Consider the following 60,948-nt stretch of genomic DNA (forward strand, 5'->3'; position numbering starts at 1 on the left):
TTTAAGGAAAAAAGATAAAATAAAATGGTAAAATAACACTTGAATTTTAACACCATTTGTGAAAGAGGGGATGAGTGTAATTGTCAAAATTTTAGTGGGTAAACATAACATTATGCCAAATCATTGGGATCAAATTGTTATTTACCCTAGAAGAAAATGTGGAGTTGGACAAAAGTTTATGCTGATCTGCAATAAACATAGTGCAACTGCAACGTAACCTGGACCAAAAATTGCAGTTATTTTGATAAGGTGACCAAGCACTCAAGCACCAGGTTCCCCAATTTGTTGTTTATAAGTTTGTGTATTACTTTTGGAGACATAAAATATCTGGCCTATGTTGCTAACATGGGAGGGAATTTTCCAGAATTCCACATACCTCCAGATTCGAGCTTGACTATCTCAAATCTTTTCTTCTTCTTTTCTTTCTTTTTTTTTTTTTTTCTGTTTTCTAAAAATGGCACTTAGTGGTACATCTAGGCTCTCCACCATAATTTTCGAAAGATTCATAATATATTTTCAACTAGAATCAAATAAATAAATAAAGAATTTTGTTAACATGCTATAAAACATATGTTAAAGTGTAATAAATACACCTTAAAATTTAGATTTTGCACCAAAAACATTTTTTTTAATTTTTTTTTTTATCAAAATACCCCCAAATTCCAATTTCCAAAATGTATATATTGCACTTTAACATGTTCCCTAAGAACACGCGTTAACAAGAACCATAATAAAGAGTCTTGACAATCTAACTATCCCACATGGCATACTGAATTAACTCTCACCTAACCATCCAAATAAAAGATCTGCAAGGGAAATCCTTAAACTCTATGATACTTAAGATTCTTTATCATTAAACATGTTTTAATGTAGTCAATAATTCAATGTTGATGAGATTTGAACCTAGGTCTCTGGTATCATCACTAAATTTTTTTTTATCAACTAAGTTAATTGGCACTAGCTTAAAATCACATCTTAGGTGACGAGCGAGTTAACTTGTCCATCACCTTGGTGTCGACATTCTAACATCCAAGATTCTTTTTTGATAACTCCTTTAATGAAATCTTGATATAGCACGAATATGATAGAGATAAAGATGATTTTTCTCTATTAACCTATAGTTATGTTGTTTAAATGTCCACTATAAGGACATTGCATCGTAACCGGATTTGGAAATGGGTCTTTATAAGTGATATGGTGGATTATATAAATCATATGGAATTGATGATCATATAAATTCCATTTTAAAATTTTAATCAATCATTATTTTAATTTTTAATTTTTTTTTCCCAATATGTTTGAATACCTCCAACTTGAATACCCTAAGCAAAATTAGTAGGTTACAGGTCTTGCCTATTTTAACCAAACCAAATCTCGCCTAGTAACATTCGGATTCTCAACTTTGGGAGCCATAACGGCAAAGACAGTCGCCACGTGACACGACAATCGTTTGTTTGTTTGTTTGGTTTTTTCTTTTTCACCCTTTAGTCTCTTCACTGTTCCACGGTGATGTGTTCAACCACGTGCCTTCTTACCGTATGGTTACGACTTAGGACCACCACTTACTTTTCGACACGTGTTCATTTGTCTAAATAACTTTACGCTGTAGTGATGCTGTGAGCAGACGCACTAAAAAAAAAAGTTCTACGTGAGAAGTGATCTCAAGTTGCGAGCACCATGAAGCTTGTTCATGCTGATCCTTTCGTAGTAAGCCACCTGGTTTACGTAGATTAAAGGAGCACTAAATGTTAGATTAGGCGTACTTAATGTCAAATGAACAACGACAGGTGGAAGCAGCACTGAAAATACATCGGCCCCATATCATAACAACATTACTTGTTTTGATACTTTTGCAAGTCAAGCGTTACGTTGCAACATTTACTTAGGAAATGACACTTGGCCACTTATATGCGTCACCACTAATCAACATTGGTCGTTGGGATGTTTCGTGCCGTATTAGATCGATAAAATTGGGGCAATACGACTTTTGAGAATGGGCTGGGCTTTTCCTGGTCCGACATGGACAGGGTATGGAGAGGTAACCAGACACGTTTAGGTATTGGGCAAAACCATATTCATGTTTAGGTTTCGACACGTGTTAACCCGTTAGCAAGCCCAAATATGTGGAGGCTAGGCTGGTTTGTGATTGTCTAAAATCTACATTTTTATTTTCGCATTCCTTCTCTTCTGTCTATTTCTTCCGTATTCTCAGAGGCAACAAGTATTCCACATTAATTAGAGTGATTGCGCAAGTCAGTGTGTATGATACTGAGTTGACGTGAAACTCTGAAAGAACCATGGATGCTTTTCACTCATACCTCGAGGAAGAGTATCTATGGTTCTGAGCACAACTTTGTGTTAGATCAATGGACGAAATGATTATAACTTCTAAAATCATTTTCTACCAAACATCGAACCAAATCTAAAATCTTCAACATGTTAATTTTTTTTTTTCTTACTACACATAGCACAACACACATATTATTTATGACACGTTAACTTTAACAGATTTTACGATGGGTGGGCTTATTTGCACACATCAAAATGGCAGAATGTACTATTTTGCTTATGATACCCACTTTAATTTTAAAATAACTATCTACATATCTAATAAATGTATTTTAACCTAAATTGCTTATTTCACCCATTTAAATATATTAAATCATTCTGCTTCTCTTCTTCTTCTTTTGTCTCTCTTTCTCATTTGTTCTTCTTCTTTTTCTTTGTATCTTGAAAGATTTTAACGAGGATTTTAATATTTCAATGAGAATTTTTCTTGCAATCAAGTCAAAGTCATTCACATGAGAATGTTTTGTTTAGTAGATACCTATTAAATCGATTTTTTAATGTTTGGTATAAAGTTTTATTCGATAGATACTTACCAAATTTGTTTGATAATATTTGGTTGGTATATATTGAATTTTATAAAAACAAATTCGATTTGAATCTACCAAAAAAAAATTGTCAAAGTTTTTTTTTGAGTTCTTCTATTTAAAATCTCATTTTTAAGATTTTAATAAATAAATAACTAACAAAAATAAAATAATTTGAAAAAAAAAATCTAAAATCTAATCTCCATTGATTCAACATTTTACAAAATTTGAAATAAGAAGAATAAAATAAAATTTTAAATTTTTTGTTTGGTAGGTGATGATAAATTATCTTTTTTGCTTTTAACAAAAGTCATTTGTGACTTTAGTGGGTACAATTTGCCATTGACCGGCTGACTCTTTTACAAATTATCATCTTCTATTTGATTCATTTGCTTTATTTTGTATCATACATTCAACAAAACATGAACCTCGTAATATATGATCAATCCAAAAGACTAAAATACCCCTGAATAAATTATAAAACTTTTAACAATGTCAACAAAACAAGACACCGTGCACTACAAGATAGTAGCTACTGCCACCAACGGAACAACTATTTAAACATTGCTTTGTTTGACACCATTGCGTTCTAACAAAACAGCTTGTCCTTGCATGAGACTTTATTATCTAAGATCTTAGTTAATATTATTATTACTTTTTCTTCATATTACACTCTTAGGTTGATTTTAAAAAAAAAAAAAAACCCTTATATTATTTCTCCCTTTTTAACCAAATATAGGGATTTTTTCCTATTTTTAATTGTTTTTCCTCTTTTTTTTTTTAGATATTAGGAATTGAATTGTTATATTAGTTATTAATTTAATAATCATGGGAAAATTAAATAAATTATATAAGGGTTAGAGCCGTTGACTCATGAAAAAACATATGATCTCCATTGTGCAAACACAAATCCCTCAAACCCACATTCCAGCGATATTTGTCTTGAGGGTAAGTCTTGGATTTTGTTTTTAAATAATTGATATAATGTTTTTTTTTGGGAAAATTATGAAAATAAACCCAAAAAAAATTTATTTCGTAAAAAAAATCAAAATTATTGATAATTATAACGAGCATACTAATTCGGCCATTAAATGGCCGGTCAAATTCTCTCTCTTTCCTTCCATTTAAGAAAAAAACGAAAATATTATATTCGGCCATTAAATAGCTGGTCAAATTCTCTCTCCTCATTCTTTTTCTCTTTCCATTTTTTTTAAGAAAACAAAAAATATATTCGGCCATTACATGGCCGGTCAAATTGTATAAACATTCACCACTTCTTTTCATAATATATTCGACCATTTTTTTTTAAATTCCCCCTATTTTATAAACATCAAGATTTTAAGATGATCTAAGATCTTGATATTAAGATCTTGATCTTGTGATCTTGATGTTGATCATGATCATGATCATGATCAAGATCAAGACCGTGATCAAGATCAATTTTTTTTTAATTGATTTTTCTTCATATTTGAATCTACTTAATGTGATATTTGGTTTAATAAGATTTGTCTAAATATTATTTCAATGATAGATTTAGTGGTTGTATGCGATTTGTTTAATGGCCGAATTAGTATCCTCATTATAATTATCAATCAATTTAATTTTTTTTAAGAAATATGTATATATATTTTTTTTTCCCATAATTTCCCCTATATTCAACCATTAAATGGCTAGTCAAATTAGTAAATAAAATCGCATAAAACCACTAAATCTATCATTGAAATAATATTTAGACAAATCTTACTAAACCAAATATCACATTAAATAGATTCAAATATGAAGAAAAATTAATTAAGATCATCATGATCACGATTTGATCTTGATCACGATCATGATCAACATCAATATCTTAGGATTTAGATTATAAGATCAAGATCTTAGATCATCTTAAAATCTTGATGTTTATGAAATAGGGGAAATTATGAAAAAAAATGGTCGAATATATTATGAAAAGAAGTGGTAGATGTTTATAGAATTTGACCTTCGTTATTTTTTTTTTTTAAATGGAAAGAGGGAGAAAAAGGAGGCGTGAGAATTTTAAAGAGGAGTGAGAATTTGACCGGCCATTTAATGGCCGAATATAATATTTTCGTTTTTTTTTTTTAAATGGAAGGAGAGACAATTTGACCGAGTCAAATTTTTATTTTTTATAAAAAAATTGAGAGGAGAGGGAAAAAAAAGAGAGAATTTGACCGGCCGGTTAATGGCCGAATTAGTATCCTCATTATAATTATCAACAAATTTGATTTTTTTTAAGAAATAATTTTTTTTTTTGGTTTTATTTCATAATTTTTCCTTTTTTTTTTTCCTTAATCATTATTGAATCCTGATCCAATAAATAAATAGTATATTAATGAAAAATATAGGGGTAGGTTGTAACTGTAAACAAACGGGATCATGTTGAAAATAAAAATGTACACCGTTGAGTCTAGAGTGGAAGTGTGACGTGGCCACTATTATTGTCTGAGTTAGATTTCGCTAAATCGTCTTGGACACAGCCTTAGTTGATAATTATGATGACTTCGAGTCTGACTTTGAAGCGGGCAAATAGCATCAAATTTTGAAGGAACCCTTCTCGTTTCAAAATACAAGTTTTTTTTCATTTATTTCACACCCTTACATTTCTGGTAAATTTTGAAACACATCCTTCAAAATGCCACATGTAATCCAATGAAGCAGGTTCCTTCTAAATTTTGAAGGGGGCAGCTGGCTTCAAAGTTTTCTTTGATGACTTCAGCAATATTTTGAAAATCTCAATTAAGTTATTTATATTTTTATTAAATAATTATTTATTAATAATATATATATATATATATATATGGTCGGGTTCAAGAACCAATAAAATAGCCAAAGTGTTTTGTCTTATGCAGCCTAATTTCAGAATACGTTGATTTTTTGTGAGGATGATCTCTATGGTGAGGAGATCATACTTACAAAAAAATTAACCAATTTTGAAACTTTTAACCCTAATTTACAAGTTGAAGAATTATGAATTGTCAATTTTTAACGATAATTTGTAAAACACTTTTGATGGGACTAGAAATTCGTAATGAGTTGGTTTTTTGTGAGGATGATCTTCCAACCATTGAGATCATCCTCACAAAAAATCAGTCCATCATGAATATTTTACCTATAAAGGACAAAATTTTGGCTCCATTTGAGATGTGATGAAATACTAAGTTTTAAAACCATGTTGACCATTAACATTATTCTTGATAATATTCATCTAATTAGATATTCAAAATTACCATGAATCTATGGAACTTCAGTAGCCGTAATCTCTAGTTGAGGTGAGACCAACCAAGATCTAATAAAAAAACTAATTTTTATATAATTTTTTTCCCCTCAAACCTAATCTAATACAAACCATGAATTGTAGAGGGTTGAGGAGTCATTTGGACCAATATGATAGTTCATCTGGCCCAAATGAGGATCTCATTCTAGGTTCTAGATGGTCCTTTAGTCCATGCAACCTATATCTATATAATAAAGAGAGCTACTATTGTCACACTAATTTTTAATAATGCCACACCAATTCCTATATAAATCATCAAACTGGTGTGGCAATAGAAGCTCTTATAATAAAACAAAATTGTATGACCTACATTGCTACAATTTTGTTGAAGACAAACCTTCCATCAACTACAGTGTTTTGTGAGGGGGGGGGGGGGGGGGGGGGGGATTTTTCATCAAGTTACAATTACATGGGATCCACTTCATAACATTTACTCTTCATATCCTCTAACTTTAATTAAAATATTTCATCTTGTACTCTTTTAATCTATTTTATTGTTTTTTCATCTTATACACCCTTAATTTAAAAAACATTTAATAATACATTTTCAACTTAATTTTTTCGCTTTTACCCTCCTGATCCCCAAAGAGGATGTCTATGGCAAGTGCGAACTCTAGTATATATTATAAACACAACTGTCTCACTTTGCTACAGTTTTGTTGTGGATAAACGTTGTCTCTAAGTATAGTAAAGAAGATTATACACTACTCAATTTATCTGTTCACCCTTTTAATTTTATTGTATTTCTTCTCATCCCCTTTTAATAATACCTTCCAATTTTATTATTTTTCTCTTTTACCCCTTATCCTACGATACTGACAAATTCTAGTATATATTAGGGGTGTCAATGGGTATCCATTTAATCGAAATCGAAATCAAAAATCCCGATTTCGATTTCTTTTTTATTAGAATAGATTAGAATTGAGTCTAAAATGGAACTGAATAGATAAGAACTATAACCACTAGGTTCTATCCAATGGGTACGCAAAATCAATTTATTTTTTCATTTTTTTCCATGCTATAGATGGTTTAAGGTATTTTTATTTCAAAATAAGTGTATGTTATATGAAATTCTTCAATTTTTCATATAAATTATTGATTGAAACTAAAAATGAGTTACTCTTCTAAAAATTTATTACTTTAAACTAAGATAAAAATTTTATTTTTGAAAAAATCATTAATTTGTGTCATTAGTATATCTAGTTATAACTAAGTTAATAATTTTGTTGATAAAATATTGATAATTTTATTTATAACTAAGTTTATAATGATTTGAAATACTTTTTTTTCTCATTCAATTCTTGAAAATCGGAATCGATGGGTACTCGTGATTTTTGGTGATTCTGATTTCATTTATTTTAAAATCAGAACTGACTCATTTGACACTCGTAGTGTATATATATTTGCATGATGATTTAATATACACGTGAATCCATCACGGAAGGACCACATAGAAAAGTCATACAATTAGGTTACTAGTCATTTTCAAACCTTCTCATGTATTTATTCGTTTTTAATAGAAAATTGAATATAATAAATAAGATAAATAAATGGTTCAAATTATCTTCATTCATTCATGTCAAAATCCACATAATTCAGCGCTGGCAGAGTCTTTAGTGACTACAATTAGGTGAATGCCGGGCCTAGTCAAGAATCCATTTGTTAAGTTAATCCGAAAAATAATTAGATTATGTGATTCTATGTTCTTTGATTGTGCTTATAAAGTCAAAGGAGACCAGAAAGATACGGACATTTTCAGAAGACAAGCATCCCAAGTCGTAGAGATTTGCTGTTAACAAACGGGGGAGTTATAGACTTCTTGTTTTGTCTTATCGTCTACAAATAACGCATATTAAGGGATTCTCTCTTGAATATAAAGAATCCTCTATTTTATAATTATAATAATATATAATTAGAGAAGGATAAATATTCTTGACGAAAATTTATATTAATTTTTTTAAATTATAAAAATATTATTGGAATACAGTAAACCACACACATGTTAGATTATCCATATGAAATTTCTTAAAATTCTCTAATATTATTTATGTGAAACAATTTTAATCTGCATAATTAATAATTTTTGTCACATGTGCAATGACACACATGCCTCCAGTTAGAATAATTAGAGCTTTAAACATATAGTTTAAGTGGTTAGATGTAAACCGATTGTTATTAGGCTTGCCCTGGAGACTTGGACAAAGAAAAATTAATTTGACAATCTGTTTTCTTTAAAGTTTTGACCCTGAAAGAGGTCCTCGCGGTATTGTAGGAATTCCTCGAAGATCAGTACTTTTGTTTTTTGAGTGAGATTTTGGAGACCTTCGTTTTGGAGATCTTAATGAATCCCACATTCTCATTGGCCCATGTCTATTGAAGCAAATATCAACTTTTAGTATTTTTGTAAATTCGATTGGCTTTCAATACATGTGGATACCGATGAGAATATGGGGTCTCCAATAATGAACTTGAATTGTTTTCAAAGCATTTTGCTTGTTATATTATTTCGGATATTCTTGTTTTTATTATTTAGAAAAGAATAATCACATATATATGTAGTAAGCATGTTCTAAAGCTTTTGTACTTGAGTTTGGGATTCGCCACCATTCAAAAAGTTTAAGATGTGAATGGACACCATAAAAAAAGTTTTGAAAAATAATTTTTCAAGGAGTTAGTGACTCAAAATTGATTGCAACCAAGAGATTTAAGTAAGGAGGTTTGGTTGCAAGATAAGAAAGGTGCTAGATAGCTCATCTTACCCACCAAGTTAGTGATTACCATGATATTGGCCAAAAGTGAAAACAAATATTGTTTTTAAAGATTTTAGAGTTAAAATGTAAAAGATACATGTATGTATGAATGCATGAGGTGAATTTGTGTGCATATGTCATAGAATGTGCACATTAATGGGACTGTTTATTTTTTATTTTTTGAGTTATGAGTGCTACTTTATAAGAATAGTCATCTTTTGATTGTTTGCATTTTTTAAATAAAAGTATGTATTCAAAGTGAGCTTATTATTTGTTGGTAAAATTCTAAAAATACTTCTATTGATTTGGAAAGGTATGTTTGGGACCTTTACCTTGCATGATGCATGAATAGATGTATACAAGGGTGTATGTATGCAAAGGTTCTCTAAGGAACTAATTATGAATTTAGAGGGGGGTGAACCTCTCATGGAGGGATTACTCTCTACCACCCTTATCGTTTTACATGCTTATACTACACGTTTGCAATGTCTATAAGCTTAAAGTAAAGAAATAAAAACATTAGAAAACAATCTAGATGTTCCCCTAAAGAACTTATTATAGACTTAAAAGAAGAGGTTACCTCACATAGAGGTATTACTCTCTATCACCTTTTCCATTAGAAATAAATTTTCCAACTTGTTATGGATTACAATACTTGCTTGAAAATGAAATAAATTTGATGTAATAAAGATTTAAAGATATTAGAAAGCAATTAAATGTCCACTAAGAAATTTATTGTGGACTTAAAAGGGAGAGATTATCTCACATGAAGGGATTACTCTCTACCACCTTTTTCAATGGGGTAAAAAAAGAGTTACACTATATGCTTAAAAATGAAATAAAACTTTGAAAAGTACAAAGGTTAGAATGAAGAGAGGTAGAAGTAGGATTGGAAGTATACAAATAACAAAAATTAAAAATTAAATCATCTTCCTACTTTGATTTTGTTCATTTTTTTTGTTCTTCTTCTTATTCTAAGCTTTCAAGGTGTTTGAGAAAGTAATTGGAATAAGTTTTGGGGCTTTAGAAGGTTGTACGAAAAGAATTGGACATAATTTTGAGAAGGTAGACTTGTTCTCCCATTTTCTTTAGAGACGACATCTATTTATATGCCTTTAGAAGATCTTTGGGAATATAAAAATCCAAGCTCCACAAGTTTAACTTAATTGTAATAAAATCTTACTAAATGACATTGTTTACCCAATCAATGAGTCCTTAATAGTTTTTTGCATATCTTTTAATCCTGCCAAGCACGATAATCAAATAATAGAAATGCCAAAACTTTTAAGGTTCTTAAGAATTCTTTTGGAAGGATAAGGGTTTTCATACCTTTTGAAAATGGTCAAATTTCAATGAAAACAAGAACAATTGCATGTAACTTATCTAAGAGTAGAGGTTTTGTAGTCAAATGCCTTGAATAGAATCCCAATAAATTTGAGGGTAGAAAAATAATTGCTTTTAGGTTATACTGAGTTTTCTTTGATGGGCAAATGGTTTAATCTTTTGAACTTTTTAAATTTACAAAGAATTATTAATGATTGACCTTGAATTAAGCATAAGAGAGTGGCCTTAATGATCAATTACCTTAGGTTGAATCTTTACAAATTAAAAATAGGAAGGAAATAAGCATTTGGGAGGACCATGCCTCAAAACTAGAGGATTTGCATATTTACACAAAAATCAAATGTGGAAGATTAATGCATGCTTAATGCAATGGGTAGAGATGGAAAAGGTATTGCACTATCTTGAAAAATGAGAGATTATGAGGGGTTTAAAGGTAAAATCGTCCTTGAGCAAATTTAAAGCACTTATTCCAACCAAAAATGCCTAAATGACAAGACCTTATCTGAGACAAAGGCCAGTTCAAAATCATTAAGAACATTAGGTTTGGGTGAAAATTGCCTAGACCTCGGGAGACCCGTGACCTATATAAAAAATAGCTTGGTCGTGGATAAACCACGACCTAGCTTAAAGTTGAATATTTTTTGAAAAAGAGTCTTGAGGAGTTGGATCCCTTAAGGTGGGTCCCACTTGATCAAATTAAAGATTTTTTAATTGGGTCTCTATCTCTTGGATTTCGAGCTTGATCTGGCCAAATTGGGGTGTCTATAAAAATTATATATGTTAAATCCAACTTAATTTAACAAAGATTGCAAAAATCCGTAAGAAAAGTAATTTGCTCACAGACTTTTTCCTCACATATCACATGGGATTTGGGTTTGACGAATCACATGTGCCCGTCTATATTGAGGGCCCACGCAATTTTCAAAATTACCCTCATTTGGTATTTTTTTGGAATCCATAGCCTACTTAAAACATGAAAACTGTATATGATTCATCTATCTATCACTAAAGGCAGGTTTCATTACCAAAGACATCCATAGCTGTTAGTTTTGGATATTTGGAGATAAATATTTCTCATTCTTGTTGTTCCTCTCATGGCAAAACTATGATGGCAAGTGGTAAAATAATCATATTCCATAGAAATCTCTTCTTTGGGAAGAGGATGTACACACAATCCTCTATATATGTCAAGGGTGAATTTTTCTTAAAATGTTACACAATCGTCATCCTTTTATTGGTCGACTATCTCTTCATCATGTCTTTCACCCTTGAGAATATTTCAACAAATCCCATGAGGGTTGGGCTGCCATGGAAATAATGCTCCTTGAGTTGGGGAAGAAAATCAATAATAAAACTCATTTTTGTATCTTAACCTTAAAAAAAAGAATAATGATTTTTTAATGCCTCTATCATATAATTGTAGATGATTTGTCTTATTTATTATATATCGCAAGGCAAATGATCCATGATTAGGTGATTAGGGCGTATGTCGGATTATCACGTCTCTAAATTCTATCTATATAAAAAATACAAGAGGGGGAGCATGGCTGATTTCATGGTATCCGTACCATCCAATAAAAGGGCATATTTGTAATTCTGTAAGTACAATTTAAAATTCTTATTCTTGTATATATTCATTTATTTTAAGTTGAGGAAAGACAAAAGTTTCACTAAATTTCATGTTTTCCAGTACTTGTTTATTTCGATTGAAACTTTAAATTAGAGAAAGAAGAAGAACGTTCGGGTTTCAATATCTCTTTCTCAATTGAAGTTGCAGAGACAGAGAGGCATCAGAATCATTGAAGAGGTTTGAATCAGAGGTAAGACTAGTAGAATTAAAAAGTTGGAGAAACAAATTAAAATTTTCTTCTTTTATTAATGTTAAGGGAACTCTATTCTATGCGCAATTATTGAGAAACATAGGGTCAGCTCAACGTCAACCCCAAAATACATCATCGTCATCTTCAAGCAACTGATTACGGAAGAAATTCAAAACAGAGGAATTCGATTCAAAATTCATCCATCTCATCTTCTGTAAAAAAAAAGTTAAATCAAATCTTTCATCCTTTTTTAGACCGATTTACACAGAATTCGACTTTTCAATCCAATTTTCTCACTCAGACCAATATGATTCAAAAAAATCTCGAAGGATCCGTTCTTTACCTCTTGATCTTCATCTCCCTATTAATCACCGTTCAATCATCTACACACTGCAGCCAATCCTGCATCGGTTCTACACCGAATCACGTCCCTTATCCATTCGGTTTCACCGAAGGCTGCCAAATCCGGCTAAACTGCACCAACAACACCATCTCAATCGGCGAATTTCAAGTCCAGAACATCACATCAGACAGTATCTTTGTCAGTATTCCAGCAAATTGTAGCCGTCCGATCCAAAAATTGGTTCCTCTCTTCAATCCGAACTACGCTTTAATGATTCAAAACGGATTACTGTTAAAGAATTGCGAAAAACCTCTTAACGGATGTGAGATACCTCAAGCTATGATGCAGACACAATTCCAGTTTAAAGAGTGCGGTGTTCCGTACTGTTTCTTAGATGTGTTGGCAGAAAGAAAAGAGTTCATGAGTTTTGATAGCGTGCTTGGCAGCAATTGTACGCTGTTGTACTCTGCGATTGCTACAGCGAATCGAAGTTCTTTGGTTTCGTTGGAATTTCAGAGAGTTCAGTTGGGATGGTGGTTAGAAGGGAATTGCAGTTGTTCTGAGAATGCGACTTGTAGGAAAGTCAAGTCTCCGATCAACGCCCGGTTAGGATTCCGGTGCCAATGTATTGACGGTTACGAAGGAGATGGGTATCTCCACGGTCAGGGTTGCCAACGGAAAGGTGAGAGACCGATTACTCAATTTTTTATTTTATTTTAAGGGTGATATGGTTTGACATAATTCTGGGTTGAGCCCCCCCCCCTAATGTTTTGACAATGGCAATTACATCCCCTTTAATTATCTAACGAACTCAATTTCCCCTTCTGTCTACTTGCCTTCAATCAAATAATTAAAAAAAAAAAAAATTTTATGACTATTTTATCATTTTTAAAATATCCTTTATCTTTTATAGGCAAAAATATCCTTATAAATAAAAAAAATGAGTTCATGCAAGAGTAGTTAGGTAAGGGAATTTTTATCTTTTAGGAAAATATCTGTTTTAAATAAAGGGTGTTGTTAAGTGTAATAAATACATTTGAAAATTTAGAATTTGTACCGAAGATGCCCTTGACTTATTTATTTATTTATTTATCAAAATACCTCCATATTCCAATTTCCCAAATGTATTTACAACTATTTAAATCCTTAAATAAAAAAAAAAAGAGATTCAATTTCCACTCTAGCTTTTGCTAATACCATCTTAATTCATATGTAAATCACCAAAAAATTAGAACACATTTTAGAGTGGTGTTCGCAAAAGTTGGTGTGGCAATAGAAGCTTTTATTTAAAAAAAAAAAAAAAAGGATTTAAGAGAATTAAAAAAAAAAAAAAAAATGATATAAGAAGGTAAAATAATAAAATAAGATATGAGAATTAACACCATATGTGATTGGGGAGGTAAGTGCAATTATTAAAATGCTAAAGGTCAACATAGAATTATGACAAATCATAGAGAGTCATAATGCAATTTAACTTTATTTTAATTTATTAATTGAGGATCGTTATTGTGGAACATTGACCAACTCGATCCTTCATCAGAAAATGCTCTCGTTCGATGCTAGTGTTCAGGGATATAATAATCATTTCAATGACTTTTTTAAAATTTGTAAATGAACCCTTCATGAATTGACAATATTACCCTCCATAGGATACATTCTAATGCGTCTTGTAGGGCGGCGGGGGCATATTCACATTTAGTTAAGGGTAATAATAGTAATTTCATAGATAAACCCCTCTGAAATGACCATAATACGTTCTTTCTTTCTTTCTTTTACCTTTTTTTAATTTGCATATTTTAACTTTTTTTTTTTTTAGCTTTTGATTACGACGTGGTCTTCTTCCACGTCAGTACTGTTTTTAGTGGCCTCAATGGACCATTCTGGTCAAAAGCTCAAATTGACCAGCAACTTAGAGATTGGCTTTTCAGTGTTTAGCCCTCCTCATACTCCTAACCGAATATTTGATCCTTTTTTCTTGAAAATAAACGTTTTACTACCTCACATATGGACAATACATTAAATATCCTTTAAAATCGTTTTTTTTATCTTCAGAGTTGTTAGTTCTTACCATCTCTCCTAAATTTGTCAACTTTTTCAGCAATATTCTTTCACATTAGAAACCAATTTGTAAACTGATGTGATGTGACGTGCTAAACCATATACGACACAACCATAAATCTTTTCTCATGTGTATCCGGAAGAAAAAGATCTATAATTCTACCCACTTGTCACGTCAATCGCGCGTACATTTTAAAACTTCAATTTTTCAAGAGTCATGATAAAATGACGTGCTAATTTGTATGTAAATGACGTGGCAAGCGCACATAACCATAGACCTTTTTCTTTGAGATACATAAGAAAAAAAATCAACGATTCTATGCACTTGCCATGTCAATCACATACATTTTAATGTGTCATTTTATCGTTTCAAGTTTCATTTCGTGCCAAATTTAATTGTCTGATTATCCTTACTTAGTAAGATTTTAATTCTTACTATGGGACGTTGACCTCCATTTAATATTACTATTATTTTCTTAGATCGAGCTTTTCCATGAAATCTAGAGGGTTATGATGCTAGATCACCAATGTGATAATCCATTTGAGCAAATCGATCTTTAGTAAGACTTAAAATCTTAGCAAGTTAGTTATTGTAGTGATCCCCCTACCATTGATATAGTCTCAAACTTAAATTGAAAGAGAGGTCACCTCTTAGACTATCAAGCGGCTCTACCATTCTTATGTTTTGCTTTCCATAGTTAATTTTTGTTTCTTAGCAGTATGGAAACTGTTGTTGTAGTATGAACCTATCTTTTACATTTTGTTTTCTATCTGAATCGTACTTGATTTAAGACCTTCTGAAGATTTTTCTTTGCTTCATAAAGTTGTTTTTGGGACTCCCAACAACATAAACAACAATATTCCTCACGATTGTAAAGTGTTGCTTATAGGATACTTATCAAAGACTTTGTTTCTTAGGGCTCGAACAATTGAGAATGGTAGGGTAGGTAAAAAGTTAAAAGAAAGACTAATGATAAACTGACTCGAAAATTTTCACTCGGTCTGTACTTGATCGACGTGGAAAATGCATAGAACCATAGAACTTTTCCTTGTGTATCCCGAGGAAAAAGATTTATGGTTTTGTGCACTTGACACGTTGACCGAGTACAAATCTAGTGAAAAAATTTTAGTCAGAAGATCGTGACTTTAAAAGTAAATTTCATGATAACGTTTTGTTGGCGGTAGTTATCATTTTCTTTCCATGTAAGGAAAAGAAATAGGGATAAAACCCTTCATTTCAATAGGTAGGACCCAAAATGCTCATGTATGATTTCAAGAGAAGGGAAAAAGTCTGGCCCACTGACACCCTATGTGGGATGGACCCGTAATGTATTTGGTGATCAAATCAGCTTGACCAAATGATCCAAATCATGGAATTACATTGATACCAATGAGATAATGAATATATAGAAAGAGAATAGTACTACTTAAGGGAGTTGGTTTTCCTTTTTCAACAACTAAAGGAATTTTAAAAAAGAGTAACTGATACCTTTGGATACTTAAATAGTTTGTTATTAATTATGGATTTTCTAGATATATCCAATAATCAATCTAATCCAATACTAATCACTTTATCTTACAATTTTACCAGCTTCTTCCAATTGCAATCTTTCAAAATTCATGTCCGGCCAATGTGGAGGAACAACGAGAATTGGTGTGCTAATTGGAGGTAATTGTTCCTTCTTGAATGAAAATCTACATTTACATTTCTTCCAATTTTCAAGAACTAGAGTTCCCTTTGTCTAACTGTTACGTGAATGTAAATTGGCTTGTAATCAATAAATTCTTAGGGTGGGTTTGGGCATTGGCACACAATCAGGTTCTGGATTCCTTCAAAAGTGAGAAGCCCAAGCTACCCGAATTCACTTTTTTTGGCTTTTGAGTTCAACAGAATTCAGACAAGGAAAAAAAAAATTGAAAAACATATAAACAAAAATTTCCTCATTGGATTTAAAATCACTTCCTATCATTTGAAAAAAACCGACGTCGAATCACAATTATTATAAAAGACATCAAAAGAAAAGTGATTCCATAGAAACATTTCAGTTAAAAACAGAGATTCCTAAAATGAGTCCCTGGATATGTTAGTTTGAACTATTTTGTTGCAACATAAGAGTGTTCCTGTTATTTCAAAATTTGAGTTTCTAAATATGAAAATCTCTTTCTATCAGGCACTATTGCTGGAGCTTCTTTAGCAACAGGTCTAGCTTTTCTCTTCTACTCAGTGAGACGACGGTCCAATTTATTGAAAGCCCAAAAGAGAACCAAACGACTTCTATCGGAAGCTACAGGTGATTGCACTGTCCCATTTTATACCTACAAAGAAATTGAGAGAGGCACTTATAACTTCTCCGAGAAACATAGGCTTGGAACCGGAGCCTACGGGACAGTTTACGCAGGAAAGCTCCACAACGACGAATGGGTTGCCATAAAAAAGATCAGATATCAAGACAGAGATGGTATTGAGCAAATCATGAATGAGATAAAGCTCCTTTCATCTGTGAGCCACCCGAATCTAGTCCGACTCTTAGGCTTCTGTATAGAGAGGGGTGAACAGATCCTTGTATACGAATTCATGCCCAATGGTACATTATCTCAGCATTTACAGAGGAACGAGGCACGGGCCTCCCTTGGACAATTCGTCTAAACATTGTTTCCGAAACTGCTCAAGCCATCGCTCATCTCCACTCTGCAATGTACCCACCGATATACCATAGAGACATAAAGTCTAGTAACATACTCTTAGATCATAACTTCAATTCAAAAGTCGCGGATTTTGGTCTTTCCAGACTTGGTATGACCGAGTCATCACATATATCAACAGCCCCTCAAGGGACTCCGGGATATCTTGATCCTCAATACCATCAAAACTTCCATCTTTCTGATAAGAGTGATGTTTATAGCTTTGGGGTGGTTCTCATTGAGATCATAACTGCATTGAAAGTGGTCGACTTCTCTCGACCCCAAAACCATGTGAATTTGGCTTCACTTGCGGTGGACAAGATAGGGAAAGGGTGTGTAGATGAGATAATAGATCCATTCCTTGAAGCACATAGGAATGCATGGACACTTTCTTCAGTGCATATGGTAGCTGAGCTTGCATTTAGATGCCTTGCCTTTCATAAGGACATGAGGCCTTCTATGATGGAAGCTGCAGCTGAATTAGAGCAAATCAAGCTAAGTGGATGGGCCCCTTTGGAGGATAACAACTGCATAGCATCATCGGTAGAGTCTTGTGGCTCATCGCCATCTAATGGTAAGAAAGCAGGGTTGGACAGTAAGAGATTAATCATTTCGCAAAAGGAAGATCATGTAATTTCTACAGATGTGATGGATTGTTCACCTGTTTCTGTACAGAACCCATGGTTCAGTGATGAACAAAGTTCACCTTCGACAAATAGCTTGTTGAATAATGTAATTCCTTGAGAGAGACAAAAAAAAAAAAAAAGGCCAGGTTATTAGGTGGGTGGCTTCGTTGATTTTGTGAATACAAGTAAGGGTATTTTCTGTTTTTTGTTCTCTTTATCTTACTCACATTGGTCACAAATCTGTGATGAGTATGTTCTTTTGTAGTCTAGCTAGAAAGTATGATCTTTATTTTTATAGGTTGCTGAATTATATGAGGATGTAAAGCATCTGGTGAGCCAACATTACACGCATGAAACATATATATATATATATATATATGAAAAAAGAAACTGTTGAAACGTATGTCTATAACCGTGTACATGTAATACACTTGTGCGCTTGTGGTTCTTTGGTCGATTGATTTTGTGAATTATGTAAACTTTCCAATTGCACTTTAAGTGAAAATTTACTTAAATATGACAACAACAACAAAGCCTTTTGTTACTGAGAGTGAGTTTATATCACCTTCACATTAATTCGTTGTATCAAACCCATCAATAAAACTGTTTTTCCGGACTCCAAATGCATGATCATGACTAAAAGTTTGAATTGCAGAAGCAATAATGATTCTGAAATTATTATTATTTTTTGAAACTAGAATTGATTTCAAGATGAGGTTGTTGTTAAGAAAACAAATGCAATCAAACCAAGAAAACGAATCAAGATATAATCACAACACAACATACAATCATACAAAGATTTTACGTGATTCTCTCAAGATTGAGACACATTCATAGATAAGACCAATTCCACTATGTATAGAAAAGTCGTAGTTACAGATTACAACGTTTCACCAAAACGGAAAATATAAATATTCCACGAAACTTACTAAGGATTTTACCTAATATTAGTAAAATTACAAAAATACCCTTGGGAAAAAAATTCGGAGTCTTCACTGCCCACCTTATTGGGGGGGGACAAACCCCCTAGCGAGCTTAACCGGCGTGAAGACATGGTTCAATTTACCGTACCTCCTTGTTGACCAGTATTATCAGGCTCGACAACAGTTGTGCCAAATAACATCATGGAACTCGGTGCCTCAATTTTAACCAAACATTTATTTTCAGTCCTTTACATGACAGTATTTGTTCATAGTCGTACCAGGCTTGGTCAAATGAAGCATTAATGAAGCCTATTTTTGTAGACTGAGAAAAATAATTTGAAGTGAAATGAAGTTCATCCTTTAATTAGTGATTCAAATCCAAATCAATAAAAAAGAATTTCAATTTCAACAAAGACATAACCAATCATTTATACATTTCTTCAAACAACAACACACACCTTTTTCGGCATGTAGTCCTAGTTTTGTTGTTGATTGATAAAAGGAATATGAAGTTAAATGAAGTTCATCCTTTAATTAGTTATTCAAGACCAAATCAACAAAAAAAGATTCCAATTTCAACTTCAAACAACACGTTCTTTTCCGCTCGTAGTCCTACTTCTCCATTTGATTGAGAAAAGGAATTTGAAGTGAAATGAAGTTCATCATTGAATTAGTGATTCAAGTTCAAATCAATGAAAAAGATTCCAATTTCAACAAAGACAACCAATCATTTATTTATACATTTCTTCAAACAACACGAATACAAGAAATCAGAGACACAAATTGAACCTTAGATCTAAACAAACTGAAGTTAGAAATTCAGAAAAAGAAAAAAAAAACAATAACCACAACAAATAATCTTTAAAACAGCAGTTAATGATAAAATTGTCACTAAAAACAGCAAATCATATTTGGACTCGTAATCAAGCTGTTCACGGAGCCCAATGTATTTATTACCTAATCAAATTGTGCCACGCAGACACTTAACCTATTTCTAAAAAAGGTTTTCGTCAGGGAGACGCGACTTGATATAAAAGGCTTACGTACCAACACTAATCTCTATTCCAAAAATCCTTTTGGAGTGTGAGAACTTATTAGTGACGTTTTTTTCTTATAATTTTTTCCTCTTGTGAGTTAAACGACTTGTTCAAATCAAAGATAAACACAATCGAACCCAAAGTCAGGTTTGGGGTACGTAGGCTGAGTCCAAATTAAGCTAAACATCACCCTAAGTTAGGAGTGTCAATGGATAGTCAAAAATTCAAATTCGAAAAATTAAATATTATCCAAAAATTTCAGAAATAAAATTCAGATAGTTTTATATATTCAAATACTTATTGGACACGGATTTAGATATTTACATTTCGAATCCGATAATCTCTGATTTGAAATAATATATAATATATATTATTTTATTTTTTTATTTTTTTATATAAATAATATAATATATATTATTTTATTTTATTTTTTTATTATATAAATTGTATAATATATAATATAAAAATTTTAATAATGAAAAATCAGTTGGATAAGGAAAAAGTATGTTTTTTTATATATACAAATTATTCGAATTTTAATCAGATTTGAATTCGGATAGAGTTTTAGAATATCTGTTGGATTCGGATATTGTTGTTTTTGAATCGATAAGCATCCGTTGACAGTCCTACCCTAAGCCCAAGGCCAAGTCCAAGTCCAACTCGGATTTAACCGTCGTAATAGACTGAACCCATGAGAGATTTGAACTACATTGGACCAAAAATGAGCTCCATCTCTTGCTTATAATGGCCGCCGATGCTCATTACACATTAATAAAGAAATGATCACAAACAACATCTATGAGATCAGACTGTGTTCTGCTTTACTCCGAGTTACATGGAATCCAATCCCAATTTATTGTCATTAAATAAGAAATAAATATTATTCCATGTCAAATTAGCTGGTTAAATGGATAGATCAATAAACATTAATTAATATATTCTTTTATTTAATGGTGCCCATGTTGCCCATGTGATTCGACGCCAATTATTTTATTACATTCTCTTTAATTATATCTTAAATCATATGGTAAGTGGACCCAATCACCCTCATGGGACCTATTTTTATCAAATTATTGCAAGTTGACGTTCAAATGGTCCACCGCCCACCTGACACTGTATTATATACAATTCAAATGGCTTGTTTCTATAGGTTTACGTTTACCGAACTAACATCTCATCTATATATAAATACATGAAAAAAATTCTAAGTGTCCAATGAAGGGCTGAGATGGAAAGAGAATCCCTAGAAACCTGTATTTCCAAGAAATCTATTCACATCTCAGTCGTTCATTTGACAATAGAGAAGTCAAATTTATTTAACAAAGTCGAAGGTCAGTAATATTATATAACACGATAACAAACTACATTTCGTCTAATAGAAAATTAGAGATTGACCAGAAGGAGAGTATTTATGGAAGACACGATAAGTTTCCTCCAGAAGAAATTTAAAATGTTTATTTATGTATTAAAAATATAGGAAAACAGATTATTAAACTAAAATATATATTTAGTATATTAATACCACATTAATATACTATCAGCCATCCATATCATGACTTGTTAACTTTAATTTGTGTTATTTTTTCCTCCAACAAAATGGTAAAAATGTCCGTATAAATACTTCTTTGAGATCCATTTCATGTTTCGCTCTAGAAGTAATTATATCTTTCAAACCTTGAAATTAAATGTCAATATGGACGAATCTTTTTTTTTTTTTTTAATACTTTTTTTTGCTTATCATGGGTATCCCCGCCCTTCGAATGAAACTAATCTTACGATTACAAACACCACCCCCTCATAAAGTTCTACGTGCAACTGGTTGAGTTTAGGGTCAACCAAACCCTAAAGGGTTACCTACAAGGAATTCATTGTTTGGTGGAGTTTCAAACACTTGACTTACCCTTCCTGAGGAGCTTATCAAGGCTCGGCTGGCCACTAAGCCAACCCTTTAGAGTTATATGGACGAATCTTGATATTATTGTCTAAGCCTAATTACATTGTCAAATGGAAAATTTTCACCATCTCCTAACATGAATCTTGATTTATCATTAATTCTTCATGATTTAGATAATAAAACTGAATCGAGGAAGAAGACACATTAGGCCAACCACAAACATACATATCTTTTGATGGAGCACTTGGTCGATAATGATTTATAAAAGCAATTAAATAATTTAGTAGCTCTTTTGGTCTTACCAACTCTATTTGAATAGAGTTCCAATAGTAATCAAACACATAATATTTGGCCCATAGTTAAATATCACGTGCATTGCACGTTCTTCATGCTGGTATTTAGTGGATTGGAATCAATGGATATTTGGAATTTATTTATTTTTATTTATCAATCATATCTATATTAGTCGGATATATGTTTGGAATGTCGATATCTAAAATCACACACATTCATAAGATACAAATGGAGATGATTGAAGAACGGATTTTACATTCAACCTCCTCAAAAAAAATAATAATAATAATCATTTCCTTTGGAATCTCTCGCCGAATGACATATTATATTCAAATTCAAATTAAGAGTAAGGCCAAATATATTTTTATGAAGCAATTAATATTTTGATTGTGACAAAGATGAGGATGTTAAGATGGAGGAATAAAAAAAGAGAGATTATATAACATGCCAACTTTTGTTAACACCACCCGCAATTCACACGTAAATCATCAAAGATTAACACACTTCTTGGGGTGTCATTAACAAAAGTTGGTGAGGCAAAAGCAATTTTTTAAGAAAAAAAAAAAGAGAAAAATCAAAGTATAAATGTACGCAATCTAAAAAATGAATGTAAGAATAGCTCTAATATATGATAGGGTGGTGCTGGAGTGACCTCATAGGAGGACAACTTGACATGGTGGCGTGCATATGTTCGTAGATTCGTTTTATTCATATCTTGGAGAAAACTCATCTACGAGCATACCATGTTAAGATGTCTCCCCAGTAAGGTCGTTCCAACATTAATTTATATGACAAACTAACAAAAAAATTGATTTAGATATTTTTGTGAAATTCAGCAAAAAAATATTGTAATTCAAATTAAGAGGAATATACAATTTGAAAATTCTGAAAAATAAATACTAACAAATCCAATAAAATGTCAATTTAAAAAGCAGATACGAATGTACTTTGAACAAAAGATGTTGTAGCTTTGAAAAATTAAAATTTGAATAGAAAAACTTCATTCATGCAGTAAATCACAAAACATTCAAATTAAGACTTCGAAGATGAGCTTTAGAAACCCATTGTGGCCCCTACTCTTACAAGCTAGACAGACTATACAACCACAGTTTGTAAGATTAAAATCATCAAAATCAATATTTTATTCACCTCTATGGATTCTAAACTGAATTTATTCTTATATATAAATAATGTTATTATAATAGAAATAATGGTAAACGTGTTGGAGTTTATTATCCTATGTAACGAGACACGATTGAGTTCAGACTTGGTTTACATGATTTATTTAAGGAAAATAAATACAATAAACGAACCCAAAACCCGAGCAGGAACCGTCCTTGACCAGCTCTGCTGACAGTACTAAATAATTGCAACAATAACTGGCAGTAGGCTGTAAAAGCAATTAACTATAGCCCCAAAATATTTTCTACTTTTTCATAGTTTATGTTTTTTAAATTTTTTATTCTTCAAAATTAAATAATTGCCTGCCCACGAGTAATACGTGTTAAATTATCTCAGTAACTCTCATGTTTCCTTTAAAATGTAAACCTAAAGATACACCTAACCATGCCAATAGTTTTCGACTTTTCCCACGTTTTTCTTCCTTCAAATTATGGGAACATGTCTTTGAAGTTTCCTAACCTAAAAGAGCCGTACGTACCATTTAATATGACTAGAAAAAGACAGTTGATGTTCCTATCAATTTATAAACGTTTCCTAGCCATTTGTTTTCTTGTGAATCCCTGCGAATATCATTCTAATCTAAAAAATGATACATCAAATATACGGCCAAGATGAGTGGATCTTCATGGTTTCCAACAAAGATGTATTTATAAACACTGAGCCTATTTTTATGATCAAAACTATTTTAGGGATTCAAATTAATTTTTAGGAGTTTTTTTAACATATGCCGAAGGCCACATGCTATGATGCATTAAATACACCTACAAACTTTATTTTTCTACCTAAAATGCTCCCAAATTTGTTTACTACCAAATATAACCTCAAATACTTATTTCCAAATTATATTTAATGCATCTTAAGGTGTGCTCAGGGAACTCATTAACAAATTGAAATTTACCTCAAATACTTATTTTTCAGTTTTTTTTTTTTTTTTTTCTTATGGGCAAACTAGGCTTAGAACTTTGGATGGAGTTGCCGTTGCACAATTGATTACTAGAAATAGTTTAGATAGTGAAAAATGATTCAGACTCACATCCATTAGAAACGTGTCTTGACACATCCTTTGGGTCGATGATACCAAATGAGGCCTCAATGTTTTTTCTCCAAACTCAATTTCGAAATTAGAGAAGTTGGTATTTTAGGTTCTAGCTTTAAAGTACGTTTAATGTACTATGAGATTCGCTTTTTCTTGTTTGATCTTTGCTTTTTCTAAATGGGTTGATGGTCGTACAAAATCATCTCAAAGATTTAGACAATTTGATAATTCAGTAGAAATTCGGCTTAGAATAGTGAAGATTGTATACTTTTTAAATTAAATCATGTCCTTTATAATAATCTTGTATGTCATGAATTTCTTAGATTAGATTGTGACCTCAATTTGTTATTGTATATGACACACCTTGATAGATGCACCATATGTTATGTATTAGTGGTCAAGGACTGTTTTGTCTCTTCTACTACCTCTCGATTACTGACTCAACACTAATCCACCCATCTTTTCTTTGTTAACCTACGACTAGTACAAATTACCCTACTCCCATCATCCATTTGCCCATCTCTTTAAATAGTGAAACATTATTCTATAAAATCTCCAAATATAAATCATCCATTTGCCCATCTCCTTAAATAGTGAGACATTATTCAATAATCTTCAACAACAATGTATTCTTCATCATCTTCTTCTTTTTCTTCTTCTTCACCAGATGAAACCCTGAAAACAACCCATGAATCACAGCCGTCCAAACTTCCCATTAGAGAAATCCCAGGCAAATATGGCCTTCCTTTCTTTGGCCCATTAAAAGATCGTCTCGATTTCTACTACAACCAAGGCACAAACGACTTCTTCAAGTCTCGAATGAACAAATACCAATCCACCATCTTCAGAACCAACATGCCTCCTGGTCCCTTCATGGCTTCTAACCCTAACGTCGTTGTCCTTCTTGACGCCGTTAGTTTTCCCATCCTCTTCGACACCTCCAAAATTGAGAAAAAAAATGTCCTTGATGGCACGTACATGCCTTCCACCACCTTAACAGGTGGTTACCGCATGTGTGCCTATCTTGACCCTTCAGAGCCCAATCACTCCAAACTCAAAAATCTCTTCTTATCTCTTCTTGCATCTCTCCACGATAAATTCATCCCAGAGTTTCGTAACAGCGTAGATCCATTGTTCACGAATCTCGAGGATCAAATATCAATCAAAGACAAAGCTGATTTCAACACTATTTGCGATAACATGGCTTTTGATTTTGTGTTTCGATTGTTATTTAACAAAAATCCAACCGACACGAATATTGAATCGAAGGGTCCAAAAATTTTTACGAGATGGTTGTTTTTACAACTCGCTCCTTTGATCACACTTGGTTTGAAGTTTGTTCCGAACTTTCTAGAAGATCTACTGCTACACACATTTCCATTACCTGCGTTTCTTGTAAAATCTGATTATAAGAAACTTTATGATGTTGTTTACGAATCTTCGGATTCGATATTAGATGAAGCCGAGAAATTGGGGATCAAACGAGATGAAGCTTGTCATAATCTCATCTTCCTTGCTGGTTTCAATGCTTATGGTGGAATGAAGACTTTGTTCCCGGGTTTGATCAAGTGGATCGGCTTAGCAGGAGAGAAGCTACACACGCAGTTAGCTGATGAGATCAGAGCCGTTGTTAAATCAGATGGAGTAACCTTGACTTCATTAGAGAAGATGACGTTGACTAAGTCAGTGGTTTACGAGGCGTTAAGGATTGAACCTCCCGTTCCGTTTCAGTACGGAAAAGCGAAGGAAGATCTTGTGATACACAGTCATGATGCAGCGTTTGAAGTCAAGAAAGGTGAGATGCTATTTGGATTTCAACCGTTCGCTACTAAAGATCCTAAGGTGTTTGAGAATCCAGAGGAGTTTGTAGGGAATAGGTTTGTTGGTGAAGAAGGAGAGAAGATGTTGAAGTATGTGTATTGGTCTAACGGACGTGAGACGGAAAATCCGACGGAAGGAAATAAACAGTGTCCAGCGAAGGATCTAGTGGTTTTGCTGTCGAGGCTTATGGTAACGGAGTTTTTTCTCCGTTACGATACGTTTAAGGTTGAAACGGGGACACTCTTGTTAGGTTCGTCTGTCACAGTGACTTCGTTGTCCAAAAGGCTTTACTAGTACTTGCTGATGGTGCACGATGGGACGGTTTTGATTCACTCATGTTGGTACACGTGGCAGATTGTGATTAATGAGTGGGAGCCCACCATCGATGGGTTCCACTTGTTATAGTGGAGTGGACCTATCATCTATTTACATTATTAGAACGTTAAAAATTAATGTATTTTATCTTTGTTAATATGATTGACGATCAGCATTCTTTGTTTGTTTGTTTATTTGTTGGGTTCATATGTGACTTGTATCTTTTATATTTATATACTGTACCTTACTGTAATTATTTGTCAATTTTGAGTTGTTGAACTTGTGATTTAAGCTAATGTGCCTAGGAGCTTGGAAGGAGTGAATCACATGACATGGTCCCTTGTTCATCTAGCCCAAACCGATGTATTTTACTCTGGGTTTGGTTTCAACTATAAGTAATAGGGTTGAGTTGAACTGCGACCGAAAGAAAGGCTCAAATCCCAACCTAAACCCAAATTCACGTGAAAAAATAAAATCAAGATCACATTAGCTCACGTGTATTGAAGCATCTTGAAATTTAAAAAATTACCCCTATTGGGTTGCACATGTCCAAGATTGAAAGAAAGGCTCAAATCCCAACTTAAATCCAAATTTATGTGAAAAAATAAAATCAAAATCTCACATTAGCCCACGTGTGTTGAGCATCCTGAAATTTTAAAAAAAAATTTACCCTTATTAGATTACATGTATTATGCAATGTAAAATCTGTGAGTGTTGTGACGAAAAAGTTTGTGAGCAAACAATTTCTCCCAAAACTTGAGAAATGCCTAAATTTTCTAGTTAGGGTATGTTTGATTGCACATGGAAAATAGGGTGGAAAATCAATTTCTATGGAAAATGACATTTTCCAAATGTTTGATTGCACATGAAAATGAAAATTCATTTTCCACCCCATTCAAAAAGTCCACTAAATCATGGATTTCACTTTCCCACCTATATGGGTGAGAAAATGAAATCCACCCGTATTTTTCATCCTCAATTCTTTCCTACTACCACCACTACCACTACCACCACCACCACCACCACCACCATTACACTAACCTTGTCGTCATCGTCATCGTCGTCGTCATCGTCATCGTCGTCGTCACCGTCTCCGACCACCTTCTCTCTCTTTCTTCTTCTTTCTCTTCTTCTCATTTTTCTCCATCCCTCACCTCCTCCGCCACCACCACCATGACGTTCTCCCCCCATCTTCCTCACTTACCTCCATCGTCGTCATCGTCGTCGTGGTCGTCACCGTCGCCGTTGTCGTCTTCGTCGCCACCGTCGCTGTTGTCGTCGCCGCCGTCACCTTCATCGCCACATCCTCCCCCCTCCCTCTTCCTCGTCATCGTCTTCTTCCTCTCCCCCTCCTCTCATCTTGACATGCTATGGCACGTATTTTCATGATTTCAAAAATCAATCAATATTGACATGACTCATTTGAATCCTCTTGTTATCGTTTGTGTATGATATGAGAAGTCAAAATTAGGATTTACTTTCTTCTTTTTTAATTTCTTTTTTTCTGTTTATTTATTTAAGATGATGTGACGTAAGCATTCATATCTATACAATAATAATATAGGATGGTGGTCCCCGCCCTGATCCCTTATAATAAAGAATTCAAATTTAGCCTCACAACAATCTTAAAATTTTATTATCTCTTTTCTTTTCCCCCTTTCCAAGAAAAGTTATGTTACACTGTCTTCCTACATCACTGCCTTCGTTATATTGTTTATAAAGAATTATCAAGTTTCCTCGAATGAACTCATATCTCAAGGAAAAACATCTATGATTCTGCACACTCAACCATGCTAAGCAATGTTGTAAGAAGTTAGTTTAACATTCATCTTCCAAGAACTCTTCTTTCCCTTTTGTTATAATACGGTTCCAACTATATTATCTTTTTATTTCCTCCATCTCTGTTTTTTATAGTACTTATCTAATGTTATTGTATTTTCTCTCCTACCCCTCTTAACCTCAATATAATATTGTTGCAATGTGTTGTCCTAAAATTCTTTAATATTCTTCACCTAATTTATAAAAATGCTCTTGGTATTTTACTAAAGTTATCCAAGCAACAATTTTTTCAAATATTATCAAAATGATCATATATCCAATTTTATAATCATTTGTATTTAACATACCAAAAGCATTATACAATCGCATTTGCTCTTTACTTATTAATTATTCTTCTTGTGAACCTTTAACTCTAGGGCATATAGTTAAATTTATTTAATTGTCCTTACAACAATCATCTGCATTAGATTACCATTTAATTTTTAAATTTGACTTGTCTAATTGAGCTTGTGAGATTTCATTAATCATTGTGCTTCAACAACTTGAATCTGTCAAAAGTTTCAGGGTTTTAGCCTTGTCTTTGCCTTAACTTTCAAATAGCTTAGCCATGGCGTGGTGGAGGGGAGCGCTCTTTATCCATTGTGTCTTTCATTAAAAGGCTCTCCTCTCTATTTTAGAAAGTCAATCTCGACATAGTGAAATGCAAATTCTCATTTGTTTAAATTCGAGAAATATAACTATTATGGATAAAAATCCAATATTCTACAATGAGAACAATGTAAAGAACTATAGTCTTCTGGATGAGGACAAACATCATTCGTGTTCTTTATAATTTTAGCTATAAAAAAAAGAGTCGTGATATAAAATAAACTTTAGATCCTTTACTTCAGGATACAAAATAAACTTATTTATAGTTCTGTAACTTCCATGTTAGGTAGCGTAAGGAGGAGTCTGGAAAAAAAAAAAGAGAGAGAGCGTTAGATTATCAAAAGTCAAAAAAAATATGGGTAGTTAATCAAATTGAATCTTTGCTGAGATTTTTCATTTAGTAGCACCCCTGGATGGCAAAGCCTTAAAAAGAGTAAACAGTGAGGTTCAAGCAAGGAAATGCTTACAGTGGATACCTAGGCACTCAGAGATGAGGAAGGGCGTTACAAGTGATGAAATGCTTCGTGGAGTTGAGGAGTTGAAAACAATTATAGATCCGAATCATTCAAACTGCACTCATTTTTCTAGGAATTCCCCATACAGGAGCTCTTGGATTGGGAAAAAATATGTTGAGATACTCTTTAATACATTTGTCCCTAAATATTTTGGAATGCCAATATTTTATTATCACACCATAATACAGATTGTTCTTGAACCAAATTTTGTGTCTAAACGAACTTAATAACTGGAAAACAAAATTTGGCCAATTTTTACTAAAAATCTATTATGTTTGGTAGTATTGATGGTTCTCCTGCCATTCAAATTATGATTCGTAAGTAGGACCTACGGAAATGCAGCAACTAATGTGAACCTTTGTCAATTTCAAGATCCCAATTACATATGTGAAAACTGAAAAATTCGAAGCCAACAAATTTTAAAAATTGAATTTAGATGGCTCAGGATGATTGAAAGTTTTTGTTTTGCCCAGACTCGACGTCTTAGAGCCATCAAATTTCTCCTATCCTCCATTAATTTTTGGCCCGTCGAAAAAAGAAAAAAAAAAAAAAAAGATTTGACAAAGAAAAATTCGATGACCATCCACTTTTTTCACGTTACAAGTCAGCCAATCCATCATACTTGCAGCAAGTGTGAATGAAAGTATCTTAAATATACCAAACGGCACCCTTGTGAACAAAAAATTGAAAGGTAATTTAGACATGCCCCCTCTCCTTTTTGTTTAATGTTTGATATACCCTATGTGTTTCAAACTGGTGACATACAATTTCTTATCATCTTCATTACTAATAGAAAATGATCAAAATACCCTCACCTTCAATATCTTGCCCGCAAATAAAACTTCAGATTTTTTTTTATAGTCCAAAACCCTTCTTCTTCCTTGGGTTCCAGTAATAAGATATTCACTTGTTCTACACATGGACATAAAACCATTCACACAATTTGATTAGTTACTCAATATTTATTTTTCTTTTCCAATCTTGTTATCTTCTAAATCTATGAGAGGAGGAAATAAATAAACTCTAGATGAGTTATCCGAATAAATCAATGAGCGAAGATGATGGATTTTTATGGAAAAGGAAACGAACCATATAGAGTAAAAGCTTTATCCTAAAAATTGAAGAGGTTGGAAAAGATGAATTAATCAAGGATTTTGGTCATAAATATGTAGACAAGGGTGTTTTGGTCATTTCTTATTTATCTATTGTAAAAGACCACAGTCTAAGGGTTATGTCATCATTTTGAAAACCCAAGGGGGGTGGTGGTGGTATGTATAAGTATTAACCAAAACATGTAGGGGGGATATATGTAAAGCAGTCAGAATTGAAAGAAAGAAGAATATTTAGATAAGAATAACAAGTGAATAACTATGCAATCGATACCCTCAACGACACAGCAAATTTAACAAAACTAGTAACAACAACAACAACAAAAGAAATGAGACAAAAACGTCGATAACATCGAAATGGGCAAAGAGACTATAAAAGTAAAGTTGGAAGCCTAATTTGATGGATATAAGGGAAGTAGTACCATCTACGAAGACATCAAAATGTGTCTTAGGACAAGTTGCAGCAAATGCCAGAAGTACACGTGGACCGGATGTGGCAAACACGTGGCATCCGTATATGCCAACATAGAAAAGGGCCAACATTGCATGTGCCGCCCCTGGCCCGGGGTTGTGGTGCCATCTGAGTCTGCCACTAAGGATCAATCAGGAACCACCTCTTCATCCAATGGTGAATATGCTTTCTCCATCAATTTGTGTTAATCTCTAACCTTTAAAGCACTTTTGATGCACAAATCACAACATACCGTGGAGAGATGGGAGGAAAAATACAGGGTCCCTCCCGTGGGATAAGTACATTTTTCTTAGGAAAATTTCCTAGGGATGCGATATTTGAATCCCTATGAATATCTTCTCATGTCAACTGTATTGGTTAATAGTTGAGATGGGAAGAAAAATACGCGTTTCCTCTGAATTAGTTATGTTTCTTCCCTCTATGCTGGTGGTGCGCGGCTGACGTTGTAAGGGCATAGAGCTGTTGATCTTTTTCCTTGTGTATCTCCAATAAAAGGATTTGTAGTTATGTGTCCTTGCCACATCAGTTGCATACAGATCGAGAGGGCCTTTTCGAGACAAAATATCACGATTCTTATATAAATTTTTGGTATACCCTTTATATACACGACCGCCTGATAGGTCAATCTAGATTCCGTGGAATACTAGATTGATTTTTCCATGCACAAAAACTTTATCCTATTGGTGATATTATTTTTATTTCATAACTTTTTTTTTGTCTTAGGTGCAATTCCATCTTTCTAAGGATTATAAAGTCTTAATCAACTCATTTTAGGGTTTTTATAAGAGATTTTCAATTTTTCCTCTTGAGGTGAGATTGAGAATTTTTCACAAAAACTATTGCCCGAATCACAAAACTTTGTATCGTGTTCTCTTTATTAATTTACATTTTTTATATTTTGATTGTTATTATCAATTCTAGCACCAATTTATATAAACAACCACATTTTGAGACTAGTTTTTCTCAAGTCAAACCAACTTCTCTTACAAAACCTTCCTCAATAATGAAATTATATATTTCATTCACCATTATTTTACTAATGGACATTTTCTTTTCAATTTATATCAGTTCACTTGTATAAATATTATGACGATAACAGATAAATATTTGTAGAATAATTGAGATGATGTTTTTTATGCAGATAAATGAAATCTTAATGGTGTCCAGAAGCTAGGCGTGCGTCCCTACCAATAAATAAATAAATAAAATGGAGGGAGAAAGTGGCAAATGAGTTGGATACCATCGTATCCTAATCTTAATTGATGTGTAGTCTTTAAGTGTGTCTTTGATTAAGGGTTATAGTGTTCAACATATGTTGACCAGCAAACCACATTCATGTAAAATGTGGGATAACATGTTTCTCTCTTCTCGAGAGAATCAAGAAATGAAATAAATGAAGTGGTAGCTCACTTCTTGCGTGCATATGCTTTTACAATTTGATATTATATCTCCCTTTTTTTTTTATCTTATACATTGGGATTCTTCGTTTTAGTGGAATCCTCATGGCTTTGTGTTTATTTAACTGCTTACAATCCCATGGTTTTAAAATTCGGTTTCGCGTCTAATCCATGTCAGATATTGAGTAATCTTGGATGAGTTTTTCGATACGTTTGAGACATTTTCGTCCAAAAATGAGAAAAATGAAGGTGAGATTTTAAATTCACAATTTTTAAACTTGGTTTCACGTCTCATCTCATTCAATCCTAATACTAAGTTAACTTGGATGATATGTCTCATCTCGTTTGGCATTGAAACTATGGTTTTTAACCATTTCAAAATTTTAAAAAATTCTGGAAAAAAAAAAGTCCTATTAAAAAAATGAAGTAAAAAAAATATAAAATTAAAAAAAAAATTCATAATATACCTATCAAAATAAATAAATTAAATATTTATATTATTACGTATATTTCATTTTCATTGCATAAGTGCATTAAACTTATTTTCCAAACACAACATTTAAAGAACACCAAAGTTATAGTAAAAAATATCAAAGCACTACCATCAAATAATTTATACTAGAACACTGATCTATTTGAACTTTCTCGAAATAACATACTAATATTTCAAATGAATCATTCCAGAGTTCCATGTAAACATAAGAAAACATTGAGTCGTTAGGAATCAATTAAAACACTAATTGCAATTTGATAAAATACAAATGCATGATAATGAATAGATTCATATATGCAAAAATAAATTAAATACTAATATAACACTCAGTTTGAGTTTAGGATAATTCGAATTCAAGGCAAACATTAACTAAGATGAAACAAATCTACTTCGATTTCGTCTTGAATAAAAAGATGTAATTTTCCTCCAAAACTTTACTCTTTTTTTTTTGTTTACTTGATTGAAAAGATGAAGAAAAATCAATTTGGATGAAAGAATATGGGGTGAGAACATTTAACTTGGACAAGATTTTGAAAATCACGTCCAATACGTATTGTTTGTTTCACGATTTATTCATTGTTGTTAGTTATCTCTCGGACGAGATTTTACAAAATCTCGTTCAAGACATCTCGTTTGTCTCACGATACGTGGATGTATCAAATAGATTTGTGAGTTGATTTCATTCAGCCCCGATACCGAGTTAACTCGGGCGATATGTCTCGGTCTCGAACGAATTTTAAAATCATATTTAAATCTCGTCCGAAAAATTGACTTGTTCATCCGTCTTGTCCGTGCCTGACACCAACAACTTGGAAAATACGTCTCGGTCTCGGACAAGTTTTGAAACCATGTAACCCCATCATTTGTTAATAGAAAATTTTTCACTCATATTTTTTACTTAAATAAATAAATACTTTCTGGGATCAACCAGGTTAGATCCCAATTTATAAACAAAAATTGATTCTTTCAACAGGTTTTGTGAAAAAAAAAAATTCTATAAAAAGAAATTAATGTAATTTAAAAAACAGATAGGCATGAATTTAGATTTTTGAATGAATATAGATATAAAATGGTCCAACCAATTTAAATCAGTGTTCAACCATGGTCCTACAAATTTAATAAATTAATTATTCATGGACTCGATAATCAGACATTGGGTTCCAAATTCAAACCAAAGGGTACCTACCACATGACCCATCCAAAACATTTAATAAATGGGATTTCTGTTTCAACAATTAGCTGGAGTTGAAGTCATAAAAATGGTCCCATTTCGAATGCCCATCAAAATATTTTGGAGCAGGTTTCTCATTGAAAGAATTCTCTCTGCCAACAGCTCTCCCTAATTGACGTGGGACGTATTGAGCCTTAAAAAATGTATAAATTACCAAATTATGGAGTACGTGATTATGATGATGAATGTGGTGGATCTGAACCTAAATTACAGAATTCACTCATCACATATCGAGCTGCAAATCATCAGGCAACTTACCGATTTATCCCACTCAGAGTTCATGGCATTCAATGAAGCACTAATCAAGTTTTCAGACCCAACGTTGTGGTTAACTGAATTTTTTTTAATTCGATTCAACAAACTTAATTTAACATTTTTGGTGAACTGAAATGGAGGACAATGTATCTGCTTAAAAAATGATCACTTCTTTCCTTCTTCCATATCTATAAAAGAGCTAAAAAGATTTTCAATTATGTGTCTATACTTGGCATCTTCTCAAGGATATCTTCAAAATCATGACTCATCAAAATCCCTCCCATGAAAATCTAATTTGGATCGTCTGACATGATTATCTCAGTAAAGATCATGAATGATGAAGAAGTGGAGATAATTGAACTGAATATCACTGGTGAGGTGAGATAAGGATCTTACTAATGAAAGGAGAGAAAAAAGGAAAACCGAACACACCAATTCGGACCAATTGAGAATAAGGGATTTTTGCAGTCCCAATTTCTGTTGTATGTGTTCATCAAGTGAGGAATCAACCAACCATTTGCTTGTTCTCTGTGGTACAGCTAAGGAGGTGTGGGTTCTTCTTTTTTTTTTTTCTCCGTTCGCAGTGGAGTGTTGCTTGTCGGGTAGAGTTAAAGACGTTTTTGGGGAATGGCTTCAATCAGGGATGAGTTTTCATCATTCAAAGATGCTGACTTGGAGTCTAACTCCGTTCATGATTACTTAGGGATTTGGAAGGAAAGATGCTAGAATTTCCGATGGAAGGATGCAGTCCATCCAAGAGTTATTTTTATCAGTTTTGGGGTTTTTGTTTTCTAGTGTAACATCTTCAAGGAGTTCAAAAGGGTCTATTTCGAAGACTTTCTATTCCGTTGGGATAGTGTCTGTAATATCTCGAAGCCTTAGCTCTGTGCTTTCTTTTTAATATTTACTGAGTTGATCCAGATCTACTGAGTTGATCCAGATCTGTGTCCATGCTGATTTTAAGTACAAAGGATATTGAAAGATATAGCTAGAGTACAGATCCTTTGCAACAGAGCCAGATTACAACCCAAACTAAAAGAAAAGTGAAAGTCGAAATTTCTAAAAGAATGTGGAATAAGAAAATGAGATCGGATGTGAACACACGTCCAATAACAGAAGGCTGGCTATAAAAATAGATTCGAATGGAAGAATACAATTGGACCAGCTAACCTTACATTTTTTTGTGATGGCGCTTCAATCTTGAAGGTGACATATCTAGAGTACAGGCAAAAGAGCTTTTGGAGAAGCAAAAGTACAGGCCTAAGATTTTTACCTTTTTATTTATTTATTTTGACAAGTATTAATTTATTAAAGCCAGAAAAAGGAGAAAGGGGGGCCCACAATGGCCACCCAAATAATAAGTGAATACATCTCTAAAAACATAGAAAAGGAAAACTGGGCACAATCTGCATTATTCATATTTCAAAGAAAGATATATTGCTTGGAAGAATTTTAAAAATAAGCTTGAATCACTCATTTGTTAAACCTCTAAATAGTGCTCATTTTTCTCCTTCTCTAGTCTAGTTTATTAGAAAAACAATCCAGCACTACTGCAACACTAACTCCAATATGACTCACAATAAACTATAATAAAAGTTGTTCTTATCTATGAGAAATAATTTCATAAATGGGGAACTCTTCAATTGAGAATCTGTCTATAAGATGCAGACAGCCCTAATAACTGGCAAAAGAACATTGACAAAAATGCACCGACTATAAATTAAAGGGAAATCAATGGGACGCCAATCAGAGTTGCATAAATAATACCTCTCATTCTCTTTTTTCAACTTTCACCAATAATCCCTGCAAGAACATAGCCCATCCTTGAAATGGTGAAATCGCTTGGCATCCCGTATGATAAGTTCTCTACCAACGAGCTTTGATATGATCTTCAATGCACTATGGCAATCCCCACAGACACGGAGATTCTTGATTATCCGAATTGGAGAACGAGCAGAGCTACTAATAAGGCCATAAGCAACAGCTAGCCTTTCACTATGGGCAAGAAGGGCTTCCTCTTTGCCTTCTTGGTCTATGTCGTGCAATACAAATCTAGTCTCAGGCACATAACCAGCCTCTTTCATCTGTGCACTCATACCCCTCAACTGTGCATAGATCTTATCCTTCTCAGGGTGAGATGTATCTCCTGCCCTATACTCATGGACCCTACTTCTCACCTCCAGAAGATTCTGACCCAATAATTTTTTCTTTTCTTTCTCTTTTGCAAGATCAGAGGCTTTAACTGGCACAAGGCCCGCTTTTGATTGGTCTGTTAAACGAGAAGGAACTAAGTGTTCGACCACCTCGGCCAAATGGTCCCCAAGTTCTGTATTTCCATGAATTCTACAGAGATTCATCAAGGTTTCCCAAACATCTACACTTGGTTCAATAGGCATCTGTTCGATGAACTCCATAGCTTCATCCAAACACCCCGTACTTCCCAACATGTCCACTACACTCACATAATGCTCCATGGAGGGGACAATACCATAAACCTTGTTCATCGATTCAAAGTGCAGCATTCCCTCATCAATGTCTAGCAGAACACTACAAGCAGAGAAGACCCCGATAAACATTTGACCATCGGGCCTAAGACCTATTTCCTTGAACCTAGTGAATAGATCAATAGCATCCTCACCAAGCCCATTTTTTGCAAGCCCTGTTATCATGGTATCCCAGCTAGTCAAATTCCGTTCTGGGATTTTCTCAAAGACTTCATAAGCATCAGACATAGAACAACATTTGGAATACATCTCTATTATCTTGTTATAAACGCTGACTTGGACATGAACCATTGATCTCATGAGGTGTTCATGGACAGCTTTCGCTTGTTGGAGAGCTGAAACCTCCCCACATGCTTGCATCAACCGCAAATATCTCAGTAAATCCACATTGATCCCTTGTTTCTCTAACAACTCCAAAACTTCCACGGCTTCCTTTAATTTACCCTCATTGCAAAAACCATCCAGCTCATCGATGGTACCCTTATACGGGCTACTTTCAGCAGTTTCAACCAATTCGACACCAGGTTTCACATTACTTACAGTGTTCGAATCACCGATCCCTCTTTGAAATCCTCCAACGCTTTCTCCGTAATACCCATTGGGGTTCTGCTGAAAATCTCCAAAATTACCACTCTTAAACCCATTTTGACCCCGCGGAAGCTCCAAAGTGTTCTCTTGGTGAAACCCATTTGGTTTCTGTTGAATTTCTCTAGGGTCTTCTCTGTAAGACCCATATGAAATTTGTGGATTAGGGTTTTCTCTGTAATACCCATTTTGATTCGCCTGAAACTCCAAAGGATTCTGTCGATTAAACCCATTTGGGTATTGACGATTTTCTCTAGGGTCTTCTTCTCTGTAATACCCACTTGGGTTCTGTTGGAAATCATTGGAACCCACACCATAAAATCCATTTGGATTCCTCTGCAACTCTCTAGGGTCTCCCCGATAATCCTCACTATTAGGGTTTCTATTTTGCCCGACTAGGTTCTGCCGATAAGAACTAGGATTTTGATTTTCTCCGTAAAACCCATCTGGGTTCTTCTGAACTTCTCTAGGGTTTTGATTTTCTCCATAAAACCAATTTGGGTTCTTCTGAAACTCTCTAGGGTTTTGGTTTTCACTGGAAAACCCTTCCGAGTTCTGCTGAAATGGGTATTGCTGATAATCTACGCAGTGTTCTCTGTTCTCAGTTTGAAAATCTGATGTTTCAGCGGCAGTGCTGAGGTTCTTGGTTAAAGTTAGGGTCTTGATCGAATCAAACAAGTTGTGAGGAGGATTCAAATGGGAACGTGAAGAGCGTACCTTGAGAAACGCTGTAATGGAGTTGATGGTAAGACGTGTAGCTCTCCTTCTGGACATTATAGGACAGACCAGCCCCCCAAATATCGACTGATCTGGTTCTTGCTCTCAGTTGAGAGATGGTAGACGAAGAAGAAAACCTAAGAGAGGAAAACAAATGTGGGATCTTTTTAAGAGAAATTTTACTCTCCCAAAAAAACAGAGGTTGAGACTTGAGACTAGAGAGAGGGCAATACGAAGAAGAAAGGCAATACGAAGAAGAAAACCTAGAGTACTATCTCGGAATTAAAACTTGAGAGATTTCCAGGACAGGCCTATCTGTTGCAATTTTATTGCAAAAACTCCCTTCTTTTTTTTTAGAGTAACTATTGCCGCACCAACTTTTGCTAACCCCTCCCCAGCTGTGTAAAACTTTCTAGATTTACATAAGAATTGGTGTGGCGTTAGTAAAAGTTGGTGTGGAAATAAAAGCTCTCTTTTTTGTTCTGTGGTATCCCCAATGTTTGGGTGAGACTAACCCCCACGAAAAGTCTCTGATGTGCAAGGTGCAACTAGTTGAGTTGAGGGTCAATTAAACCTTGAAGGGTGGCTATAAGGAATTCATTGTTTTGTGGGGTTTTGAACAGTTGACAAATCCTTCCTGAGAAGGGTATAAAAGCTAAACTTGCCATTAGGCCAACCCGTGGGGTTAAACAGAAAAAAAAAAAAAAAAAATCCCCTATTTTATCAAGTTTGTTGTTAAACAATCCTTATTTTTGAATCAAGATAGCATTTCATATGAATTATTAAATCAGCAATCCAACACCTCAATTTTCTAGATTTCATGAAAAAATTTATATGCAAAAGAAAAACAAAAAATCATTATTAAGCTTGATTAGTCTTAAAAAAAAGAATGGCTACCGAACTCTTAATTTCAAAACTAATATTCAATCGTGAAAATTTATTGTTTTTGAAAAAAATAATTCAAATTCTTATAATTTTGTCCATCAAATAATATTTTTGGATGCCAAAATTGATGCGGTTGGGATCCACTCCAAGTATGTGAAGTAACAAATTAATTTCATTAATCAAAATTTTATGAAGTGGATCCTCACTCCAAAGGTTTGATGGATAATAAACATGATAAAGTAGCAAAGTTGGTAAAGTAAGGTCCCTTTGGAGTTGTAGAACTCCAAGGGAGTTTTTTTTAATAAAAATGCATCACTTAGGTCTGCCCGGTTGACCTCTCCTAAAACTTTATGTAACCATTCAACTTTTTGCGAATTTTAAAAGTATTGAGCTAACATGGACAGTTAGGCCTATTAGCTCAGTTGGTTAGAGCGTCGTGCTAATAACGCGAAGGTCGCAGGTTCGAGACCTGCATGGGCCATTTATTATGTATGTAGATAATTTGAATTTTATCTAGTTACAGTTTTCTCATTTCGGTATTTCATGCAATGTCGAGTTTACTCATCCAAGGCATGTTGTGTGGACTACACAAAACACATATCTATATACAAATAATAATAATAATTTTTACAATAAGGTGATTAAAAGATCATAAGTTATATGATTATATTTTTATTTGGTTCACAAAACCTAAAACTCAGTTGACTTGATTAATTTTTTCAAAATATCGCTCGAGTCATCTCTCTTGTCAAATGATATATTGTGTGAATCGATTCATAAGAAATATTTCACTCGTTATAAAACGATACCAAGATGAATCTAGTTGAGTGGAAACAAATGGATTTGAGGGAGAAAATCCAGAGAATGATGGATTTGTTTATAAGTATTTGCTTGTTATAGTGAAGAAGTGGGATCACCATTGAGGACGTAATCATAAAAGGGTGAATCTCATAAATATTTGTGTTAGTATTTTCTAGTTTAGTCCTTGCTATTTTCTTGTCGATTTTCTCTATAATTATAGATATATTTATTTATTTATTTTCTTTAGTTCACTCGTAAATTAGATCACGTTGACTCAGCTTGATAAACATCTATCTAAATTTTAGTATAAAATCAGAGAAGATTTTGTATATGAAATCTATTAATAGATGTAGAATGTATTTATTTGATTCATTTTTTTTTTTTTTTGTGAAATTAACTAAAGCATCGAAGTGTATAGGAACCGAATGGAAATTCATGGCTTCTGAGTAAATTAGAATTCTAATACTTAAATCCATTGGATCATACTAAACTTCATAATTGCTTTTGGCCACACCAAAATAAAAAATTAAATAGAACTGCTATTGGCAATCCTAACTTTTACTTACTACACCCCTATTTTTTAAATTATCTATCACACCCCAATTAAATATTAAAGCACACTATTAAAAAATTACAAAGTTGCCCTTAGATTATAATCCCAACATTACAAAACATTATAACACTCAAACAATTTCAGTAGTTATTTACTGGCGCATATAAATTCCTAAACCCAAAAAATAAATATATAGCAAATATATATATATATTGGCACCCCGCACCCCAATTTTAATTTGGTCTCTACCATTCATTTATTTTCCCTATTTTTAATTGAGGTGTAATAAGTAAAAATTGGAGTGCCAATAGCAGCTCTGAAAATATTTGGAATTGAAAATTATGAGTTGCGGGTTCAATATCAAGATCAAGGCCTGTGTCTCTTCAGTTCGGCCCCAATCCCAACCTGGTTAGCGGGTCAAGAGGCAATAGGCGGCCCAAGTGAAGCTCAGCTGTCAGGCCCAGCAAAATATGGTTTCATCTATTTTTGCTCCTTGAACTCACTTCTTCTTTGACAGACTAAGAGAAAATGACCTTAAATGTCCTTTTCTTCAACGTCTAGTACCCTTATTTTTGTCCGCAAAACTTGTCATCTTCAATTTCTAGGATTTAGGTAGAGAAATTAAATTTAAAAAAAAAAAAAATTACAAGAACTTGAATCAAGGTTGAATGGTGTAAAAATAATTTATTATTGAGGTAGAAAGCTTGAAAATGATGGAATTTTAGAGAAAAATAAATGGGTTTTTCTTTTTCTTGAAGTTGAGCAATAGCACATTTAGATAACTTTATACTAATCTTCTTGAGTAGACTGAGGTCAAAGGCATGTCATCTCAAAATCACCCAGAAGATTACTACTTTGATAATAGAAGAAGAATATCTATTGACTACCACGTGGCAAACAATTGACCCTTGTAGCAAAGCTAGAAACCACCAATAAGATAACATCTTATCCAATTTCTTATCCGTCTCATTCCAAGGCCACCCAATATTATTCTCTATACAAACAAATCTCTTCTTTGTAAATCCATCGAGAGATAGAGAAAGAGAAACTAAGAAGAACAACATGGCAGCGTCTCTTCAAGCGGCGGCTACGCTCATGCAGCCGACTAAGATCGGCTCATCGTCTCGAAGTGGACTGCAGTTGAGATCATCTCAGAACATTAGCAAAGCTTTCGGCTTCGAGCCAACTAGTTCCAGGCTCACTTGCTCTCTACAAACTGATCTAAGAGACTTGGCTCAGAAGTTCGCCGATTCTACCAAGCTTGCTGGCTTCGCGCTTGCTACCTCGGCCCTCGTAGTTTCGGTAGGTTTGTTTCTTCTTAGTTGAATGATACAATGAGTTAATCATACACTAACATTATTTGATGTTTAAAGTATTTCTGACTTTCCGATTAGTAGACAGATACTGGAAAGTCAGCTAGATCGTTAAGACCATTTGGTTTTGACGTTTAATTCTGATTTTTAATTTTCAGAATCTGATTATAGAAATTGATTTCCAAAATCCAGAAGCTTGTTTGCTTATACTATTTCTAGAAATTGATTCCAGAATCTGAATCAGAATATCAACAAAAAATAAAAATAAAAATAAAAATTGACACGGTGGTGATTAAAAGGGGGTGTTCGATTTGGATTGTTCAACCTGATTCTGATTTTATTGATTATCAGAAAGAGAGTGTAGAAACTGATTTTCAGAATCAAGAATCTAATTCGACTACATTATTTCTGAAAAGTAATTTTACAATCCAAAATCAGAATATGGTTTGACTAACCCTGCTACTGAAAATCGATCTTATGGAAAATATTGCCTAATTACACATCTTGATGTTGAAGATGAAGTAAAAAAAAAAATTACTTAACCTATAAATTGAAGACTAACGAATTTTTGGGAGTAAAAAAAAATTAAGTGGTTTTGGTAAGAAGCTAGCTGAAGCTGAGGGCATTTAGGTCATTTTCATTAGTTACTAAGAAAATTCCACGGTCAAAGGTGTTTTCTCACTATTGAATGGTTGGAATCATTTAATTATGCAAATTAAAAAAAAAAAAGTTGATCATTTAAGCAGGGTTACCACAACTCTGCTTAAAAGTTAGGCCCCACCTCTAATGGACTTTGGTGTCAAAATCAATCTGATTGGTGATTTTAAGCTTTTAAAATTGAACATTTTTTCAATCATGAACTTGGTAGTTGGAACTTGGAACACATAAAACCAATGATAAAAATTTCTAGAATCTAATGGAGAAAGATCTCAATCTTTGTATTTTTTTTATTTTTTATTTTTTCAAACTTCGAGGCTCCTAATGAATGAGCCAATCAGACATTGATCAGTGGATTCACGTAGTAACGAAAGAAAAAATTGAGTAAGTAAGTGAATAACTATCCAACTCCCTGGAGTACATTATCAGGATTATGGTTTATAACGGACACTTCTGATAGTTAATCGGCGCACAATAGCAGAAGCAATATTGCGGCACTTTCCCTCGCTTTTTCAAAATACTAATGGCAACCAATTCCACAATGTATCATTTTACAGGGAGCAGGAGCTGAAGGGATTCCAAAACGGCTAACCTACGACGAAATCCAGAGCAAGACCTACATGGAAGTGAAGGGAACCGGAACTGCTAACCAATGCCCAACAATCGATGGTGGCGTCCAATCTTTCACCTTCAAAACAGGTAAATACACCATGAAGAAACTCTGCCTCGAACCCACTTCATTCACCGTCAAAGCCGAGGGTGTTAGCAAGAATGCCCCTCCCGAATTCCAAAAGACAAAGCTCATGACCCGTTTGACCTACACCCTTGACGAGATCGAGGGACCCTTTGAAGTCGCCCCCGATGGTACCGTCAAGTTCGTGGAGAAAGATGGGATTGATTATGCCGCGGTTACCGTACAGCTCCCTGGAGGCGAACGTGTCCCATTCCTTTTCACTGTTAAACAACTTGTAGCATCGGGCAAGCCGGAGAGTTTTGGAGGAAAATTCCTTGTACCATCTTACCGAGGATCATCATTCTTGGACCCTAAGGGACGAGGTGGATCAACAGGTTATGATAATGCAGTTGCTTTGCCTGCCGGTGGAAGAGGAGACGAGGAGGAGCTCGTCAAGGAGAATATAAAGAATGTGTCTTCGTCGACGGGGAGTATTACTTTGAGTGTCACTAATAGTAAGCCAGAGACCGGTGAATTGATTGGAGTATTTGAGAGTATTCAACCTTCTGATACTGATTTGGGTGCAAAAACTCCCAAGGAGGTGAAGATTCAAGGGATATGGTATGCCCAACTTGATTCTTAGGGTTCTTGTTGTTGCTATTTTTATGTATTATTAATGGTTTTGGATTTTGCTGGGAATTTGGGTAGACTATTTCCCAATTTTCTGATTATAAATGAATCATAGAGACTATATATGGTCTCTAATGTAAATTATTGTTGTGATGTTTTTACAAATTTGCATGCTAATGTTTGTTTAGATCATATATTTGGCGCAGTTGAATTATTTTGAAACAAAAGAAAAGATCACTGAGTCTTTCTAGTAATGATAAATAACCTTGAATCCACAAGGAAATTAAGAGAAATAACTCTCTATTGATGTTCTGAATGGTGAAAAATGCCTCCCCCACTTTGTTCAAGTAAACCATGGTTTTTAAACTTGTTTTGATGTCTCATCTCGTCCATGAACGAGCCCAAGTCGTCTCGGACTAGTTTTCTGATATGTTTGAGTTGTCACATTCAACAATAAGACATTTGAATCATGATTTTTAATCTCATCTGATACATTTAACTAATCTATCAGTCTTGTTGGAGAATGATACAAAGACGTATCGGATGAGTCATCTCAATCTCAGATGAGATTTAAAACCATGATGTCTATGAAACTTCTAATTTCACTCGGAAAATAGTATAAATTTATTAATTTGAATAAAAAAATTCTACTACCCTTAAAATACTTGAACAAAATAATCTCAAATTAAATAACTCAAAATAAACTAACATCAAAATTGTTAAAAATAAAAATAAAAAAGTAACCCAAAAAGTTTCTTTTGAACCCCGAAATTACTTTTTTAACATTTGTAAAGAGTGACTAACAGCCTCTGATTATTGCCCTGTTGTAGTGCTCAGCGCAGGCTTTTCAAATGAGTCGTGCTACTGAAGCCCACCATATACGCTCTCAACGTCCATTTACTTGTGGCGCCCACCTAAATTTTCAAGATACACCTTACACCCACCTATTTTTTATATCTATTTATCAAAAATCTTAAAATCCATTGAATGACCTTCAATAGGTTCAAAACCAAACTTGTGCTTAGCTGATTTGATAGGTACCTATCATACATTGCAAAACAAATTCGTTAATACCTATCGAATCAAATTTTCTTGTGTAACCCTAACACCTCTAGTCGAGTCTGCTGAATCTATTTTGTAATGATCGGTAGGATACCTATTGAATCTATCAAAATAAGTTTGGTTTGAATTTACCGAACAAAATCAGTCCAAAAATCTTTGAAATTTTTAATTCAAAATCGTTGTTTTGAAGATTTTAATAGAGATTTTTCCATCTACTTTGATGATTTAAAAAAAAAAAATTCAAACCTAATCTCTATTGATTCAACCTTTCACAAAACTCAAAAGGAGAAGAATGAGAGACAGAAAGAGATAGTGGAAAAAAAGAAAATGGATGGAGAAGATGGTGAGGTGGTATGGATTTTCATTTGGTAGATGGATGGGGAGATGGGGGGGTACATAGAGTAATTTGATGAGGGTATATGTGTAATTTTCTTTTATATTTTAAAATTCTATTTAACTAGATGCCAAAAAAATACATGATGGGCACGAGTAGCATGACTCTTTTCAAATTAGTCTAATAACAACCATTCGGATTTAGGATTGCAAAGTAATGCTTGTTGAAGCTTATGTGTACGTTTAGCTTTTGGCCCATCTTCTTTTGGTCCTATGGCTCTATCTAGTCTTTTGTTGCTTGTCCTACATTAGCGATGACACCATCCAAGTTTTTCATGTAAGATCAAACAGTCGAGATACCTTGCTTAGTCTTACATGAGCCTTTATAGATCATTAAGAAACAATGATTATAATCACATGTTGGATTTGTCACATTTTTATCATATCTTTGGTACATCACAATTTGATCGAAGAATGATCACGATCAATGATTACAATCATATCATCAGCAGCATGTCTTCAGGGAGTTATTAATTCTTTATACTGTCATATATATTATTTAAGTAAAAAAGTCTCCTTCGACAAGTATGAAACCACATCCTATTTTTGGATTTTGTAAGTCTTGCTACACTCCTTGCGTTCAACATGGGTCCAACACTAAGTTGAGGAAAGTGCACAATAGCCATAGATTTATTTTCTCAAAATACAAGTTAGAAAATCAATGATTCTCTATACACTGCTAGGTCAACTTAGTGTTGGACCTAGTGTCCAACACAAGCAGTAAACTATTTTCCTTTTGTTAACGTGTGCCCTAAGGGCATAAGTTAAAGTGTGAAAAATACACTTTTGAAATTGGGATATGAGGGTATTTCAATAAAAAAATAATTTTTTTAACAGCATTTTCGATTTGAAATTAACTTTTCAAAGTTTACTTATAGCTAGGGGTTGCAACGGGTCAGGTCGTGTTCGTGTCGTGTTGAGATTAGGGTATTATAAAAATTTACCAAACCTAAACCTAACCCATTTAATAATCATGTCACCCAAACCCAACCCATATATAACTTATTTAATAAAATTCTAATCTTTATTGAAAAAAAATAAATTCAATTTTCACCACCAAAAATAAAATATCATTATTAAAAATAAAGTCACAAAACCGTAAACTAAGTTCAATGGTGCAAAATAATTTTCTTCTGAATTTGTTTTTTAAAGTTTGTAAAATTTTACCCTTTACAACCATGTGGCATTAGATCATGTTTTTGGATGCCATAAGGTGATGTGATCAGAAAACTTTCCTTACTAATTTGGTAAGAAAAGTGTTTTTCAATATTATTATTATTATTGTTATTATTGGCTAACCAAAGTGTATTTCACCATCACATGAGACATAATAGTCTTACTTGATAAGATCTTAAATTTTACCGAAGGTCATTTTGCCAATACTAGGAATCAAACACAACATACGTCCAGATTTTAATGAAAAAATTGAGTAGAAAAATATAAATATAAAGAAATAACTTATTAAGAAAAATGTTTTTTTTTTCTTTACCAAACTAAAACTTAGTCATTTATTAATTTAAAAATATCTTAAAACACCTTTTATATTTTACAGAATTTAATTTAAAAAAAATGTATTATGAAAAAAATTTAGAAAATTCTAAAAAAAATGAGTAATTTAAAAAATTCTTAAATAATTATTTATATATTTAAAATTACACGTTAGTGATAGAACAACTAAATATGTCTAAACGGATTAGGTGAGTTGACGCCCAAAATCCAAATCCAACCCATTTAATAATCGTGTTAGACGGGTTGACACTATTATGACTCAAACCTATTAACTTTGTATTGTTTTCAAGTCGTGTTAAGATTGTCACTCCTACTTATAACGCTTAAACGTGTGTCCTAGACGTGTGCCCCTAGGACACACGTTAACAAGACCTCCTATTTTTTTTATGAAAAACAATCCACATCCTATCTTTGAAAAAATTGTTCTAGAAACATTTAACTTCAAAAGTAGATGGTTATAAGCAGAAAATTTTATTTTATTTGAAGCTAACATTCAAATTTTTCTTTCCCTCAAACCAAATGCAAAAGCCTATAGAGGTTTAAAAATCTCATTTTGAGACAATATTCTAGTTGGCTTGGAAAAATTGTTGAAACAATCTCAACCAAAATATTCCAAATATTTTGAAACATTTCCAAAATACTCAAATACTTTGAGTCAACGTTAAGTTTTGATTTTGACAAAAATGAAAATTTTCTTCAAAAACTTTTTTGAAATGGAATGAAACTTGGGAATTTAAAATTTTTAATAAAACGTGAGAAATAGAGAAATACAAATTGGGACATCAAGTCCAACGCTAAATCCTGGGGACCATCATGTATTAGGGGTGCAACATGGACTGCTTCAAACCGAGAACTAAAATCTAGCCAATAGCTTTGGGCTGGTTTGATTCGATTTGGAATAAGTTTTTGTTCAGTTTCAAGTGAAGAAAATAGAGAATCAATAAATTTGGTTTGATTCTCAGTTTAAGACTTGTATAGAACTGAATCAAACCAAGAATTGAAGTCTTATATTATATTATAAGTGACTTGTTATATGAAATTTCATTTTTTTATTATTATTTATTTTGTCATTAAAAATATGTTTATTCCATTAAGTTTGTAGGAAATTGGGAACCCGTAGAACCAATCCAATTCGTACCGACCATAATCCGGTTTGATTTGGTTCTAATGGCAATTCGGTTGGGTTTTGGCTCTTAGACGTATGTCTCTGGTTCCAACTTCCAACTTAAACCCCTATCCTGTATTTCCTAGGTGGATTTTGGGACAAATTAGATTTCACCATCACGTGGCTCTTACAAGTGATATGAGTTTCCAAAGAGATCTGCTATTGGCACCCAAGATTTTACTTATTACACTGTTATTTCTTAAATTATTTATTACACCCCAATTAAAGATTAAAATATACCATCCAGACATTGCAAAAACTTGATTAAAGTTATGGGACAATCAATTACTGCAAAGACTTATTTTTTTTAAGTATATATAAAAAATTTCCTTAAAAAAATATGGACTCTTTAGTACTCAATTCAACAAATATTTGTCTAAAAATGATTTTTAAAGAGAAAATATCATAATTACCCTTTCAATGATTTTTGAAGTTTAAAGAAACATGCTTGAACTACTCCTATGTTTTATACTTAATGACATGCCCCTTAACTATGGTCATCTCTTATAGATAAATTATAAATAAATAAATAAATAAATAAATTTGTTTCTTTAACCAAAACTAATAATCTTTAAAACATATAGATGATGATGACTACACCAATGATGATGATGATAGAGATGAGGATGATCATTATCAAACTACTTTGGTTTATGAATATTAGTTTTATTAAAATGTATAAATAATTAAAATATAATTTTAAAACTTGACTTGAGTATTCATCGAATTGATTCAACTCAAAAATTAACAAGTATACACAAATATGTCAAATAAAATTATATTGAATTTAATTTTTAATAAATAAAATATTTATTTTTTATTTTTCACAAAAATATTAATAACTAAATAAATTGATCAAGTTTTTTAATTGAGTCCCTATATTTTTAGATAAAAAATATTTTGTAAAGTTGTTAAAAGGGTATTTAAGGTATTTTTCTTAAAAATAATCTTCAAAAGATCCTTAATAGATTAATATTTTATTAAGTGGGATTTAAATGGCCCGCGTTCTTTACTAGGGGACTATTCGGTACATATTCTCAATAAAGAGTACTTCAAAGTCATTCTCCCCAAATTATTACCTGAACCGTTAAAAGTATTATAAAACATTCAAATAACTTTTACAGTTGTTTACAAATAGGATTAGGATATATATATATATATGTGGGTTCCTTTCAACACCAAACATTTTGGCCAACATTTTAGCCAATCATTTTTGTCCTACATGGGTTAGAAGTTTTGGAATAGGCTAATTTTTTGTGAGGATGATCCCTACGATGAGGAGATCATCCTCACCAAAAATCAGCCCATTCCAAAACTTCTAGCCCTATGTTTACAAGTTGAAAAATCGTGGACCGTCCATTTTTTGTAAACCATTTTTGATGAGGTTAGAAGTTTTGGAATAGACTGATTTTTGGTGAGGATGATCTCCTCGGTGTAAAGATCATCCTCACCAAAAATCAGTCCATTCCAAAACTTCTAACCCATGTTTTGAAAAATGTTTTGCCAAAATGTTTGGTGCTGAACATTTCCCTATATATATATAGGGTCCCGTTCCCCACCCTAAGCTTTACCCTACACTTTAACAAATGTGTTTTGTATTACATGGGTTAAAAGTTTTGGAATGGGCTGATTTTTTGTGATGATGATCTCTATGGTGAGGAGATCATCCTCACCAAAAATCAACTCATTCCAAAACTTCTAATCCATATAGGACAAAACACGTTTGTTAAAGTGTAGGGTAAAGCTTAGGGTGTTGAACATTTCCCATATATATATATATATGGTCAGGTTCAAGGGCCATATGAGAAAACTTTCGACGGTAAATAAAATTTTAAAATATGGGTTAAAATTTTGGATTGAGCTGATTTTTTGTGAGGATGATCTCTATGATAGGAAGATCATCTAAAAAAAAAAAAATCAGCCCAATCTGAAACTTCTAACCCCATTAAAAGTGATTTAGAATGTGGACCGTCGATTTTTTACCAATTTTTATCACTAATTTGTAAATCACTTTTGATGGATTTAGAAGTTTCTGATTAAGCTGATTTTTTGTGAGGATGATCTTCTCATCATAGTGACCATCCTTGCAAAAAATCAGCTCAATCCAAAACCTCTAACCCTTATTTTGAAAAACGGAAGTTTTCTCATATGTTTTCTCATATGACCCTTGAACCAGATCCATATATATATATATATATATATAGAGAGAGAGAGAGAGAGAGAGATATTCTATTGGCACTCGGACTTTTACTTATTCTAAGCCATTGGTTTCTTCTTTTTTATTTTAGTTGGGTGCCAATAGCAGGTCGCAAATAAAATTGAGGCACACATTTTTCTCAATGTCTTAACAAATTTTGTATGATTGTTACATGTAGATCCATTTTTACAACCAAGCACCGTAAATAATAAATTCCCAACAAATTTTGTAATAATAGTTGAATTGTGCTACACTGACATCTTAACACACTTTCTAAAGCACTATGTCTGAAAAAACCCATTGATTCTCCTTGAATATACAACACTCACATCTCGAGGAAAAGCATGTTTGGCTCGGTCCACGCTACCAAGTCAGCAAAGTCCTAGGGTCACTGTTGCAGGAATCCAGTTTAGCATTTCTCATAGTGGTTGAATCCTACCCAGCCCTAAAGATATAGGCCCTAACTTGGACAAGTCTTATACCTCATCGAACTTAAGTCGCCTAAGCTCTAACCTAATCCTAATGGGTTTGGGTCTGTTTTGTCCAAATAAAAATGACTGATAATGTTGAATTTAATTTTTTTAGAGGGCTCCTATTGCCACACCAAGCTCTTTCTATCTTTTTTTTTTTTTTTTTTTTTTTTTTTGTTGTTGTTAATTTTTTTTTTTTTTTAAGTTTAGAATTTTATATGAGCCTAGTCCTATTTGTAAACAACTGATGTAATTGTTTGAAAGAGTGCTATATAAGGTTTTGTAAAATTTGAGACAATAACTTGAGCCTAATCTTTGTAATGATTGAATATTGTGTTTTAACATATAGGGTGAATCTTCATTTGGTGTGTTGAATATGACAAACTTCCAAGTTCTAGTTATTGTTCATTTTAATTCCTAAAACATACGTTAATAATTTCATAATTTACAAAATCGTGAATTCGTCACTTTTAACTTTTACAAATTCATAGATATACCAATAAATTCACTTGAAATGCATGTTTTGGGAATTAAAATGAATAATATATGGAAATTTAAATTTGAACATAAGTTGCGCACATTTTATGAAAAATCCCTAACCTTTTAAATGTGGTGTGATCAATGATTTAAAAAATTGGGGTGTTAATAGCAGCTATCTTATTTAATTGAAGAGTTTGGATCGTATGCACTCAAGGTGGATGATTGAAATGCCACCCCCCCCCCCCCCAATACATGTCATGTGAGTCGTGATAATTTGATTTACCCATGTGGCATACTCAATCGATAACCCTGACGTGATATGTTAGAAATCGTAGAATTGTTGCTCTCGAAATACGGAATTGCACTTTTTATGGGAGAATGCAATTATGAATATCGAGGATCACGAACATTTCACGTCAAGGGTGTCTATTGAGTATGCCACGTGGGTAAGTCAAATTATCACGAGAAAATATATATATATATATATATATATATATATATATGGGAAATGTTCAGCAACAAACATTTTGGCAAAACATTTTTGAAAATAGGGTTACAGGTTTTGGAATGGGCTGATTTTTGGTGAGGATGATCTCTACAGGGAATAGATCATCATCACCAAAAATCAGCCATTCCAAAACTTCTAACCCATCAAAAATGGTTTACAAAAAATGAACGGTCCACAATTTTCAACCTGTTAACATGGGGCTAGAAGTTTTGGAATGGGCTGATTTTTGATGAGGATGATCTCCTCACCGTAGAGATCATCCTCACCAAAAATCAGCCCATTCCAAAACCTCTAACCCATGTTTTGAAAAATGTTTTGCCAAAATGTTTGTCAAAACATTTTTCAAAACATGGGTTAGAGGTTTTGGAATGGGCTGATTTTTGGTGAGGATGATCTCTACGGTGAGGAGATCATCCTCATCAAAAATCAGCCCATTCCAAAACTTCTAGCCCCATGTTAACAGGTTGAAAAATTGTGGACCGTCCATTTTTTGTAAACCATTTTTGATGGGTTAGAAGTTTTGGAATGGGCTGATTTTTGGTGATGATGATCTATTCCCTGTAGAGATCATCCTCACCAAAAATCAGCCCATTCCAAAACCTGTAACCCATATTTTCAAAAATGTTTTGCCAAAATGTTTGTCAAAATGTTTGTTGCTGAACATTTCCCATATATATATATATATATATATATATATATATATAGAATTGTGATAATCTAACTACCCCACATGGTATACTCAATTGACTCTCTTGATGTGACAAGTTCAAATTATGTGAAAATTAAAAAATTTGATAGAAAAAATTGATAGGCTAAAGCCTATGAATTTTAGAAATTAAATTTTGACGGTTTAGAATCTTCGAAATTCTTGATGTTCCTAGATTTGATGGCTTAGAACTTTCGAATTTCTCTCATCCTTCATTAATTTAATAATTTTGACTTATCGAAAAAATAATAATAATAATAAAAAATTCAAGGCCAATTCGACTCTTTGACCTATCGAATTTTATGAAATTTGATGACTCAAAACCTATAAATTTGAATTTTTTTCAGATTGTATTGAGAATAGTAGATTTGTACTTTATAGATACAAAATTGCACTTCCCCATAAAAAAGTATATGCCAAGTCATAAATTTATGACTATTGAACTTATCACGTCAGGAGAGTAAGTTGAGCATGCCACGTGAGATGATCAGATTATCACGACTCAAAAAAAAGAATCGGTGATCTCACGTGACAAACTCACTCGACTACTCTGTGCTCCTCAAGATACATTGCTGCACTTCCTCATAAAAAAAAGTGTATCCCGAGCCAATCATATTCCTCGAGGAGTGCAAATCTAGGATTCTCAAACTTATCATGTCAGATAGTCCATTGAATATGCCACGTAGGTAGTTACATCATCACCACACCTCAAAAAAATATCAGACTTATCCGTTTTTTCATGAATAATGATTTACTAACCGTAAAGTTTTCACTAGCTAAAAACTGGGCTGACGAGAAACCACAAAATTTTCCTCGAGATACACAATTGTGCATCGTCATAAAATATATGAGATTAAGTATCCGGGGGGAAAAAGATCTATGGTTACTTATCCGCACCACATCATCCGAGTATTAGCCGAGTGAAGACTTTCTAATTAGAAAATCAGCAGTCCATTTATTGAAGTCGAGAAACACAAAGAAGGGATGTACGGTACACAACAAGAACTGTCATGTGTCCACGTATAATATATTGGAGAACACATGGCATATTTTAATTGCATAATAGTCTCACCTATTAAACAACAAAATTGTGATGACAAGCACTTAATCAATCGAACCCCCAAATTTTAAATATCTCTGTTGCTTTCCCGCTTTTATAAAATAAACCCAACAGAAGCATTTATGAGTTTCACCAAACCAGACGAAGACGAACGTGAAACCTTCGCATGGTCCTCTCTCTCTTCTCTCCTCAGACTCCATTTTCTCTCATTTAATGCTCTCTCTCTTTAATGGCTCTCACCACAAAGTCGGCAACACATTAATTTCCACATGCGACAGCCATTAAGACGCGGTCCCAGTCTCCCAGTAATAACACCGTCGATTTCAGATCTTCTCTCCATTTCTATTGACACGTGGAAGCATATCTACCGTCTATTCAATCTCTCCGGCGATAGCAGCGCTTCGAGATCTCCACACCTGAGTCTGCTAGACGAAAACGCCATGGCTGCTGACGATCTCATGAAGATCGGACTAGTCATCGATTTGCTCCGTCGTGATGAACCTCCCCCGGAGAATCTGACGTTCGATTCAGATAACGGAAATAATCCACCTCTTCGACGGAAAAATGGAGATTTCGTACCTCTGTAGTAACGGAACGAGAAAACTCTATGTTTCGACAAAGAACTAAACGGTGACGGTCGTTTACTCCAGAAACTCCCTCTACGGTATCTCCACGGTGACGCCGTCGCTGCTTCCATTACTAACCTATCCGAAGCTAAATTCCTTTCGAATCCAAACGAGTAAGATCGCTTTAACAGAAAATCCCTACGATTCAATCTTTCATCGATTTCAGTTCTTCTTGGTGACGATTCTTCAACAGACGGTCCTATCTCAGCAGCCGTTGTGTAAGATTCCGTCTCCGTTACACTTCGCGCTTCAATTAGAATACTCTCCAAGACACCGTCATCAAGACTCGGACGAATTCTCGCAGCCATTAACGGAATAAACGGAGATTCTGGACGGAATATTCCAGCGCGGCAGAGAGGACAATTAGCGTGAGATCTAAGCCATTCATCTATGCAATCAACATGAAAAGCGTGAGCACAAACAGGAAGTGTACGGACGTAATCGTTATCTTCGAATTCGAGAAGACAAACAGCACAATCATAATGATGGATGGATCCAAAGAAACCTTTTTTGTTGCCTTCAGTGGTGTAGATCGAGAGAGGAATTGTTTTGATGACTTCTTCATCGAGTCCGTAAGAAGAGAAGAAGTGAAAGGCAGTTGTTGTGGTTACTGCGGATTCGAAAAAATTGTTAGATTGGAAAGATTGGAGATCGGATTCAGAAGGATCGTAAGATCTTCGTCTTCTAATGCGGTGGCGCCATCTTCTCCATTGGTGGCGAAATCGACGGAGATGATTGAGGATTGGAGGGATGATATGACGGGAGATTAGTCGGAAGTAGGTGACTATGAGGAAAGCGGTGAAGGCGATGACCACCATGGCGATCAAAGGAGGGCTAAAATCGACCGGAATTCTCGTCGGAGATTTTCGGGATGTTGACGGAGTAGACTCCGACGAATTTACAGGTCTCATCTTTGTCGTTCAACTTCGTTTGACTTTTCTTTTTTTGGTTTCGTTACTACTTGGTGCGAACTGGTTCTTCTGGTTTTTTTTTTTTTTTTTTTTTGCGGGGATTATGCTTTGAGAATAGAGTTTAGACAAGAGATAAGTTCAAATGATAGTGTACGTCTGGTGTTGGATGGTTTCTCTAACACGGCGACACAGTCATTGACTTCCACTTAGATTAAGTGAAAATAAAACATATTGTTTTTCTTAATAAGATACGTGGCACTCAAGGAATAAATTTGGACTCTTAGTCATTGGTGTTTAAAAAGCCAGAGGTCTGACTCTTACGGGATTCGACCGATTTTATAAATAAAATAATAATTCCCAAAATAAAGCAACGGTTTCTTGTGAATATTATTTCTTTATTTGAAAAAAAAAAAAAGCTTCTATTGGCACCTAAATTTTACTTACTACACACTAATTAAAAATAAAGAAAATAAATGAATAATTGAGACAAAGTAAAAATTGGGGTGCCATTGCCAATAGAAATTCTCTAATTTTTTATTTTTGTGACTAGATTTTTATTTTTTGGATTTAAGATTTTATATGAACTACATAAATCATAATTGTAAACAACTACTAAAATTGTGTAGACAAGTGTTATAAAATTTTGTAATGTTAAGATTATAATTTGAACTAAATCTTTGTAATGTTTGAAGATTGTGTTTTAATCTTTAATCGGAGTCTGATAAATAATTTAAGAAATTATGGTGTATTAAGAAAAGAAAAGGAGAGCTGCAATTGGCACTCCACTTAAAAAAAAAAAATGAATTCGTAATGGTTGAGATTAAGTAAAAGTTGGGGTGCCAATAGAATCTCTCTGATTTTTATTTGTTAGATTATGGTTTCATATGAGTCTAATCCTATTTGTAAACAATTACTGTATTGAAAATGTTTGAATACTGTTTTAATCTTTAATTTGGTTGTGATAAGTAATTTAATAAATTTGGGTGTACTAAGTAAAAGTTGAGGTCCAATGTTAGTTCTCATGGAAAAGTACAGCTAATGCGTTATTTGGAAATCCAACGAATTGCTAAAAAACACCTGTCCTGCTAATTTTGGTTTGTTGTCCTTAAAAGTCCCAAATGCTCGCCACGTGGCAAAGGCTTGCACAAAAGGCGTGATTATGAGAGTCTGAGACACAAATGGACTGGGTTGGGTAAGGAAACTAAGACTTAATAAGTATTAATGTGACAAACTTAGATGTTGGATTAAGAGCTAAAATTTTAAATTTTTTCCACAAAGCATTTTGGCCTTTGTCAGGTAAAATTAGTTGAGGTGGAACCACAATCCATTAAAACCTTAAAGTCAATGAAACAAGTTGCTAGCTTATACAGCTAGAAAAAATAAAGAAGGGGTCATTAAGACTCACAATAATATCTCGAGGAAATGCTACGTTGCTGACATTTTAGGGTATTTGTTTCGCGTATTATTAAGGAAGGGGGGACCTGAGGAGTTGACCATTCATATTTTTCACACCAAATATTGCCTTGTGCACACCGTTGGTCAGACTACGCATCAGGTGATTACCATTCTCTTTCATTGGGCGTATTTTTAGTTGGGTTGGGAATCCTTCGACTCATGAGAAAACACACGATTTCAATCGATTATATTAGGAATCCAATTGAGATTTATGCATATCTTGATAACACAAATCTCGGAAATATTTATTCTGAGGATAATCTCAACCATTGTTTAAATGGTTGGGGATCATGTGTTTTTTTCATGAGGCATTCTTCACAAGTCAACCGATCATCCTGACCCCTTCAATTTTATTTCAAAGGCATCATATTCGTTTTAAGTTCGAATTTTTGTGCGTGGACAATGGGCTCAGAAATGATTTGATCAGGAAAATTCAATTTCATGGCCAAAGTCATTTTTTATATTGGAAAAACAATGTTTCCCCATTTGATGAGAAAATGATTTTCCAACCTTCCAATACTATTCTCTCACGATTACACTCACCTCCAAAATAAATAAATAAATAAACTCTCTTTTTGATATTTTTCTTGATGCAATCAAACAAAGCAATTCATTTTCTCTTGAAAATGAATTCCCTAAATGATACTCTTATTAAAGTTTGTTCTTGAAATAAATCTTTGTGCTTTTTAAAACAAAAAGTATTTAGGGAATCCCTAATTGTTTCTCTGTTTTTTTCCCGAGGAAAGTAAATTTCCATGGTTTCCTCGGAATGGGGAAAGGTCGTTTACTTTCATAGCTTTAGAAAGTAAGAGAGCAAATCCGAACTAGTTTTTTCAAGCGTGGAATGAGATCAATATAAATGAGTTGGTTTCGTTAATTAAGGATGGAAATTTAGAAAGTGTGAACAAATTTAATTTTTATTTTACCATTATTAGACATACCCACAATTCGACATACAAGTAGTGCACAGTGACTTTACCACTGAAATTGATTCACACTTTGCTGATGTGGAGGTGTGCGTGGAACCAACAATGCTACTCAATCTTATCTCAATGTAAAAATAAAAAAAAAAAACATCTAAGTTCCATTCACATATCCACATCAGCAAAGTGTGAATCGATGTCAATTTAAAGTCACCCACATGCCCGTTGTTGACCTCGTTCTTCTCTAATGGGTAATGAAAAATGGCCTAAATTCCTAAAATTTTAAACTCCAGTAAAAAAAATGCTTGATTTTTCTTTCCTAACCCAGTTATCTTCAATCTCTTCAATATAATTTTTTTTTTTTTTTACCAGTTTACCTGTTGAAGAACTCTAGAACAATTTAGGATTTTTGGCAAACTAAACACCTTCATACCTCAAGAACAAGTTTATATTTTTGGAGAAGGGTTTAAATGACTTTTAAAAACAATACAATGTATATGAGTTGAATGGATCAAAAATAATTTGTCAACAGAGACATTAAGGAGAACAACCGAAGACTTTTGGCAAATCATCAAATGACATTGGTATACTAATTGCAAACCCATTCTTATTGTTATTTTTTTTTTTTTATTGATAATGGAAAGTAAAAAAAAAAAAAAAAAAGGGGGAGGTCAAGGTGACTAAAACCCAAAAAGAAGAAAGTGGGAAAACAAGGAGCTAAGGCTCACAAAGACTACAAACTATTTCCCACCAAACTAGGAAATCCTCAAAGAAAACCTCTTCGAATTTTTTGAAGATCTTACACCAAAAGAAAAAAAAAATCCAAAAACCAAAATGTAGATATCTCGACTTGGAAACCCCTTTCCTTCGAAGATTTTAGCATTTCTTTCCTTCCAAATACACCAAGAAACTGCAGAAGGAGTAAGACTCCAAATCAACTTTTTTGAAAGCTAGAAGTTCACCCCCAATTGAAGCCATTCTCAGAAAACCCCTCAAACCATGCTAGGCATACAACAATCCGCATCAAACAAAAACCAAAAATGAGCCCACACCTCCTTAGCTACTATGCAATGCACAAGAAAGTGGTTAGCCAACTCCTCTTCTGCCCCCACACATGTAACAGTAATTCGGGCTAAAAAAACCCCTTTTCCTCAACTGATCGATAGTAAGAATTCTTTCGCTAACTGCTGCCCATTCTTACTTGCAATTACCAAAAAGCTATCAAGAACACATAATGAGACAAAAAACACCTCGCTCACTAGGTAATGGCAAACTAATGGCACAGAAGAACATTCATGTAGGCATTTTATAATGCAGTACATCACACACTTTGGTAAAACAATAGAACAGAGCGTAATTTTATTTTCTTAAGATGCAAAATGCATATCAACCTCTTCCCAATGATGCAGTGGCTTCAGAAAGTCCTCATTAAGTAAATAAACAAAAATATAGGACCAAGAAAAAATGAAAATGCAAGAAGGAGAAATAACAAGCATAAGCTTCTTCGATACCAAACAAAGAGTAGCAGTCTAAATGTGTAAAATTAAAAGGAAAGAAAAGATACCCTTTGTCCTCTGTGTTTAGTTTAATTCTTCTACAAGTTGAAATAACGTTAAACGCGCCTGCTAAACAGAAAATGAACATTGAAAAATATTAAATTCTTTTGGTTGAAGTAATAGATAAGAGGAAAGGAAAAAAGCTTTAGATGAAACTATACCCAAGTGTTAGTTATCTTCAATCCCAAGTCCTTTGAGTTCAGGACTTCTTTCTATCTAAAAGAGTATACAATGCTGAAGTCCAAGAACTGTGATAAGGTTTTGCAACAAAAGGATGGAAAAGTCATCTAATACTCTTCTTACGGATGAGAAATTTCAAGCACTTCAATCTTCAACTTTCTTGCTCTTTCCTCATCTCCCTCTTCAGTGTAACCTTGAATGAAAGCACTGTAAATCTCCCGATTTGGTTCAAACCCTTTCCCAACCATCTCGACCTGAAGCTTCAACGCCTCTTCCATTTTCCCCTCTCGACATAACCCAATTATCAAAAGTTCATAACTCGTACCACTGGGGAAAAAATCTCTCCTTTTCATTACCTCTTTCAGAAACTCCAAACCTTCCGAAACTCTACCTTTATCACACAATTTTCCAATAACTACATTGACCGTTGAAACCTCTGGTCTGAAATCTTTTCTATACATATCCTTATACAAAATAATTGCAGAATCAACATCCCCAATTTTACAGTACCCTTTGATCAGATGCTCATAAGTAAGACAAGTAGTCTCGATCTCACTCAAACCCATCTCTCTAAACAGCTCTTCTGCCTTACCCATTTCTTTGTTCTCGCAGAATCCATTAATTATTGTATTATACACCATAACATCTGGTTTAATTTGCTTATTTTTCATTTCTTCCCATAACTTCATAGCTTCCACCATTCTCCCTTCATCACAATATGCCGCAATTAAAATACTGTAACTAAAAACATTAGGCTCACATTTGAATTTCCCCATTTCAATCCAAATATCATCAACTTTCTCCAAAATTCCATCTTGATAAAAACAAAGCATTAGGATATTAAATGTATGGACATTAGGAGAAGACCTAACCCTAACACTAATTTTATTTCCTAATTCATCATCAAATCCAAAAACCTCTCTATAAATTGCTAAACCAGTATTTGAACCTCTTAATTGAGAGACCAATCGAATCAACAAATTGCAAGTGCTCACCAATGGATAAATCCCGCTTGATAAAAGCATTCGAACAATAGCAAGTGTTCTATCGATCTTCTTCGCCTGCAAACAAGCCATAATTAGCAAATCAAAGACAAATGGAGCCGAATCGCAAGTTCTGTAGGTCTTCGTCAAGGTTTCAAAGATTTTAGGCGGTTTCGACGACAAATCAAGATCAGATTCTTCGATATTGTTGATTTCGGTGACTCGAATTGCGGTTTGAATTAGGGTTTGAGCTAGGGTTTTGAGGCGAGCCCTAGCGAGAATGTGAATGATGGTTGAGTAAGAGAAGAGGTCGTGTGTGCAGAGAGATTTCTTCTCGGACCAGAGGAAGAAACGAAGGGCAAGACGGGGATTGTTTCTGAGACGGAGGGTAATTTGGGAAACTTCCCTAGGAGAGAAACCTTTGGGGTTGAGGGTTTTGATGAAGTTCCATCGACTCCTGGAACGTTGTTCTCTAAGAATCGAAACAACGGATGAAATTGGGGTTTCGTTTTGAGGGTTTTGATCATACGGTGGTGATGAAGGAAGAGATTGGGAAGAAAAAGAGAGAAGATGAGAGCTTGGTTGACAAGAAGGAATTGAGAGGACGAAGAGTTTACTTCTTGAAATTGCCATTGAAGAAAAAGCTTTCTGCGAGTAGGAGTAAGAAATTAAAGGGAAGCGTTCGGAGGCCCCAAAGAGAGCCAAACATTGTGCCAAAAACCATAATTCCAAAACTTCTAAGCCTAGTCTACTGGTTGAAGAAATGTGAACAGTCCGACTTTTGTAAATCAGTTTTGATGGGTTTAGAAGTTTTGGAATAGGCTGATTTTTTATGAGGTGATTGTCTCATCATAGATATCATTCTCACAAAAAATCGGCTCATTCTAAAATCTCTAACCTATATATTAAAAAATATTTGACACAATGCTTGACTCTCTTTAAGACCTCCGAATGCCACCCAAAATAAAATATTTAGCAATCTAATTTGCCTTTATTAGATTATAACAAGTGAGTTTATAGGTTAAATATATTTATCGGGATGTGTATTATTAAGATACATATAAATTACTTACCATTGGATGTTTTGTTTACCAGGTTGGGATTGTGTTTTATGTATCCTTGAGATATGATTGCTAGGATTTCATGTTTTAATAGTTGGGATTATATGTTTATATATGAGTCCCTTTTTATTAGTACACACATCTCGAATGCACTATTAATGGCTCAAATCATGTGGGTTGTCGTGTTGATTTA

General features: G+C 33.6%; 5 protein-coding genes, 1 non-coding gene and 1 pseudogene across 12 annotated transcripts; 4 read left to right on the top strand and 3 right to left on the bottom strand.

Moving 5' to 3' along the window:
• Nucleotides 1–11,912: 11,912 nt before the first annotated feature.
• Nucleotides 11,913–18,159, top strand: LOC147403525 (wall-associated receptor kinase-like 14; annotated as a pseudogene). Its single transcript, XR_015177522.1, has 3 exons — nucleotides 11,913–13,107; nucleotides 16,075–16,152; nucleotides 16,655–18,159. The product of XR_015177522.1 is annotated as a wall-associated receptor kinase-like 14 (transcript).
• Nucleotides 18,160–24,711: 6,552 nt separating this feature from the next.
• LOC147403526 (allene oxide synthase 3-like) lies at nucleotides 24,712–26,507 on the top strand. Its single transcript, XM_086439123.1, has one exon. It carries the CDS (start codon nucleotides 24,782–24,784, stop codon nucleotides 26,270–26,272), a length of 1,491 nt encoding a protein of 496 aa, XP_086295249.1. The 5' UTR covers nucleotides 24,712–24,781; the 3' UTR covers nucleotides 26,273–26,507.
• Nucleotides 26,508–35,576: 9,069 nt separating this feature from the next.
• On the bottom strand, nucleotides 35,577–38,055 carry LOC147403527 (pentatricopeptide repeat-containing protein At4g32450, mitochondrial-like). The gene has a single exon (XM_086439124.1). The coding sequence runs from the start codon at nucleotides 38,053–38,055 to the stop codon at nucleotides 35,983–35,985; it is 2,073 nt and encodes a 690-aa protein (XP_086295250.1). The 3' UTR covers nucleotides 35,577–35,982.
• Nucleotides 38,056–39,290: 1,235 nt separating this feature from the next.
• On the top strand, nucleotides 39,291–39,364 carry TRNAI-AAU (transfer RNA isoleucine (anticodon AAU)). Its single transcript has one exon. It is a non-coding gene; the product is annotated as a tRNA-Ile (tRNA).
• A 1,861-nt stretch (nucleotides 39,365–41,225) lies between these two features.
• On the top strand, nucleotides 41,226–43,651 carry LOC147403529 (oxygen-evolving enhancer protein 1, chloroplastic). Its single transcript, XM_086439126.1, has 2 exons — nucleotides 41,226–41,539; nucleotides 42,765–43,651. Exons 1-2 carry the CDS (start codon nucleotides 41,300–41,302, stop codon nucleotides 43,521–43,523), a joined length of 999 nt encoding a protein of 332 aa, XP_086295252.1. The 5' UTR covers nucleotides 41,226–41,299; the 3' UTR covers nucleotides 43,524–43,651.
• A 9,453-nt stretch (nucleotides 43,652–53,104) lies between these two features.
• On the bottom strand, nucleotides 53,105–54,807 carry LOC147403530 (RING/U-box superfamily protein). The gene has a single exon (XM_086439133.1). It carries the CDS (start codon nucleotides 54,595–54,597, stop codon nucleotides 53,425–53,427), a length of 1,173 nt encoding a protein of 390 aa, XP_086295259.1. The 5' UTR covers nucleotides 54,598–54,807; the 3' UTR covers nucleotides 53,105–53,424.
• Nucleotides 54,808–57,677: 2,870 nt separating this feature from the next.
• Nucleotides 57,678–60,490, bottom strand: LOC147403531 (Tetratricopeptide repeat (TPR)-like superfamily protein). 6 transcript variants are annotated; one of them, XM_086439130.1, is made up of 3 exons: nucleotides 58,693–60,490; nucleotides 58,540–58,597; nucleotides 57,678–58,171 (listed from the first exon to the last, which is right to left on the bottom strand). In XM_086439130.1, the coding sequence occupies exon 1, from the start codon at nucleotides 60,325–60,327 to the stop codon at nucleotides 58,831–58,833; it is 1,497 nt and encodes a 498-aa protein (XP_086295256.1). In that variant the 5' UTR covers nucleotides 60,328–60,490; the 3' UTR covers nucleotides 57,678–58,171; nucleotides 58,540–58,597; nucleotides 58,693–58,830. The 6 variants fall into 6 exon arrangements, with proteins under 6 accessions (XP_086295256.1, XP_086295255.1, XP_086295258.1 ...); XM_086439129.1 differs by having other exon boundaries at nucleotides 57,678–58,193; XM_086439132.1 differs by having other exon boundaries at nucleotides 58,540–58,600.
• Between the last annotated feature and the right edge of the window lie 458 nt (nucleotides 60,491–60,948).

This window comes from Akebia trifoliata, chromosome 4 (assembly GCF_017979445.1).
Source record: "Akebia trifoliata isolate Shusen 1 chromosome 4, ASM1797944v1, whole genome shotgun sequence".
Classification (NCBI taxonomy): Eukaryota; Viridiplantae; Streptophyta; class Magnoliopsida; order Ranunculales; family Lardizabalaceae; genus Akebia; species Akebia trifoliata.

Bases quoted from the DNA above. Each gene is read 5' to 3' on its own strand.
- LOC147403530 (XM_086439133.1), bottom strand. From the start codon at position 54,597: ATGAGACCTGTAAATTCGTCGGAGTCTACTCCGTCAACATCCCGAAAA.
- LOC147403529 (XM_086439126.1), top strand. From the start codon at position 41,300: ATGGCAGCGTCTCTTCAAGCGGCGGCTACGCTCATGCAGCCGACTAAG. The intron at 41,540-42,764 runs GTAGGTTTGTTT...ATCATTTTACAG, and splicing joins CCTCGGCCCTCGTAGTTTCG to GGAGCAGGAGCTGAAGGGAT.
- LOC147403526 (XM_086439123.1), top strand. From the start codon at position 24,782: ATGTATTCTTCATCATCTTCTTCTTTTTCTTCTTCTTCACCAGATGAA.
- LOC147403531 (XM_086439130.1), bottom strand. From the start codon at position 60,327: ATGGCAATTTCAAGAAGTAAACTCTTCGTCCTCTCAATTCCTTCTTGT.
- LOC147403527 (XM_086439124.1), bottom strand. From the start codon at position 38,055: ATGTCCAGAAGGAGAGCTACACGTCTTACCATCAACTCCATTACAGCG.